The sequence below is a fragment of the Bidens hawaiensis genome, unplaced genomic scaffold (genome assembly GCF_021521415.1).
Source record: "Bidens hawaiensis isolate Kalapana, Puna unplaced genomic scaffold, B.hawaiensis_p1.1 tig00014140_1, whole genome shotgun sequence".
In the NCBI taxonomy this organism is placed as follows: domain Eukaryota; kingdom Viridiplantae; phylum Streptophyta; class Magnoliopsida; order Asterales; family Asteraceae; genus Bidens; species Bidens hawaiensis.
Window position 1 is genome coordinate 594,254 of NW_027492217.1, and position 72,089 is coordinate 666,342.

A 72,089-nucleotide genomic window follows, 5' to 3' on the forward strand; every position below is an offset into this window, starting at 1 on the left:
ATCTTCGATATATAATATTCATACCTTTATTTTTAACCTGACAGTACGCGCAATATCCGAAGATCGTTCGCGTACCGACAAACAATCATTCATATCTATCACACATATCACATATGACATACACTTATCACTTAGGATAAATGTATTAACAACACATCGAGTATGCACATAGCCCCGAAAACATAACAAGGAATGGGGCTAGAAACTCACCTGAACACGGTTACGTTCACCGTTAATCGTAATCCCTTTCTTCAGCTGTGCACGGCTGACTGTATAACAAGTACACGTATCAAACAACTATCACTATTCATATCATCTTTCCAGTCTTAACTACTACCCACAACGAACGGGGGTCCGGGGGCAGCGCCCCTGGCAGCGGGGTCTAGGGGCGGCAGCCCCTAGCAGGGTCCAAAGGGCAGAGCCCCTGGATGGGGTCGAGCTGCCAGGTCAGCTTGGAAAAATTTTATTTACATTAACTGTCTTAACACATTTTCCATTAGGTTTTTAATTTATTTTCTAAGCGAACTTAACTTTAGGCGAAGTTAAACCTTAGGCGAACTTAGCTTTAGGCGAAGTTAAACCTTAGGCGAACTTAGCTTTAGGCGAAGTTAAACCTTAGGCGAACTTAGCTTTAGGCGAAGTTAAACCTTAAGCAAACTTAGCTTTAGGCGAAGTTAAACCTTAGGCGAACTTAGCTTTAGGCGGAGTTAAACCTTAGGCGAACTTAGCTTTAGGCGAAGTTCATCAGGCGAACTTAGCTTGCAGGCGAAGTTCATCAGGCGAACTTAGCTTGCAGGCGAAGTTGTCGTCTGCAGGTTCTGTTCGCTCTTAAATCCTTCGTTCCTTAACCAAATAACTCGATTTAGGTACCCATGGAATCGTCTGACCAGCGCCTACAAACCCCAACTATCAAATCGACCTAACATTGATGTTTAGAGGGTGCGATTTAGGCATATAGGTTACGGGTCCTTTTTATCAATCGATTAACCCATCAAATCATAACCATTTTCAGTAAGTTTAGCTTTGTTGGATTCGTTTTTACCATACAAACTCAGATCTACCATTTCTCAAATCAAACCGAACCTATACGAACGATTTCTAACCGTAAACGTACCTTGAACGAGTCGAACTTACGAACACGAGCTGGTCTTGATGCTTTGGTTCGTCACGACGATCTAGCACCAACTAACGTTTACTCTCTCTCGGATCCTGCTCGTTTATGGTGTGTGTGTTTTTGAATGTGTAGAGATTAGAATGGAAAGAGATGAGGTTTAGGGTTTTATGGTGGTTTAGGGGATATTTATATCCCTTAAAGCCCATGGACCTAAGGCCCATTCTCATTTAACCCATCTCAATTAATCTAACACTAGCCCGACTCATACCAACTCCTACTCTATTATTTATTTCCCGAACCCGAGTCAACTTTCCCTCTATTATTAAGTAATATAATTAATATCATTTTGGAAATTTCGGGATGTTACATAACTTCGCCTACGGCCAAGTTCGCCTAACTGGTAACTTCGCCTAAGGCCAAGTTCGCCTAACTGGTAACTTCGCCTAAGGCCAAGTTCGCCTAAATGATAACTTCGCCTAAGGCCAAGTTCGCCTAACTGATAACTTCGCCTAAAGCTAAGTTCGCTTAAGGTTTAACTTCGCCTAAAGTTAAGTTCACTTAGAAAATAAATTAAAAACCTAATGGAAAATGTGTTAAGACAGTTAATGGAAATAAAATTTTTCCAAGCTGACCCGGCAGCTCGACCCCAGCCAGGGGCTCTGCCCCTTGGACCCTGCTAGGGGCTGCCGCCCCTAGACCCCGCTGCCAGGGGCGCTGCCCCCGGACCCCCGATCGTTGTGGGTCATATAAAGATAGAAATACAACATGAGTAGTAGTAGTTAATTGATACGTGTAAATATTATACAGTTAGCCGTGCACAGCTCAAGAAGGGAATAACTATTAACGGAGAGCGTAACAGGATTCAGGTGAGTTTCTAGCCCCAATTATGTGTTATGTTTTCGGGGCTGTGTGCATACTCGATATGTTTGTTAATATGCTTATCCTAAGAGATAAGTGTATGCCTTATGTGAATGATGTGATATGTATGAATGATGGCTTGACGGTACGTGAACGATCTTCGGATATTGCACGTACTGTCAGGTTGTAACGCTAAGTATAAGGTAAGTATGATATGTATGCTTATGTGTATGAATGTGATAAAGTTAATAAAAGAAGGAAAGGATGGTTGTATGGTTACAAAGAGGGTACCGGGCCCTAATAATACTCGAGGTATGATGTATGGTTGTATGGTAACGAAGAGGGAATCGAACCCTACTAATATTCGAGAACTAGGGAACCGAACCCTACTAATATTCGAGGAAAGAGGGTACCGAGCCCTAATAATACTCGAGGAAAGAGAGTACCGAGCCCTAATAATACTCGAGGAAGGAGGGTACCGAGCCCTAATAATACTCGAGGAATGAGGGTACCGAGCCCTAATAATACTCGAGGAATGTAGGGCGTAATGCTCTTTATAACGTAAGATATGAAAGTAAGTTAATACAAAAGAAAGTATGAAAGTATGAATGAAAGAATATAAGTTTATGTGTATTGTATAGTGTATGATTAACTAGAGCTCACTCAGCGTAGCTGACTTTTAGTATGCACGCAGGTGAGTAGGATGAGGCAGCTCGCTTGAGGAGACACGTGGCACTGAATAAGAGGCTGGCATCGGAAGACTCAAGACGTTTAAGTTTAATGTTTCGTTTATTTTGAAAGACAAAATGATGTTTTAAGACAAGACGTGTTTTGTTATGAAATGTTTTATGAAAGCTTTTATATTCCGCGAATGTTTTAATTAATTCTGATATTTAGAACTGCGTTTATGAGTAAATCCAACACGAAAGTAGGGCTACTGGTAACGGGGCCTTACAAATGTAGTGGCGTGTTGAGTGAACAATATTAGGCTTATATAGGTGGTATCTATATAGTAGTTTTTCAAAAGTCCCTATAAAGTATAAACCAGTCACCAAGTCTCTGTCATAACATGTACAACTACCGGCTTTATACAAAATAAATATAAAACGAAACCTGGTTCAAATCGGGTAACCACGACGTGCCGGGCTGATCGTTAGCGGCGTAACCCGGCTCCTCCTCATTCGACTCGATCCGGCGTAACCAGGCTCCTCCTCGTTCGGCTCCGGCGTAACCCGACTCCTCCTCGTTCGACTCCGGAAATAAATGTTGTGTTGTTGTGTTGTTGGTTGAATGAAGATGGTGCGGGCGAGGGTGAGGGGTATTAAAAAGAGAGAGAGAGAGAGAGAGAGAGAGAGAGAGAAAGGATGGAGAGGGAGGGGAGCCGGGCTCCAATAATATAAAAAACCCAATACGCCGCGTATAGGCTATACGTGGCGTATTAGGTTACGATTTGACACCCTAGCGCAGCTTTTGCCGGTTAGAATGTCAAATCGTACCCTAATACGCTGCGCATAGCTCTATACGCGGCGTGTTAGGTCGTGTGGTGGGTGTCCCTAGTAAGACTCTAATTAACCCAATAGAACCAGATCCTTCTATTAATTTAAAAATGCTAAATTATACATTTTAACCGGTTTTGAGGATGATGTGGCCTTTTCGGGTACTGATTTGATACTATTAGTATCGAATCGCTATCAAGTTGAGTTTTTGATACTTGTATGGTGCCGGTATTTTCAAAATTTTGCTTTCAATATCGGTACTAATCTGAACATTTTGGTATCGATACTGAACATTTCGATACCGATACTGAGAATTTGTGAGAAACCATAGAGGTATTTTCGATATCAGTATCCGCTCGTCCCTACCTGAGATTGTTTTGCCTGGCTCGGTTTTTCGGAGAGGCCGGTTTAAGGATTAACTCTTGTTTTTTTAAAGCGGTTAAAATCCCCAACAATTTACATTGTTTGACTGGGTTAAAATTTTAGAACCATCCACTAACGCTTTGTTCCCGAGTTTCATTTAAGCAAGGAATTGAGGAAAGTGATGAACAAGAATTAGACAAGAACGAATTTGCATAAATAATTTACGGAAGAATGAATATGATAGATCTGTATGGTACCGATTATTTACAAATGGTGATTGACGGCTCGGCGCCTCTGTTTATAGCCCCCCTGGAATCTTGTTCCCACCATCCCAAAGTATTGCTAATACAACGCAGCACGTCATTTAATTATTTACTAATTACAACATTAGCCCAAACTATCAACTAATTACAATTTAGGAGCTGACTATACTAACAAAGTTTCTAACGGAGTTAAACGATTCCTTAATAACCTAATGAGATCGGGATTAATTACAACACAAATATTGTTTTGTTATGTTTGAACTCCATACCATAAATCTAATTATAAACTAACAATGTAAAAATAGCATTGTAAAAATGTAGTTATTTTGTTACGACATATATATTTTTTTCTTTTTTTTTGCCAAGCAAGAGGTGATGTTGTGATGTTGAGCCTAGTAATAGGGAAATGAGTAGCCAAATGCCACATGTTCAGTTTGTTATCTCCAAAAATCATTATCACCAATTTTGATCATGAAGCTTGGGCTGCATATGCATTTAAGATTGGCTGTTAAACGCTTTATTTCGTATAACAATAATACTACTATTAAAACATGAGTAGTATTCTGTTAGGACCGACACACTCATCTGATTTACTCTTGATATCACTTGAACACCCTCGACCTTTATGGCTGTTAAAAACGGCTTTTTGACTTTTTTTTTATTTTCATCTGTGTGTTAGTATAAATAGGGTTAAAAACTATAAAAAAGAACTACAATTAAAAAGCCATAAATAATAATTAAAATAACAACTAATATCAATTTTGTTATTAGAAAATAATATTCGTAACAACTAGTTTTTATAACAACTAGTTTTATGAACGATTATAAACGTACACCTTTTAGATTTTAACCCCACTTACCTATTTTGGTTTTCACTATATGCTAAGGTCAAATCCAAAAAAAGAACTAGTTTCCCGGGATTAAAAAATAAGTTCCACTAACATTTTTAATATCTATTATTTGAAATATGACCTTTTTAATTTTGACAATTGAATAGATGATAAAGTGGCGGATCATTCTTTCAACGAATAAATATAATTTTAAAAAAATATATATATTAACTAGGTTTTATAGTCCGTATTATGAGGTTTGTTTTACATTTTTCGTTTTTTAATATTTATATTTTTTTATTTTAAATTTCTTTATTTTAAGAAAATTAATAATATACTTAGGCCATTGAAGAGGTAGGTCCCAGCAGAGACCAGTTGGTCCCGCAAGACTCACCTTGAACAGGGACGTCTGCGCAAAGGCCATCTGCTCCCGCAGGACCCACCATGCTCATAGGATCTTACGCGCAGTACACAAGCTGAACACGCAGGGAAAGCCTCCCAATGGTGAAGTACCCCGCCTGTTCCCGCAGTTGCGGATACAAGCCATCAGGGAAGGCTACCCGCAGACAGCAGGGCTACACGCACAAGACACTAGCTACTTCAGTAGTCACATGAAGGAATGAGCAAGGCGGGAACAATCCCGCCTAAATGAGCCAGTCTGATTCTGAAAGATCTTTTGTACCATGACTACCAAGGTATGGACAGGACAGACGATCTGACCAGAACAGCCCATGAGCCAATCACAGGGTGACAGCTCATCGACAACAGGGCGAGGAGGAGCACCCTCTAGTACTGTTTGTCACTATTAGCCGCTGCCTACTCACCAACCCTTACTGAGGAGCATGCGCGGCCTACAGTTGGTGGAATGGTGTTACTGTTGGCCGTAACCTATTCACCAACCAGCATGGCCTGCGTACAATCCACAGTAAGTGGGACGTGCATAATTTACAGTTGGTGGAATAGTGCAGCCGACTTTGTTACTGTTGGCCGTAACCTACCCACCAACCAGTATGGCCTGTGCATAGTCCAGTGTTGGTTGAACAGGAATACTATTCAGCCGGCTGTACCTTCTTGGAAACCTACCTTCGGCTATAAATACTCCAATATCTTGGAATGGTAAGATCATCTGCTATCTAGTTATCTAGCAATCTCTTAATATACACTTATATTCAGAGCAACCTAGTCTGATTCTCACGCCGGAGGGTGGTCACAAGGAGGAACCCCCCCCCCTTCTCAGTGACGAGCTTACGGTGTTTGTTTTGCAGGTCTCCTGAAGAACAGCCTTCTCAGCTAGACCTCATCCGTGGGAAACATTACTTAACCCCCAGATTATCTATAATCTGTACCGGGTCACTTAGTGTTTCTTCATTGGCGCCATCCGTGTATAAAAGCTAGAACTACTTTAGTTTTTTCACAATTTCTGAAGAAATGGTTAACGTTACTCCGGTTCAAAGGCCAGTAACCGACCAAGAAACCCCGGTAACAACCCCAGCAACTGGGGGAAACACCGGCGGTTATACAATCCTTACGAACACTACCCCGACTACCCAAGCCGGGGCAAGTGGAGTAAATATTCCATTGGGGTTCTCCGATACCCAACTGGAAAAACGAACGAAGGTTCCTCGCCAAACACTAGATCAAGTGAAGGCATGGGCCGAAGCACGGCAAAGAGAATTCCAAGCCGAATTGGACGAACGCTTGCGTTCAGTTCAACAGGCTGACGAATTCGCCAGTACTGGCCAACACCTCAATATGAGCAGTGACTGCGAGTACTCAGACGACGAGTTGGAGTCCGACACCGACGCGAACCCTCGCCATAAGGCGAAAGGGAAGCGTAAGGAAACGGACGTCCAACCAAAAAGGAATTTTGGGGAAGCCTTTAAACCAATCGTGGAGAGAAACCCGCGTGACTTTTCCAAAACCTTTAGACCAACTGCTACAAATGCAGGGAAGTCAAAGTTCGCAAGGGACATTGCGGAAGCAATCGCCCCGAGAAGTGCCAAACAAATGTCCAACATTGGCACTTACGATGGTCTATCCGACCCAGACGATCATTTGAACAGGTTCATTGCGGGGGCTACCGTCAGCAACTGGACGGAACCCACGTGGTGCTACATGTTCCAGATGACTCTGGTCGGAGCGGCCAGGGCATGGTTCGATCGTTTACCGATCCACCACATATATGACTGGGCGGACTTTCAGAACAAGTTCAGCCAGCATTTCAGCCAACAGAGGAAGTACACTGAAGAGCAGTGGACGATCCTTAACTGCGTGAGAGAGGAGGATGAATCTCTACTAGACTTCATCACTCGCTTCAACTCCAAAAAGCTTAGTCTCGGCAACATAAGTGAAGATTTGGTTCGCGCCGCCTTCATCCAAGGCGCCGAATACCCAGAACTTATCCGCACATTGACGGGTAAGGATGGCATGCCATCAACTTGGGATGCCATCATGACGGCGGCAAAGCGCTTTGCCGAGACGGAAAAGCAACTGGGAAGAGATCTTCCCCAGAGTACACACCTCTACACGCAGAGGACCAGAGAGAACAATGTCCGGATCGCCCGGCAGAACAAAAAGAGGAGGCTAGGTATTTGGCAGTCAAGGGTAAACTTTGACACCTCATCCAGCTCTCGCCCTCTTGTTGGCGGAAGGGACAACACACACCCTTCAAACCGAAAACACCGGTGGACGCCACTCACGAAGAGCGTCACGGAGATATTTGCCACGGAAAAATTGCCATGGCCTAAAGCCCCATTGATCCGGCAGAAACCTAATGCGGATCAAAGCAAATCCTGTGATTTCCACGGGACAAAGGGTCATGGTACTGAAGAGTGCACATCCTTGAAGGATATTATTGAGACATTTGTCAAGGACGGAAGGCTTGCACATCTTGTGGCATCGATCAGGAAGGGAGGAAGGAATGACAACCGGTACAGAGGTAACGGACGAAAGCCCGTCGATATCAGCATCAACATGGTTCATGGCAAGGTCAGAGGAAGAAAAAGACGGGTGGCAGAACCATGCGCGTGGAAAGAAGCTGAGGTGCGCTTCCCGCGAGTGCCAGGAGGCCCCAGCAAAGAAGGCCCCATCGTCATCAGAAGCCAGCTGGGGCACTACATCACTTCACGCACTCTTGCTGACAACGGCGCTTCGTCGACAGTGATGTACAGACAGTTCTTTGATAAGCTGGATGATGAAGACAAAGAACGCTTGGAAACGGTCTACGCTTCAATGGAAGGGTTTGACGGAAGTACAGAAACACCCCTGGGTATCCTATCTTTCCCCGTTACTCTTACTGATGGGAATCATTCACGCACAGAAGACGTGGATTTTGTCGTAATGAAAAAGCCACATCATACGTACGACATCCTATTCGGAAGAGACGGGATGGCAAGATTCAACGCCGTGGTATCTTCAGTCCATGGCATGATGGGATGGCCAACAGCTGAGGGTGTAGCAATGATCTCTGGCATTCCCCAGGTATGCATTGCATCTGTTTCATCTAAACCCAAACCGAAAAGGGCTAAACCAACCATCACTGAACCAGAAAAATGGGCCTTCAATGGCAAATACCCCGACCAGGCCGTTACCATTGGACCAACAATCGTTGATCCCACCCGCACCTTACTCAAACGCTTACTGCGAAAAAACGCTGACATCTTTGCGTGGACACCAGCTGACATGACTGGTGTACCCCGAAGTAAGGCGGAGCATAAACTCAAATGCGATCCGGCTGTTACGCCGATCGTACAAAAGCGCAGAGTGATGGGGCCTGAACAAACTAACGCGTGTAGAACCCAAGTCAAGGAACTCCTTGACGCAGGCATCGTACGCGTTAGTAGATATCAAACATGGGTTGCAAATCCCGTAATGGTACCGAAGAATGACAAACAATGGCGCATGTGCATAGATTTCAAAGATTTGAACAAAGCATGCCCCAAAGATTGTTATCCGTTACCAGAAATTGATCTCAAAGTGGATTCGTTGGCACCATTCCGCCTTAAATGCTTCTTGGATGCGTATAAGGGGTACCACCAAATCCACATGGCCATTGATGACCAGGACAAAACCGCATTTCGGACGCCCGATGGTACATTTTGTTATAAAATGATGCCATTCGGACTTAAGAATGCAGGGTCCACGTACCAACGACTAATGGACAAAGAGTTTCATGCCCAAATCGGGAGAAACTTGGAAGTCTATATGGATGATTTGGTCATCAAAAGCCTCGAGCCTGAGGCGATGTTGAAAGACATTGAAGAAACTTTCAACACGCTCCGAAAGATAAACATGAAGCTCAACCCGAGCAAGTGTTCATTTGGGATGGAAGAAGGGAAGTTCTTGGGAGTCATTGTTACTAAAGATGGCTTTAGAGCGAACCCTGAAAAGGTCGAAGCCATTGTTAAAATGGAATCACCTACCACCATCAAACAGGCTCAGACACTGAATGGACGACTAGTCGCACTTAATCGCTTCTTGGCAAACCATGCAGATAAGTCGTTTCCTTTCGTGTCAACATTGAGAAACTGCTTGAAGAAAACGCACTTCCGCTGGACACCAGAAGCGGAAGCAGCTTTTCAGGAGATTCGGTCACGCCTGATCGAACTCCCAACACTTACAGCACCACAAGCGGGAGAGGAGTTAATCCTATACCTTTCCGCAACAGATAGAGCAACCGAGGCAGTCCTGCTAGTAGAACGAAAGGGCGTCCAGATGCCAATCTATTATGTTAGCCGTGTACTAACAGACGTAGAAACCCGGTACTCTACCCTCGAAAAATTAGTCTTAGCACTTATACATGCTTCACGCAGGTTGAGACGATATTTCCAGGGCCACCCAATCACCATTCTCACCAACTTCAAACTCTCAAACGTTCTAGGCAAACCCGAATTATCGGGACGTCTAGCCAAATGGGCAATTGAATTGGGAGAATATGCAATTAAGTACAAGCCAAGACCAGCCATAAAAGGCCAGGTCCTGGCCGATTTTATTGCAGAAGTCCCCGCTTCGCGGGAGAAAGAGTGCTAGGAGGAGACTCAACCCTCCCCAGCACAGGACGTCAATGATGTCTGGCGACTCTATACTGATGGAGCAGCCAGTAACGAGGGTTAAGGCGCAGGGTTAAAATTAACCAACCCAGCGGGCCAAGAATATACTTACGCTATTCGGCTGGACTTTCCAAGTACGAATAACGAAGCCGAATATGAAGCATTCTTGGCCGGTTTGAGAATTGCGCGTAAGATGGGAGTGAAAAACTTGGAAGCCCATGTGGATTCCATGCTGGTGGCCAACCAAATAAATGGAACATACACGGCTGTGAACGACACCATGGCCCTGTACCTCGCCCAGGCAAAAACCCTTATGCGTGATTTTAGTGATTGTAAAGTCATACATGTCAAGCGCAGCGAAAACAAATCTGCGGATGCGTTAAGCAAGCTTGCATCACTAGCCTTCACCCACCTGGGAAAGGACATCCGCATTGAACTCCTCGAAGCGCCATCAGTCCCGCACAAGGAAATTTGTGTCATCCAAACCAGTACAGAAACGTGGATGACACCAATAATAAATTACCTTGCAGCAGGAAAACTACCAGAGTCAAAAACACAGGCAAGAAAACTACGCTGTAAAGCACTGAATTATCAACTCGTCAATGACATCCTTTACAGACGTAACTTTCTTGGCCCACTCTTGAGATGCGTGGACAACCAAGATGCCAACTACCTCCTAAGGGAAGTACACGAAGGCATCTGTGGGGTACACGCAGGTCCCCGCGCTGTTGTAGCCAAGCTAAACAACGCGGGATACTTTTGGCCAGGGATGCATACGGATGCACTGGCATACATCAGAAAATGCAGGTCTTGCCAGCTTTACGCACCTAACACGCATCGTCCGAAAAACGAACTGGTTCCAGTCACTTCTTCGTGGCCATTTCAGAAGTGGGCCATCGATGTGACAGGCCCATTTCCTACAGCAGCAGGAAATGTTCAGTTCCTAGTGGTAGCCATCGACTACTTCACCAAGTGGATAGAAGCAAAACCTTTAGCCCAAACAACCGCAAAGCATATCAAAAAATTTATTTGGGAATTTATAATTTGTCGTTTTGGACTTCCACAGAATTTGGTGAGCGATAACGGCACCAACTTTGCTGACAAAAAGCTACAACAATGGCTAAAAGAACTTCAAATCACCCACACCTTTACCTCAGTGGCACACCCGCAAGGAAATGGTGAGGTGGAAAGAGCAAATAAAAGCATCGTCGAAGGCATAAAGAAAAGACTCTTGAAACACAGATCCGGCTGGGTGGACGAGCTTCCGCACGTCCTTTGGGCAAACAGAACGTTGAAGAAGGCCAGTACGGGAGAAACCCCGTTCAGCCTCACTTATGGCACTGAAGCCATGGTCCCGGTCGAAATTGGTCTACCCTCACCAAGGGTCTTGAGTCAGCCAGAAGACAATGATGCGGAAAGACGGTTGGATCTTATGCCAACCGAGGAACGCAGAGACTTAGCCGCAGTGCGTGAAGAGAACTACAAACGACAAATGCAAAAGTACTACAACACGCGGGTAAAACTCTGCAACTTCAAGGAAGGAGACTACATACTGCGTAACAACGAGGCTTCGAACCAAGAACGCCCAGGAAAGTTGGCTCCGATCTGGGAAGGGCCATACGTTATCAAACAGGTTCTGGGAAAGGGCGCATACCGGCTCGAAAGGCTCGATGGCACTCCCATCCCAAGAACATGGAATGGAGCTCAATTACGCAAATGTTATATGTAGATCAATTCCAAAACTTGTAAAGAAAAGGCCAAGAGCCACTTCTAATGGAAATGATTCTCCTTTCATAATGTGTTTACCTTTATCCTTATGAACTCCCCACTGGTGCCGGTATTTACCGCATAAATGAGGAGAAGTAAGTCATTGCGTGTGGAAGGCGGCAAAACCCGCATAAACACAACGTTAAAAATAAGGGAAACCTACACGCAGGTATGATGTAAGTAAAGTTTAGCCATCTTTGTAAGTGCAAGTGACGGTCTTATCCGCACAATCACAAATAAGGAAGCAAAACTTCAAACTATCATCTACCACGTTCAAAGGTTATCCTAAAAAAAAAAAAAAAAAAAAAAAAAAATATATATATATATATATATATATATACTTAGAAATAAGGATAAGGAAAACATACACGCAGGTCAGGTATGGGTAAAGTTTAGCCATCCTACCAAGTGCAAGTGACGGTTCAACCCGCACAATCACGAAAGAGGAAGCAAAACTTTAACCCACTATCAACCGCGTTCAAAGGTTAACTTATCCTAAATACTTAGAAATTTCGAGGAAAAATGAGGAAAACCTACACGCAGGTCAGATGACGGTTAAAATTTAGCCATCCTACCAAGTGCAAGTGACGGTTCTACCCGCACAATCACGAAGGAGGAAGCGAAACTTTAACCCATCATCAACCACGTTCAACAGGTTAACTTATTCTAAAAAACTTGGAAAATTGCTAACTTAAACTAAGTCATGAGCTTATAAAGCAAGGAATCCAAAGGAAATAACAATCTTATCCGCAAAAAGATTTATATTTCAATGATATATTACAAGAATGGCCGGGTTACTACCCGCCTGAAAGAGTAAATCTATACAAGTCTATCTTAGCAATGGAAAGGGGTCTTCAGGATCAAGCTTCAGGGCCGCTTCCACTTGGACCCGCTCCGTCAGAAGAACGGGGTGGTTCGAGGAACGCTTTGAGGACAGCTAACCCATCATCAGCAGCAGCTACTTCGTCCACCTTTTCCACCACTGGATGCGGGAAGGCGGCGTATTGGTTCAATGCTTGGTCATAAATGGCTTCGGTATCCACATCGAACAAAGGGAAGTTGGAAGGCGGGACGCCTTTCTCAACAAACCCTAGACCAAGCAGGAAGCCGGCCTTTTCCCCATCCTCATGAGAAGCGTTGAGGGCTGCGGTCATAGCATCATCGTAAGAGGTCTCTGAAAAGACCCGACGCACAACCTACAAAGAAAAAATACAAGTATTAAAACCTTTTCTTACAAAAGAAAAGCGAGAAGATAGAGCTAAACATACCTGAGGCAACGCTTCTCGAAGAAGCCATTGGAGGGCAGCTTGAGCTTCGTTATGGGCGCGTTCGGCTTCGCTCTTGTTAAGGTTGGCAAGTAAAACTTCCTTTGCGGCAGCCTCTTCGACGCCCTTAAGCTTCCGCTCGGTGTGGTCAAGCACCCCCCTCTGGTCCAGGATTTCCTGGAGTTTCTTGGCATCTTCCATTGCCAAGGCATCATGAGCGCGTTGGAGAGCCTCTAATTTGGCCTTGAGCTCCTCATTCTCCACACGCAAAGGCTCAGCAACGGCTTCAGCCTTGGCAGCCCTCTCGGTTGCGTTTCGCGCAGTCTCCCTGGCCAGCCGAAGCTGTTCATTCACAGCTTGGGCAGCCTTGGAGCGGGCCTCGAGTCGCGCCTGAACTTCAACCTCGAGGGCCTTGAAGGCCTTCTCCTTGTCGGCGGCAGCTGCCGCCAGCTGTTGGTTCTCCTCCCGAAGAGCACGCGCCTCAGATACGTCCTTGGCGCGAGCTGCTTTCAACTTGTCGTTTTCACGACAAAGCAGCTCGACGCGCGGCTGCATCCGGGCTTGGAGAACCCGAAGCTCATTGGTTAGCCTACCCTCCTGGTAGCTAGCCATGGCTTCCCCCAACGCACCATGAGGAGCAGCGTGGCGAGCCCAGTCCACGCACTCCACAGGGGTACGAAGGGTTGTTCCTCGGCGTATGTTCCATCGCGGAACATACACTTCATTGGAATCCGACACTGCAAAAGAAACAAAGGCAGTAAGGAAAAGATAAAAAACATAAGGGAAAAAGAAAAGAACCCTACGCACCTGTAGGGTCAATGACAGGCCGATAGCCGCCAAACCCATCACCTGAACCTAAAGGAAATCCATCCAACAGGTCAGGCAGACGGGAAGAGGGCAAAGATCGGTGGGAAGCCCTGCGCGTACCTGATGGTCCGGCCGTAGGTGCCGGTGGCGCGGGCATGGTGGCAGCCGCCGTGGTCGCCGTTGTTGTCGCCGCCGCGGTCGCCGCCTCCTCAGCAGCAGCAGTAACCGCCGGCTCCGTGAAGGATGCTGTAAAAATCGCACTCACGGCCGGCGGCGACGTCATCTCGGCCGGAACAGTTGGCTCAAAGGAACGAGCAACTGGACCAGCGGATGCAGACGCAGGCGCCTGGGTCGACGCCTCAGGAAGGCTGACCGAGCCTACCGTCATTGGCGGGGAGGTACTCCCCTGCGCTTCACCCCGGAATGCGTCAACATACACGCCTGCACAAAGAGTGTTAAATTTAAGAAGTAATAAATCTGCAAAGACATTATGATTGTACTTACGGGTTTTCTTGACCCTGAACGTACGGACGGGCGGGGAGGAACCCGATGGAGCCGGCCTCTTGGTACCGGTCACCGTCATCTTCGTTGGTTCTCCGGAGGTAACGGTCGTAGCCTCCGGAACAGTGGTCTTCTCACCACCGGGCTTCCCCGCCACCTCTTCACTATCTGACTCCGAGTCAGATAGAACCACCGGACCAGCCGTGGAGGCCTTCTCCTTCCCTTTCCCGCCGGCAGCAGCTTTCTTCTTCCGCACCAATGGAGGAGCATCTGAGGATTCCTCAGAAGAAGACAGGTCAAGAATTCCAACAGCGGGTACAGCATTAAGGGGTTGAGGAAGGAATATCGCCTTACCTGGCCGCCGTTGGCTCAGGATCTCGTGGCCCAGCGGATAGACCTCCACAAACCGATCCGCTGTTTGCTCCAGGATGGGCAACTCGCCCTCGTCCAAAGCACGAGTACCCATCCGCGCGGGACCGTCGGCTTCCCGCGGAAACAGAAGCGACTCCAAATCATTTCCCTCTGAAAGAAAAGAAACAGTTAGAAGACAAACTTGTATCAAAAAAGAAAAACAAGACATACCATAGGGAATAGAGTTCAAACCGTATTCGAGGAGGATGGGAACCAGAGATGCATCTTTCCACACCCGGCTCATCCCTAACATGACCATCCCGGACTCCGCAAACCGGTAAACCGGAGATTGGATCCGGGATATCTTCGAAAACCATTCCGCCTCCTGGTAGTTGGGGGCGTGAAGGCTCGGTATCGCTTGGCCATTTTTAAACTTCATGGCGAGGGGGATGGTGCGGGCAGAAATGTAGAAGAATTCCTGCTTCCACGCGCGAAGACTACGCTCGGTGTCGCAAATCTTCAGACCCTTAATACGGGTCGTCAGGGTGTACCACCCTTGGATGCACCTCCAGGTATAGAAGGTCATCAGGCGGTCCACATGGGGCTCGATGCCCAAAATCCGGCACACCCACTCAAAATGGCGAATCTTGGCGATCGCCATGGGGTGCAGCTCGGTCAAATGGACACCGTGCCTCTCAAGGACACGGTAAACAAATTTTGTCAATGGGAATCTAAGATTCCCATAGACAAAAAATGCAGCATAAACCCCGATCTTGCCACTGGGGGCATCGTACACGGTCTGGTGGGATTCAGGAAACTCAGGCTCGAGATGATCGAGCATGAACTTCCTGACAACATACCGGTACTGATCGCCGGGCAGAGCACACTGGCACTCACCAGCAGTACCCCTGTCGTCAGCTATAGCTTCAGCATCACGAGAGGACATTTTTGCAGAAAGAAGAGTGATTTCGGGAAAATGCTTGCCTGAAAAAGGGGGAGTATTTGCCGGAAATCACTAAGAAGAAGAAGAAGAGTGAAAAGTGTGAATTGCAAATAACCCTCTCCCCCTTTATATAGTAATCGCAATTAATGCGGTGAATTTAATGCGGAGGAGAGAGAAATCAAAGGTGCAATGAAACTATGACACGTGGCAAAAAGCAAGCTGGCAACAGCTGCTGAAAGGACGTGTGCCAGTAATTTCGCGGCCACGCGCCCGAAAAATCATGCCCACGCGCCTGAAAAAGCGACTGGAATGACCATGTTCTGTCACGTCACCATAACTTCCTGCACGTCCTGACACAGTCAGAAGAAACCGTCACACGACGTTTCAGATGTTTGGACTGTTCTTATCCTCACCAACCTTTCGAATTTCAAAATTCAAAATTCAAAATGATTCAAACGTAAGCGGGAAAATACCCCTTACCTTGGCAACCAAGTAACCATAAGACGGATGCGGGTACAGTGTTAAGGCAAAACCTTCCACATACCTAGCACCCGCAGGGAATTGAAGCTAAGAATACCCCGGCAACAAAGTAACTATAAGACGGGTGCGGATACAGTGTTAAGGCAAAACCCTTCACGTATCTAGCACCCGCAGGGAATTGACGCCAGGAGTACCTTGAAAGTAAAGTAATCGTAAGACGAGCGCGGGTACAGTGTTAAGGCAAAACCCTTCACATACCTAGCGCCCGGCAGGGAATTGAAACCAGGAAGGATCTTCTGGGCAATGCTTGTGGAAACGGAAATAACATCCCCGCAGAGCGGGAACGTCGAGAAATACATTGTTTGAGGCTCCAGGATGGAATTGGTGGTTTAAACATAATTGATCACTATGTTCAAAACCACTAAAACCTCAAGGAGAATCCACACAAGTGAGACTCAACGCTCCTGACTTGCGAGAAGGTTACATACCTACCCGCATCATACCCAAAGATCAAGCAAAAAAAAATCGGGAATTTTTGCAAGTGACATTAGGAAACCCGCGGGAAGAATCCCCACGGAGAACCTTAAAACTAGAAACCCCTTTTCAAAACCCCTTGCTCAAAGTCCAAAAGTTCACCTCACTTTATTAAACATTTATGAGAAGAACATTGGACTGGGGGGACTTGAAGAGGTAGGTTCCAGCAGAGACCAGTTGGTCCCGCAAGACTCACCTTGAACAGGGACGTCTGCGCAAAGGCCATCTGCTCCCGCAGGACCCACCATGCTCATAGGATCTTACGCGCAGTACACAAGCTGAACACGCAGGGAAAGCCTCCCAATGGTGAAGTACCCCGCCTGTTCCCGCAGTTGCGGATACAAGCCATCAGGGAAGGCTACCCGCAGACAGCAGGGCTACACGCACAAGACACTAGCTACTTCAGTAGTCACATGAAGGAATGAGCAAGGCGGGAACAATCCCGCCTAAATGAGCCAGTCTGATTCTGAAAGATCTTTTGTACCATGACTACCAAGGTATGGACAGGACAGACGATCTGACCAGAACAGCCCATGAGCCAATCACAGGGTGACAGCTCATCGACAACAGGGCGAGGAGGAGCACCCTCTAGTACTGTTTGTCACTATTAGCCGCTGCCTACTCACCAACCCTTACTGAGGAGCATGCGCGGCCTACAGTTGGTGGAATAGTGTTACTGTTGGCCGTAACCTATTCACCAACCAGCATGGCCTGCGTACAATCCACAGTAAGTGGGACGTGCATAATCTACAGTTGGTGGAATAGTGCAGCCGACTTTGTTACTGTTGGCCGTAACCTACCCACCAACCAGTATGGCCTGTGCATAGTCCACTGTTGGTTGAACAGGAATACTATTCAGCCGGCTGTACCTTCTTGGAAACCTACATTCGGCTATAAATACTCCAATATCTTGGAATGGTAAGATCATCTGCTATCCAGTTATCTAGCAATCTCTTAATATACACTTATATTCAGAGCAACCTAGTCTGATTCTCACGCCGGAGGGTGGTCACAAGGAGGAACCCCCCCCTTCTCAGTGACGAGCTTACGGTGTTTGTTTTGCAGGTCTCCTGAAGAACAGCCTTCTCAGCTAGACCTCATCCGTGGGAAACATTACTTAACCCCCAGATTATCTATAATCTGTACCGGGTCACTTAGTGTTTCTTCAGCCATGTTTGGGATTCCTTATTTGCACCTCCTTTTGACTTATATAAGTTGTTTTTGATAAGTTACTCCCTCCAAACTTATCAAAACCTCATTTTTCCTTCTTTAAAAACTTAAAAAAGTCACATTACCCCACACCTTTTTAACTTCTAAAAGTTAATAAGTTACAAGAAGGAAAAAATAAAGAATCTCAAACACCCCATTAGGGTTTGATAATAAAAGAGTTTCACAAATAAATGATATGTTATAACCAGTTTAAAAGTTATCTGGATTTGGTGGCCCATGACCCGCTTATTATTTTTTTCTATAAAATTGTTTTCTTAATTATAAATAATATCTTTTTTTTAAATCGGATCTTAATTTTTAGTATATCCTTATTTTATAGGATTTTCATATCAAATATTTTTAACTTATAAAAGTTAATAAGTTACAAGAAGAAAAAATATGGAATCCCAAACATCCCATCAGGGTTTGATGATGAAATGTTTCACAAATAAATGATATGTTATAACCCGTTTAAGAGCTATATGGATTTGGTGACCCATTACCCACTTATTTATTTTACTATAAAATTGTTTCTTTATTATAAATAATATATATTTTTTTAAAAATCGGATATTAATTTTTAGTATACCCCTATTTTATGGGATTTTCATATCAAATATTTGGTAAGATTATAATTTTTAAGTTAATGAGATGTTATAACCCATTAAAGAGCTATCTGGGTTTGGTAATACACATACCCGTGAATTCGGGTCAAATGCATGAGAAGACTCCATTTACAAATAAAGCAATCTGATGGCTTGAAATTATTTAGGGAGCAACTAGAGAGCTTTTAAAGGTTTTCGTTTATATATATTATAGGTTCCAATTAATTATATAGAAAAAACTTGAATAAAGTATCACGTCTATTCAAAAGTTGATAGAACTCAAGCACCACGTCCTTTCAATCCTTGGAGAAGCACCTCACAGTAGGGATGAGCTCGATACCGTATCGATACCGAAAATCTCAATCCTGAAAATCGCAAATTTTTGGTACCTTTAAGATAAAATTCGGGAAATACCGGTACCGATCCCGAAACTCAAAACCTTGGTACTGATTCGGTACCGGTATCGGTACCAATCGGTACCATACCGATTTTTGCTCATCCTTACCTCACAGGGCCTACTTGCAAAGGGGGGTGATGAACTCAGCCTACTCGTGCGAGCTCGGGCCTCAGGGTGCTCTAGGGTAGACGCCTCGCCAACTCTAATTATGGCCACTTGCTTTCTTTGTTTTGGTTGAAATAACTAACTGTGTCTCTAAATCCACTAATGTCGTCTTATTCTTCTGTTTTTCCACCTATCCAAGAAGGGATCACAGCACTCGTTTAAACATTTAAAAGGTTACCCCATATAAAAACTTAGAAACTATCTTGTTTCTCGTCTCAAGGCATAAGCTTACAAGGTTATACACTATTTTTCTCTTGTTACCCTTTCTTTTTAATTGAATGGTTTGCTGAGGCTAAATTGAAAATTGAAGAACCATCAGCAAGACATCATTCACATGTCCGGTAAATTGGTTCACATGTCCGGTAAATTAAGCGGTAAATTGGTTCAGCGGTAAATTCATGAATTTCCTTATTGGAGGTTGTAGGTTCGAGTATCACATGGAGCATCTTGTTTCAGGTTGAGCCAAAGAGTTTTCTCAGCTGTGGGTAGGGGTGTTCACTGTCCGGTTTTCGTGGTTTTTTGTTCAAACCGTGAACCAAACCGTTTGTAATGGTTTTTATTTTTACAAACCAAAACCGAACCGTAGAAATCTTAAACCGAACCAAACCGTTGGTAATGGTTTGGTTTTGGTTTGGTTTCATGGTTTGGACTTGTTGGGTTTTTATAAAGGATGTCCAAATTAACGTTTGATGTACTTATGGTAAAATTGTCAAGAATTTGTAAAGTTTAATAAGTATACACACAAGTCGTCAACAAATAAGCAAAACACAATTCAGCCACAAACTGTCAAGTTTAATATAAATACATGCATTTGGGATTTGCCTGTCTTTTTCCTTATTGCTAGTATTTACTATTTAGTAATACATATCTTACATCTTACAATACTAATAAAAAAAATGTTGAAGCTTAGGTGTCAAGCCTACATTTCTCTTAATTTCTAATCTCTTATCTTATTCATTTTAGCTATCCATAGGTCATGGGTCAAAATCATTTTGTCAAGCAAGTTATAACATAGTGTGGATTTTATAACATGGTGTCATTTTCATACCTGAAGTTTAACCAACTGCGCAACTTTAGCACATTTTTTAAATTTCTTGCAAATCCACACCCAACGTTTCCAAAACCATGTTATTTTAGTAATTTTCATTAACTCGTTTGTGTTTCCTTTAAGTCTACATTAAATTAATTCATAAGTATTTTGAGAATGACAACTGAAATAACAAACCTTATTTATTTTTGTCGTTTGATAAATCTCGTGTAATACACGGGTTCAAAAGCTAGCCATATATATATTAGCAATTTTAAGTTAAGTATGCCCAGCAATCTATTTGAACGTATATATTACATATAAAATATAAATATTTAAAAACTTAAAATGATTAAATCATACGGTCCTGTTTGGTTTATACGGTTGGTTTTTCTTGTAAACAGTATACCAAATCATTCGCTACGGCTTGACTCTTTTGAAGCCGACCAACCGATACTTACGAAAAAAACCAACCATGAAACCAAACCGATGACCGGTCTGGGCAATTTCACAGTTTCGAACCGAACTGTGAACAACCCTAGCTGTGGGTTTGCTCCTAGATGGATGGACGGGCTCATCACGCTATGTTCTTCGAGCAAAAAGATGATCCAATTGCCAAAGTGAGCTTGAGCGTTTGAGCCACTGCTGTTAAAAAACATTTTTTTAGAACTACAGTTTTCGTCATTGTCGTTTATTCATAATTGTTGTTTTAGTTTAAAAGTTTAAAATTTGTTATTTTTGTTCATATAGTTTCCTTTTCATTGCAATTTTCGTTCGTCTTGTTAATATATTTTGGGCTGAAATCATATATTTTGACAAACCACATTGACGAAAACTGCAACGAAAATAAAATTCAATGGACAAAAATGAATCTCGAGAAACAAAAATAGTAAATTTTAAGCTTTTGGACTGAAAGTAGTAAATGACCATAGGAATAAAGACCACAATTCTCTCCTAATGTTTTATTACTACTTATTTATAAACTTATCCTTACACATGTAAAGAGAGTTCAACTCCCATTAGGCTATATGGGACGTCTCCTAGATGAGAGAGCCCGAGTTCACAAAACGATACGAGATCAATGCCGCAACGTTAAGGGTTGGAGTGGGTTCAAGTGGTGAACACCCTATCCCCCCCCCCCCCCTCTTTCTAATAATAACATGTAGATTTTGAAATTTGAAGAGTAGAGTTAGATATCTTGTGAGTTTTTCGCTTAAGAAAATAACTAAATTTAGTATGAACTATGAACATACAAATTTAAAATCTTAATAATTGACTTAGAAAAGACAAAAATAAAACTAAAAACCATAGCAAAACTTAGGAGATTTAATTGCACACCAACCAATCAACCACTCGTTTACCGTTATCCGAGTAGAGTATATGATCATGTCCTGAGCAAAGTCTTTCTTCCGTGGAATTGGAATGTCTAACGCCGTTCTGAACGGGTTCGCGGGAGCTGGCGGAGGTATCATTGCTCAAATCATCACATATCCTCTCCAATCGGTACCCATTTCAACTCTATAATATTATATGATATTCCTCCTCGCTCAAACAAACAAACAAACAATTTGTATGAAGGTCAACACGCGCCAACAGACTGAGAGAATCGCCAAGAGAAAGAGATCATCCCACGGCGGTACACTTGTTCAATTACTTGAGGTTTATCTTTCCCTGAGTTTATGTTTCATATAAACTATTTAAGCAAAATTATTAACTATAATGCACACGCTTATTTGTTATATGATTAATTTATATGTAAATTAACATACGAATATGAATGTTCAAAAACACCAACACAAACCGACCATTCTCGGTTAGCCAAATCAAATAAAACATTTCTGTTTACAAGTTTGAAAATATATTGAATCACTGATGATTGGATAACAACAGGTTATACGAAGCGAGGGAATTGGAGGATTATACAGCGGCCTTAAGCCATCTCTGCTTGGAACTGCTGCATCACAGGTATCATCCCTAGCCACTGCTTCTTGGCATTTACATTCTAATGAACCCGTTCTTATATATTGTTTTTTTCTACAATTATTGCACATGAAGTGACTTATTAAACGAGCTGAGTTTATCGAGCCTGAGCCTCAAATAAAGCTCGTTTAGTTATCGAGCCCGAGCTTGAGCCTTGTTTGGGAAGATCGTTTAGGCTCGTAGAGCCTTAACGAGCTTTGTGTATTTTTAAGTTTTAACTCTTTGAGCTTTTATGCATTACTTTCACACTGCATAGCCAAGCTTTGGCTAAAAATATATAAAAATAATTAAGAATGCATATAGTCAATTACTAAATAATAAATGAGCCGAGCCCAAGCGGAACTCAAGCTTGAAAACGGCTCACGAGCTCGAGCCTAGTCGAGCTCTAGCTCGGCTCGTTTACACCCCGAGTTATTACAAATCTAATCTAAGAAGTAAGAAGAAAATATTTAATGAGAAAGTTGTGATTATAATTTACTAGTTGTTACGAATCTACCTAGGTATTTATAGTTCATGCAGCTAACTAATGAACTAGCTATTCAACCACGTGGCTAACTACTGTAACTAACTAACTAACTAATAACAATAAGTTAATTACATTTTTGTAATATTAACACGAGTTGTTATTGTGATTCACTTGGTATTATAACATAATGATCTTGTTTTGCTTCTGGCAGGGAATTTATTATTATTTTTACCAGGTTTTCAAAAATAAAGCTGAATCAATTGCAGCTTCTAATAAAAGGAAGGGTCATGGAGATGGTACAGTTGGTATGTTATCTTGGCTTGTTGTGGCTGCTTTAGCAGGGTAAGTGATACCACACTTTTTAGGAGAATTTTGATTTTGTTTGCATTGTATCTTAAGTGCTGCTAGTTCCTTGCTTTCAGGTCACTGAATGTACTGTTTACAAATCCAATATGGGTGCTTGTGACACGTATGCAGGTACTCTAAGAACAACAACTTACTCATATTTTGTGATTCAGTATATACATATGGATTTGTTCATATGACATGAAACTTTAGGGAAGCATTTGTTCATTTCCTTGTATGCTTCTGTTATTTAGACACACACTCAAGCCGAACAGAAGATTCTAGAAGCAAAGAAAGAAGCTTTGTTAAGAGAATCTTCTGAAAGCAATCTGGTTGGCTCTTCTTTACACGATAAGTTGCGTGAACTTGACTCAGTGAAACCTAATCCGTATGGAACACTGCACGCGGTAGACACTACTATTATATTCCTGTTTTTTTGTCACGTGTAAAGGTGATGTTTTTATTAATGAATGTTTATTGTATTACAGGCTTACGAAGTTTATAAAGAAGCTGGAATACGTGGATTTTGGAAGGGCCTTGTTCCTACTTTAATCATGGTTATTAATAATTATTCCTCAAAAGCACATGAATACCGTAACAAAACTTATATTAAAATCGATGAAAATGATGTCACAGGTGTGCAATCCATCGATTCAGTTCATGATATACGAGACATCTTTAAAGTACTTGAAATCTAAGCGTGCCGAAAAGAAGCAAAGTTCAAATAAAGTTTCGGCTTTGGAGGTAAAACACGAATCTTGTGTAACTTATATTTCTCAGCATGTGGCTAATTTGGGTCAACTCAACCTGTTTCGACCCGAAACAGTTGCAACAATCGTGCTTGATGTTACTTATGTAAATACTGTTTAAAGGTATTTGTAGTTGGTGCCATTGCTAAACTTGGAGCAACTGTGACAACATACCCTTTGCTAGTTGTAAAGGTAAATATCAAAATTCAAACTATATTTTAAAATTTCATTTTTAAAAATTATTTTTTGAATACTTACAGTCAAGACTTCAAGCTAAGCAAGAAATCAGTACAAACAATTCGTTAAGATATTCAGGTATATAAAGTTACTTCTCTTATATTTCATCTAGAAGACTAGAAGGGTATAAATGCCATAAATTTTAAAATACATGACAATTATTAATATTCATTTAAATTTGCATTGAAGGTACATTGGATGCAATTGTGAAGATGATTCATTATGAAGGAATATCAAGCTTCTACAAAGGAATGAGCACCAAGATAGTGCAGAGTGTATTTGCCGCCTCTGTACTTTTCATGATCAAGGAGGAGTTGGTTAAGTTTTTTGGACTGTTAGCAAAGAAGAGCCAAAAGATGTTATTAAAAATGTCAAATTAGCATACCATGCATATGTAGTGCATTTTATAGAAAAGGCCCATCTTTTGATATCCTTAAATTGTATCTGAGTGTTTGCGTCAAATTCTCTCCCCCCCCTGGATTTGTTTGGTCCTAACATGTATATATATACATTTCAAACAAATCTGTAATAAATTTACTAACTTTACTCATATTAAAATCAAAAGAAAAAATTTATATAGATGAATAGCATACTACATATGAAAATTAATTTAAAATGTGTTTGTTAAATCATATAGTTTCAAAAAGTATGTTAGGATAAAAGCTAAAAGAAATACCTAAGAAATGTTGGGCTATGTGTTTTTTTACTTTTTTCTTAGCGCAACTAGAATGCCACTTTTTAAATAATATTCATTTATAAATTAACTAGGTTAAATACCTGTGTATCACATGAGTTAGAACAAATAAATTTATTTAAATAATAATACAACATGAAATACAAAAAAAAATTATATATATGTTCAACATGTATAAAGATATATTATATGGCAGAATAAATTATACATTACACAATATGGAAATAAAAAATTGGTAGAAAATTCATAAATCTTTATTTATTTCTTTGCACACAATATTTGTACTTTATTTGTAACTTTACTTTCAATATCAAAACTTAGTATTTTCAGTTTTCATATTGTTTCTGATTTTAACTCTAGATAATGCAACACATAACTGACCATGAGTTAAAATAAATTGTATAAAAAACAAACCAACCATCTATAATGATTGACCTTACCTTTTTTTAATCTTAATTGCAAAACAAAAATAAGGTGAAAATTTTATTCTTTGAAATTTTATCTAAAGGTGTAGGATTTTTTTTAAGAATAAAAGTATGTGTTTCAATATTACTTCTGGATATGATTTTAGCTTCTACAACACGACTGCCATATTGTGTTTTCATTCAACATCGACTTTTAGGGCTAACCTATGACTAGACAACCTTAGATTTTGAGGTTATTTAAAACATCAGAAAACTAATGCTTTCTTGTAATGTATCATTTTATCTGAAGAATTGTAATATTTTTCATCTCCCGAAAACATGGGCAACAAACGTTTGCTAATTTCTTGAACGACCTCATATTTCGGTGCATGTATAACTCGTTCACTAAAAAAATCTATATTTTTGAAATCTTCAATATTTGAAGGATATACAAAGTCAATTTATCATTTGATTAACAGTGTGCTAATGTCTAACATTTGTATTCCGAAGGTAAGAAGTTGCCTTATCCACCTCAAAATCAAAACACGTAGAGTCTTTATGTTTTTGCGGATTGTTAAGATGATGAACTAAACATAAATGATAGGTTAATTAAATAGTCAATTGAAAAAAAGTTGCAAATGGTTACTTTTTTAAACCAATCCATGGACCGAAACTCATTCTAATCATAAAATATTTTGACATGAGCCTATTTGATACTTTAACAGGTTAACGAAACTTGTTCGTTTAAATTAACATAAACACTTAGATGACATCAAAAGTGAAATTATCATAAATAATCATGTATATATATATGTATTTAATAAGTTAAGCTTATTGAAATTTCAATTTTAAATTAATCTTCCCTCTTCAAAAAATAATGTCATTTCTTATAAAACCTTAATATTAATTAACTAATATAATATATTTAAAACCTTATTAAAAATCAATGTGAAAGTGACTCTTTTTTTTGACACCAAACGAACATTGACCATTTTAATATTAAAATATAAAAGTCTAAAAACCAAAAGAAGAAGTAATTTCATTATTATATAATAACAAAAGAAGATGCAATTTCAACATTTATAAATGACTTGTTATTCTTTTAGAAAATTTTGTTAATTCTTCTCAATGTTATACGCATGTGGGCCTTGCATTCACATCTTGCATAACCTCAGTTTCTTGATTTTTTTGTGTAGTCTTTTTTAGGCTCTGATTTTCCTTCACGAGGACAAAAAAAATCACGTCTTTTCATATCTCATTTCTTGTTCACAAATCTCCCTTTTTGAATGGAAAACCCATTCGTTCTTGCATAATTTCGATAAAAAAACAAGAGCCTTTTCTTCACTTAGAAAACATTGACCAACGAATAGTTCCTCACAAATTTTTTTCTTGTTTTCACTTTGTTCTTCAATAACATCTTCTTCAACAGGAAACTCATTCAAATCCAAAAGAACACGTCCATCCATTTGCAGAATAATAGTAATGCTTTATATTATTTGATCTTAAAAAATTATATAGAAAAGTAATAAAAGGTGTTGTTTAATAGCAAATACTTATAAAAAAATGACGGGAAATTATAATAGATGAAATAGTAATTTTAGAGGCAATTTAGTAGTCATCAATGAAGAAAAGATTTAGGAGGAAACAATAGGACGTTAAACATAGTAATCTATATTACATATAAAACATATAAGAGGGACAAAATAGTAATTGTCACCCACTTGTAAAATTTTATGAATCACCTCCGGACGACCTTCCAATTCATCTCAGGCTACACTCTCCGGCGACACAGTTAATTTCAATTAATATGAAATCACTACAATTGAATGGCCATCCCAAACGTCCATTACCACACTTTCCCTTAGAAATCAATTTGTATTTTCAATCATCACATTCAGTCCAATCGCTCCTATCATCTTCATCTTCACACAAAAGAAAGAACCCATTGACAATGGCAATACAAATTCGTCATCCCTAAACTCAAACGAGATCTCACCGCGTGCAAGTTCTCTGGCACAATCGACATCCGCCTTGAAATCCTTGCCAATACAAAATTCGTCGTCCTCAGTTCCGCCGACCTCCAAATTGATTCCAAATTCGCCCGCTTTCAATCCTGTTCAAAGGTATTATTATTATTGATGATTTTAGGGACATGAGGCTGTGAAGATGAGGTTTTGTGTTGGAGTTCGGTGAGAATTTGCCTCATGGTTCTGGTGCTTCTCTGTTTATTATGTTTGATGGCACCTTCAATGATCAAATGAAAGGATTTTACAGATGGTAAATATTTTATTTTAGGTTTGATAAGTGTTATATTTTGGATGAATGATTAATTCATAATTCATAAGCTAAGTAGCATGGGACATATTTCTTTATGGGGAGTATGTTTCTTTTTTTATTTTTTATTATTATTATTTTTAAATGCACGCATCAGGAGCGTAAAATGCGTGATGCGCATAGGATAGTGCACTATGTATTGCATCATGCTTGATCGGGTATGATTCGCTCATTTTTTAGTTGAAGTGAGTTTCTACATAGGTTACTGGATTTGAACAACTAAAAGCCCATGGCTGATTACAGTTAACATGGCAACCATTTGTTATGGTTTTTTAAGCTCTTTTAGCTGATTCCGCCCCATTGAAAAGAAAAAACATAAGCCTCGCTAAAGGTCTAAATTTATTACTCAAAATAAATAAATGAGTTTATCTGTGTTTCGCTTGTATTGTATTTTTTTAGTCCTTTTTTTTAAATTACATTGGTAATCTCTGTTGCTTATAAATACATACCCAAATGGCTTGGGTCTTGATGATGTAACTAAGGGCGATGTGCAGGTTAATATTGTTCATATTCAGATGATTCATTATAAACTTGTTTTGTTAAATTTGCATTTGTGTGCTTTTGGTTTCAGGTAATGCTCTATTATTTAAAGAATTTGGATGTCTTTGTGCACTTGAGTAGTATTTCTACAGTTGGAGACGATCAATATAAACTATGCAGACAGATCGATCTGAGAACATCAACATGTAAGCCATTTAATGTACACACACATTCTATTCCCTAAATAAATGCTTCAGGCTTTTAATTTCTTGGCATGGTATCTTTTATTATGAACTTCATACTGAAAAATCAACCAGCCACCACATAAAGAAACTACCAGGTGGTCACTCAAGCCATTACTATTCTTGTTGGGTTTAGATCTCAAGGAAAGAATGTGGCATAACAACAATTGCGTACTCACCTGATGGCAGGGGTTAAAGTAGGGGTCACTTCGATTGAAGCGGATGGAGGGGTAGGCCGGGCGAACACAAACAGAGCATGTTCGTGTTCGCTCGTCTAACTTTAACGTATCAAATAATTAATTAAATGAATGGGGTTTTCATGTTAATGTTTGTTCGTTATAGTATAATCGAATACTTCACAGAGCTAAAACTAGCTAAAAAGTATTGTGAATAACAGTGTGTTGGGTCTCAAAAAACATTAAAACTACCAAGTTGTAACGGGCCCAAAATTTTTAAATGAATATATTTACGAATGTAAATGATCAAACGTAAACTAACGAATGTAAATGAACGAGCATAAAACGAATTCAAATGAACATACCTAAATGAATAAATAAATGAACAGGACATGTGTTTATTTCTTTGTTTAACTAAATGAACAACAATTATTGCTCATGTTCGTTCATGCCCCCAATGACATTTGTTTTCATCAGTGAAAAATTGGATTCTTGTTATATAATAATCTATCTATGCATCTGTTTGTATATTAGCCGTTTCTTACTCTCTTTCATAATTTTCCCAACCTGCTCCTCTAATTTTGACATCTTGTTCTTTTCAGATATTAAGTTAATAAAGCACCGAGAAAGATTTGAAATTGAAATCTTAAGTTGGAAGCTATTATAGACCAACGAGTAGTTTTCTGCATGACATTTTTGCACTTTGTAATGTCAGGGTTACTTGATAATGTACCATAACATCTTTCACATAAACCACATTATATGCTTTCTTGCTCAGATATACTCTATTTCTGGTTATAATCAAGTTATTATTATTTTTTTAGTGTAGTCATCTCTGAATGCTTCACCTTCAAATCTTAACCGGTGACCACTTTCTGCATCTTTCTCCTATTTACATGGCTGTTTGGATATGGAACCATTTTCTGGGCCTCTTATTTTTCTAGATATTTTTCTGTCATGTTCATCAGGTTACTTTTTTTCCCCTTATCTATTTTTTTTGTCATAGGTTGTTTACTGATTTGAGGGTTTTATGTTTCAGATTTGGTTTTTGATTCCATGCTCAAAAAATCCCCCTCAAACCAGCAAACTGCCAAAACTATCCATTTTGGCCGTTCCAGCAAACCCAGACAATCCAATCGGTTCATTTTTGTTTTTGTAAAAAACGTAGTTACCAGTTCAGCTCAAAATTTTATCAAACCGCCCAGACGACCCGAACGAACTGCGAACAACCTATGATCTGTCTTACGGTTCAGCTAAAAATTTTATCAAACCGGCCGGACGACCCGAACGAACCGTGAACAACCTATGATCTGCCTAACGATTCAGCTAAAAATTTTATCAAACCGGCCGGACGACCCGAACAAACCGTGAACAACCTATGATCTGCCTAAGCCTGGAAAAGCGGGTCGGGCAGGTCAAGTAATGGGTAAAAACAGGTTTGGGTCAAATGGGTTGTTTTAAAAGCCTGGAAGAACGGGTCGCCCGGTTCAAGTAATGGGTGAAAGCAGGTTCGGGCCAAATGGGTTGTTCTAAAAAGTATCAATTTGGTTAACGGTAAAATGGGCTTTCGCCAAAATGGGGTGAGGTTGAAACGGGTTGTTATAGATACAAAATTTATATATATCAGCCACCATATGTTTTTTTTCGTGTTTGTTTAATATTATTGATGTGATATAATCTTTGTTATGTTTGTTTATAGACTGCCCAACAGATCACAATTTCCTGGTGTTCAAACTGGATATCAAAGAAATATTCTTGTTAAAGGGCGGTCAAAACGAAGCTTGTGGTTCGAAACGCACACTTTCCTTTGAGTTTATGATACTCGGAAGTCCTTAGCTAAGTAGGTTTTTAGTCTTTGGCTGATAACATTTATATATTTTCTTAATGTGCTGTTCATTTTTTAATGTCGAAACGTATGCACACTCTCACCAAAACCGACATGCTTGGTTATGTGAAAGTTATCACAAAAAACTAAATGAACAAGAGTTTCTTGTTCGTGTTTGTTAAGATGAATTAAATTATTCTCTTTTTGGCTAATATTATTGTCTAAAATTTCATTTCTTGGTATCGTAAACTATACGTAATCCAAATTTTACTATCGCAAATGTCGGTAACATAACGAGCCGCTACTAACTGAATCACAATTGTGTCCCCGCCGCAACGCGCGGGCACTCTTACGAGTAATTATTAAGAATTGAATATAATTAATATGAAATTAAAGTTTCAATAAGAATACTCACCTAATTAATGTTTCTTACATGTGCCCTTAGAGACATGTTAGAAAATCCCGTTATAATATATATAATTGTGCTCAACAACAACTTCTTACACGTCTACAGCGGGCATTACAATCTTCAATCAAATCAGAACACATGCCATGGACACCAAACCTACCACAACTACAATATTTTTCTCCACTAATGCTAATTACACAATGTGGTGTACACATTTGTTGTGGTGGTGCTCTGAATTTACATACTCTTATATCACTTTGTGGAGCCTTTTCACCTGTTTATCCGAAAATTATAATGTTGATTACCGAGTTTACGTAAAATATGTTATATAATAAAGTTATTAGATTAAAAGTACGACCGCAATAGCACACCCAAACCAACATTGAAGAAACACTAAGTGACCCCGGCAGATTACGGATAATCTTAGGGTCAAGTAGATGTTTCCCACGAGGGTTAGGTCCGGCAAAGATGGTTATTCTTCTGATGACCTGCAAAACAGACACCGTGAGCTCGTCACTGAGAAGGGGGGGTACCTCCTTGTGACCACCCTCCGGCGTGAGAATCAGACTAGATTGCTCTGAATATAAATGTATATTAAGAGAAATAGCTAGATAAGATAATATCAGATGATATGTGATAAGATGTGATGGTATAAGATGTATTCATACCGTTCCAAGGTGTTGGAGTATTTATAGCCGAAGGTAGGTTTTCAAGCAGGTACAGCCAGCTGTATAATATTCCTTTTCTACCAACTGTGGGCTACGCACGTGCCATGCTGGTGGTTGGTGGGTAGGCAGCGGCTGATAGTGACATGGCCGGCTGTGTACTATTCCTTTTCCACCAACTGCAGGCTATGTACGTGCCACGACAAGGGTTGGTGAGTAGGCAGCGACTGATAGTGACATTTTGTACTAGAGCGTGCTCCTCGTCGTACTGCTGTCAGTGAGCTGTCACCCTGTGATTGGTTCATGGGCTGCTTTGGTTAGATCTTGTCTATTTTGTCCATACCTTGGCAGGTATAGTACAAAAGATCTTCCAGAAGCATACGGACTGGCTCATTTGGGCGGGAGTATTCCCGCCTTGCTCATTCCTTCAGGTGACACTGAATTATTGAGAGTTAGTGCCTTGTGCGTGTAGCCTTGCTATTAGTGCGGGTAGCCTTCCCTGATGGCTTGTATCCGCAGCTGCGGGAACAGGCGGGGTACTTCACCATTGGGAGGCTTTTCCTGCGGGAACAGCTGGCGTACTGCGCGTAAGGTCTTCATCTCTCTGAGCATGGTGGGTCCTGCGGAACCAGTTGGTCTTTGCGCAGACGTCCCTCTTCAAGGTGAGTCTTGCGGATCCAACTGGGCCCTGCTGGGACCTACCTCTTCAAGTCCCCCCCAGTCCAATGTTCTTCTCATGAATTGTTAATTAGTGAGGTGAACTTTTGGACTTAAGCAAGGGGTTTTGAAAAGGGTTTGTAGTTTTAAGGTTTTCCGTGGGGATTCTTCCCGCGGTTTTCCTAATGTCACGTGCAGAAATTCCCGACTTTTCTGCTTGATCTTTGGGTATGATGCGGGTAGGTGTGTAACCTCCTCGCAAGTCAGGAGCGTTGAGTTTCACTTGTGTAGATTCTCCACGAGGTTTAGGTAGTTTTAGACATAGTGATCAATTATGTTAAACAACCAATTCCATCTTGGAGCTTCAAACAATCTAGTTCTCAACGTTCCCGCTATGCGGGGATGTTATTTCCCTTTCCACAAGCATGGCCCAGAAGATCCTTCTTGGTTTTAATTCCCTGCAAGTGCTAAGTATGTGAAGGGTTTCGCCTTGACACTGTACCCGCACTCGTCTTATAGTTACTTGACTTCCAAGGTATTATTGGCTTCAATTCCCTGCAGGTGCTAAGTATGTGAAGGGTTTCGCCTTGACACTGTACCCGCATTTGTCTTACGGTTTCTTGGTTACCAAGGTATTCTTGGCTTCAATTCCCTGCAGGTGCTAAGTATGTGAAGGGTTTCGCCTTGACACTGTACCCGCACTTGTCTTACGGTTTCTTGGTTACCAAGGTAAGGGGGTATATTCCCTCTTATTTTTGAATCTTTGAATCTTTTTGAAATTCGAAGAGTTGGTGAAAGGATAAGAACAGTCCAAACTGTTGAAGGGATGTTAGCGTCGTCCGACGGTTTCTCCTGACAGTTTCAGGACGTGCAGGAAGTTATGGCGACGTGACTAAATATATGGTCATTCCAGACGCTTTTTCAGGCGCGTGGGCGCGAGTTTTCGGGCGCGTGGGCGCGAATTTTACGGCACGCGTCCTGTCGACAACTGTTGCCAGCTTGCTTTCCACGTGTCGTTGTCTCATTGTGTCTGCGCTTTTCCCTCTCCCCCGCATTAAATTCATCGCATTCATTGCGATGGGTATATAAAGGGGGAAGAGGATGCATCTCAACTCACACTTTCACTTCTTCTTCTAAGCGATTTCCGGCGAATACTCTAACTTTTGTCGAGCATTCTCCTGAAATCGTTCTTCTTTCCAACCTCAACATGTCTTCTACTCATGATCCTGAGGTTACTGCCGAAGAGTCCGACGTATACCCTGAGAACCCAATGTCCGCGTCTGACAAGGACGATAAGAGTACTGCTGGCGAGTGCCAGTGTGCTCTTTCCGTCGACCTTTATCAGTAATTGTCAAGAAGTTCATGCTTGAGCCTTTCGAGCCTGAGTTTCCTGAGCCTCACCAGACGGTGTACGATGCCCCCAAGGGCAAGATAGGGGTGTATGCTGCATTCTTCATCTATGGGAATCTCAGGTTCCCATTGACGAAGTTTGTGTACCGTGTTTTGGAGAAACACGGTGTACACTTAACGGAGGTGCACCCGATGGCGATCGCAAAGGTTCGCCACTTTGAATGGGTGTGCCACATTCTGGGCGTTGAGCCCCGCGTCGACCGCCTGATGACCTTCTATTCCTGGAGGTGCATCCAGGGCTGGTACACCTTGATCACTCGGATCAAGGGTTTGAAGATCTGTGCTACCGAGCGCAGTATTCGGTCTTGGAAGCAGGAGTTCTTCTATATCTCTGCCCGTGTCGTCCCTATTGCGATGACATTCAAGAACGGGAGGGCACTCCCCAACCTTCACGCCTCCAACTACCAGGAGGCGGAATGGTTTACCAAGATCTCCCAGATCCAGACTCCGGTTTACCGCTTTGCGGAGTCTGGGATGGTGATGCTCGGGATGAGCCGGGTATGGAAGGATGCCGGTTCTGGGACGCCGCAAGTACCTATCATCCTTGAATACGGTTCGAATTCTATTCCCTATGGTATGCTCCATCTCTTTTTGCTGATTTAGGGTTTTTCTTCTAACTGTTTTTCTGTTTATTTTCAGAGGGGAACAACTTGCAGTCGCTTCTGCAACCGCGTGAGAGCGGTGGTCCCGCTCGGCTGGGTACTCGTGCTCTTGATGAGAACGAGTTGCCCATTTTGGAGCGAACGGCGGATAGGTTCGTGGAGGTCTACCCGCCGGGCCACGAGATTTTGAGCGCCACGCGGCCAAGTAAGGGATTCTTTAACCCTCGCCCTCTTCATGCTCAAACCTCTGCTGGAGTTTCCCTAATTTTATCATCTTCTGATGAGGGATCCGCAGATGGGCCTTTCTTCGTGAGGAAGAAGAAAGCTGCCGGCGTGAAGGGCAAGGCGAAGGTCGCCTCCACCGCCGATCAGGGAAATCGGTCCGACTCGGAGACCGAAAGTGAGGAGGCGGCGGGGAACCCTGGTGAGACCATTGTCACGGGGGTTGGGACAGCTGTCACCTCCGAGCAACCAAGCGTTACAACGGTAACTGGCATGAAGAGGCCAGTTCCATCGGGTTCGTCCCCGCCCGTCAGAACCTTCAAGCTTAAGAAAACTCGTAAGTATACTTTTTATTTATCTTACCTGCAATTCTTTCCACCATTGCTTTTAATATTTTATCTTCATGCAGGCGTGGATGCAACCGCATTCCAAAGTGGTGCGGGAAGGAGCAGTTGTGGACCCACGACGGTAGGTTTGGTCAACCTACCCGAGGCGATGACCCAGGCAGCTGCGCCTGTTTGTAGTGTTGGTTCAGTTGCTCATCCCGTTGAGGCAACTGTTCCAATTGTGACGTCATCTCCGCCGGCTGTCAGTGCCATATTCACTGCATCCTTCACTGAGCCGGCGGTGATTCTTTCTGCGGGCTCCTCCGCAGCGGCGGCCACGGTTGTGAGTTCACCTCCAGTGAGTTCACCTCCGATGGTCTCTACCGCGGCGGCTTCAACCGTGCCTCCGGCACCGGCGACTACCTCGTCCCCGGCCGGTTCATCAGGTATGTTCAGGGTTGGGGCTTCTAGCCAATCTCTGCCTCCTTCCCATCTGCCTGACCTCTTGGATGGATATCCCTTAGGTTCGGGTGATGGGTGATGGGTTTGGCGGCTACCGGCCTGTTGTCGACCCTACAGGTGCGTAAGGTTATTTTGGCCTATTATCTTTTTTTTTTCTTTTTTTTTATCATTTTTTCCTAACCGCTTTTTGTTTTTACAGTTTCGGATTCCAATGAGGTGTATGTTCCACGGTGGAACATCCGCCGGGGAACAACCCTTCGAACGGCTGTGGACTGCGTCGAGTGGGCGCGTCATGCAGTCCAAGTGGTGCGTTGGGGGAAGCCATGTCTAGCTACCAGGAGGGTAGGCTGACGAATGAGCTTCGGATTCTCCTTGCCCGGATGCAGCCGCGCGTCGAGTTGCTTTGTCGTGAAAACGACAAGTTAAAGGCGGCGCGTAGCCAGGAAGTGGCTCAGGCGCGGGCTATCCGGGAGGAGAACAGGAGACTTGCCGCCATTGCTGCGGAGAAGGAAAAGGCCTTCAAGGCCCTCGAGGTTGAAGTTCAGGCCCGGCTCGAGGCCCGTTCCAAGGCTACCCAAGCTGTTAACGAACAGCTTACGTTGGCTAAGGAAACTGCGCGGAACGCGACCGAGAGGGTCACCAGAGCTGAAGCCATTGCTGAGCCTTTGCGCGTTGAGAATGAGGAGCTTAAAGCCAAACTAGAGAGGCTTCAGCAGGCTCATGATGCTTTGGCTTTAGAAGATGCCAAAAAGCTCCAAGAGATCTTGGACCAGAGAGGTATGCTTGACCACACTGAGCGTAAGCTGAAGGGCGTTGAAGAGGCTGCTGCTAAGGAAGTGTTGCTTGCCAACCTTAACAAAAATGAAGCCGAACGCGCCCGTGACCAAGCTCAAGCTGCCCTCCAGAAGCTCTGATTACCAAGGAATGGCTTCTACGAGAAGCGTTGTCGCAGGTATGCGTAGTTTCATAATATCTTTACGCTTTTCTTTATACTTAGAAAAGTTTTTGATACATATATTTTTTTTTGTAGGTTGTGCATCGGATCTTCACGAACACATCTTATGACGATGCCATGAGCGCAGCCCTCAACGCTTCCCATGAGGATGGGGAAAAGGCTGGTTTCTTGCTTGGTCTGGGGTTTGTTGAGAAGGGCATCCCGCCTTCCAACTTCCCTCTTTATGATGTGGACACTGAAGCTACTTACGACCAAGCAGTGAACCAGTATGCTGCCTTCCCGCATCCGGTGGTGGAGAAAGTGAACGAAATTGCTGCTGCTGATGATGGGCTAACTATTCTCAAGACTTTCCTTGAACCGCCACAGCCAACTGATGGTGCGGGTTCGAGTGGGTTTGGAGGGAGTGGTCCTGAAGTTTGAACCTTGAGATCCCTTCCCACCGTTAGGATAGATTTACATTACTGTAGGCGGGTAGATACCTGGCCATTCTTGTAATGTTTGAATTTTTTATGAAATATAAATGTTTGTGTAGTAGGACCGTCACTTTCACTTGATGACTTGCTTTATAAACGTTATATGACTTGCTCATGCATATTATAGTTTAATTTGGCATTTTTTTTGCCTCATAAACAATATATGATTCGCTCGTGCATACTTTAGTTTAACTTAGCAATTTTCCAAGTGTTTTGGATAAGTTAACCTTTCGACGCGTGGTTGTCAATAGGTTAGTGTTCAGTTTCCTCTATTATGATTGTGCGGGTAGGACCGTCACTTTCATTTAGTGGGATGACCAAACTTCACCTATAACTGACCTGCGTGAAGGTTTTCCTCATCTTTTCCTTAGAAATTTTGCCGTTTTTTGTGTTTATGCGGGTTTTGCCGCCTTCCACACGCAACGACTTACTTCCCCACTTATTTATGCGGTGAATACCGGCATATCAGTGTGGTCAGATCATAAGTATAAATGTAAGACCATCAGCGTCAATGTGATAAGGAGAATCATTTCCATTAGAAGTGGCTCTATGCCTTTTCTTTACAAGTTTGGAATTGATCTACATGCAGCCTGTGTAATTGAGCTCCCTTCCATGTTCTTGGGATGGGGGTGTCATCGAGCCTTTCGAGCCGATATGCACCTGGTTCGGAATCTCGTTGTTTACGCAGTATGTAGTCTCCAACATTGAAGCTGCAGTTTCATCCGTGTTTTCCCCAACTGGGGTTCTACACGCATTAGCCTGCTTAGCGTCCATTACGCCATGAGGTGAGTGAGTTTCCCATTTCTGACGAATGCTTCGACGACGTCCTTCAAGGCTACGCATTCCTCCGTGGTGTGGCCTTTTGTCCTGTGGAAGTCACAGGATTTGCTTTGATCAGCGTTTGGACCCTGTCGGATTATTGGAGCCTCTGGCCATGGGAGCCTCTCGGTGGCAAATATCTCGGTGACGCTTTTGGTGAGTGGCGTCCATCTGGAGTTCCGGTTCGATGACTGCATGTTATCCTTTCTGCCTAACCGAGGGTGCGAGCCGGATGAGGTGCCAAAGTTTACCCTTGACTGCCAAATACCAAGCTTCCTCTTTTTGTTTTGTCGGGCGGTAAGGACGTTGTTTTCTCTTGTTTTTTGAGTGTAGAGGTTTGTACTATGGGGAAGATCTCTACCCAGTTGCTTTTCCGTTTCCGCGAAGCGTTTAGCTGCTGTCATGATGGCATCCCACGTGGATGGCATGCCATCTTTACCCGTTAAGGTGCGGATGAGCTCTGGGTCTTCCGCGCCCTGGATGAAAGCAGCGCGGACAAGATCTTCGCTAATAGTGCCCAGACTTAGCTTCTTTGAATTGAAGCGCGTGATGAAGTCTAGTAAAGACTCATCTTCCTCTCGGATGCAGTTGAGGATCGTCCATTGCTCTTCGGTATACTTTCTTTGTTGACTGAAGTGTTGGCTGAACTTTTGCTAGAAGTCTGCCCAATCGTAGATGTGGTGGACCGGTAGACGGTCGAACCACGCTCTGGCTGCCCCAACAAACGTCATTTGGAACATGTAACACCACGTGGGTTCCGTCCAATTGCTGACGGTTGCCCCCGCTATGAATCTGTTCAAATGATCGTCTGGGTCAGATATACCATCATATGTGCCTATGTTGGACATTTGTTTGGCACTTTTCGGGGCAATTGCTTCCGCAATGTCCCTTGCAAATTTGGACGTTCCCGCATTTGCAACTGTTGGTCTGAAGGTTTTAGAGAAGTCACGTGGGTTTCCACCCGCGTTTTTTGGTTTAAAGGTTTCTCCAAAATTTCTTCTGTGGAAATCTGCTTGTTTACGCTTCCCTTTCGCCCTATGGCGCGGGTTTGCGTCACTGTCAGATTCTTCCCAATCTTTATCATACTCGCACTCATTACTCATGTTGAGCTGTTGTCGAGTGCTTCCGAATTCGTAGCCTGTTGGAGTGAACGTAAGCGTTCATCCAACTCAGCTTGGAATTCCTTCTGACGTGCTTCCGCCCACGCTTTAACTTGATCAAGTTTTTGGCGGGGGAGCCTCGTCTGTTGTCTCTCCAACTGGGTATCGGTGAATCACAGGGGAGGATTATTTACTGCACTTGCCCCGGCTTGGGTAACCGAGGTAGTGTTCGTAAAAATTGTGTACTCGTCGGTGTTCCCCCCAGTAGCTGGGGTTGTGGTTACCGGAGTTTCTTGGTCACTCGTTGGCCTTGGCATCGGAGTAACCTTAACCATCTTTCCAGAGGTTTTGAAAAAACTGAAAATTAGTTCTAGCTTTGTCCCACGGATGGCGCCAATGAAGAAACACTAAGTGACCCCGGCAGATTACGGATAATCTTAGGGTCAAATAGATGTTTCCCACGAGGGTTAGGTCCGGCAAAGATGGTTATTCTTCTGATGACCTGCAAAACAGACACCGTGAGCTCGTCACTGAGAAGGGGGGGTACCTCATTGTGACCACCCTCCGGCGTGAGAATCAGACTAGATTGCTCTGAATATAAATGTATATTAAGATAAATAGCTAGATAAGATAATATCAGATGATATGTGATAAGATGTGATGATATAAGATGTATTCATACCGTTCCAAGGTGTTGGAGTATTTATAGCCGAAGGTAGGTTTCCAAGCAGGTACAGCCAGCTGTATAATATTCCTTTTCTACCAACTGTGGGCTACGCACGTGCCATGCTGGTGGTTGGTGGGTAGGCAGCGGCTGATAGTGACATGGCCGGCTGTGTACTATTCCTTTTCCACCAACTGCAGGCTATGTACGTGCCACGACAAGGGTTGGTGAGTAGGCAGCGGCTGATAGTGACATTTTGTACTAGAGCGTGCTCCTCGTCGTACTGTTGTCAGTGAGCTGTCACCCTGTGATTGGTTCATGGGCTGCTTTGGTCAGATCTTGTCTATTTTGTCCATACCTTGGCAGGTATAGTACAAAAGATCCTCCAGAAGCGTACGGACTGGCTCATTTGGGCGGGAGTATTCCCGCCTTGCTCATTCCTTCTTCAGGTGACATTACTGAATTACTGAGAGTTAGTGCCTTGTGCGTGTAGCCTTGCTATTAGTGCGGGTAGCCTTCCCTGATGGCTTGTATCCGCAGCTGCGGGAACAGGCGGGGTACTTCACCATTGGGAGGCTTTTCCTGCGGGAACAGCTGGCGTACTGCGCGTAAAGTCTTCATCTCTCTGAGCATGGTGGGTCCTGCGGAACCAGTTGGTCTTTGCGCAGACGTCTCTCTTCAAAGTGAGTCTTGCGGGTCCAAGTACGCGCATCCCATGAAGACTTGAATATTGAAGTCAGGGGTTTAACAGAGGTTGCATGCATGCACATACACGATACACCTGTCTTTTCTATAGTCTTATCGTATATCTTCCCACCAATTGCTTAAATATTATGTAAAATGATGCCAGGTTGAATTGGGATTTGGAAATATTCAAGTTGATGATGTCTTTTTTGTCTCTGGTTATGACATTCGTGGATTGGTAGTTGAGCAGGTAAGTCATCCATGGTGTTTAACCGTTTACCGGATGTGACTTTAGCAAAATTAACTCACAATATTTGTTACAGGGAAACCCTATTTTGGGGGTTCATTTTTATCTGTACTCTGATGATGTTAAAGAAGTCAACTGCCCACAGTGTTTTGGTAATCCGTCTGGTGATAGAACTGCACTTTGTCATGCAATATCTGATGTTGATGGAAAGTTTACTTTCAAGTCAATTCCATGCGGTAGTTTGATTTTCATACCCTTGTTAATTGGTTTAAATGCTTTCTATGTCGGTTTATTATATGTCTGCACTTTGTTTTTGTGATACACTTGCAGGTGTTTATGAACTTATACCTTATTACAAGGGTGAAAATACAGTTTTTGATGTTTCACCTCCCTCTGCCACTATAACTGTTCAACATGATCATGCAACCGTTTCTGAAAAGTTTCAGGTACATCAGTTATGGTTCATTGCTAGGTTTAATTCTTTAATTCAGATAAACTAATGTGTGCATTGCTGAAATTGGCAGGTTACTGGTTTTTCTGTTGGCGGTCGTGTTGTTGATTCTGAAGGCAAAGGAGTCGATGGTGTAAAAATTGTGGTGGATGGTGTTGAGAGGTCTGTCACTGATAAACAAGGATATTATAAGCTTGATCAGGTAAGTTCAGAAATTGCAAATGGTATACATATTCATATTGTATACACACACATATCCATTATGTATGCATACATATATAATTATATATGTCTGTATATTATGCTGACAAGGTTTAGCCCTATATATACACTGTGCAAGAATACATATATATGGATGGCCTTCATGTTAAATTGTTGGTTGAAATTTTGTCAAGTTGGTGGCGTTAAAGGATTTTCTCTTTGTTATTTTATATTTTTAAATAGTTATTTTATATACTTTATACTTGTGATTTGTATTTTTATTCTATAAAAAGTTATTATTTTGCTTGAAGAGTTGAAGCTCTATTTCACATCTTTTTTATGATGTTTACTCTTTGTGCTCTCTTACAGGTTACATCTAAACAATATCTGATTGAAGCGAAAAAGAAGCACTACAAGTTTGACAAATTGACCGACTTCATGGCAAGTGCACCACAAAACTGATGCACATGTGGCATATTTTTTGAGTCTTAGCTCACCTTTAATTTTACCTTTTTTTCAGGTTTTACCAAATATGGCATCAGTTGCTGATATCAAAGCAATCTCTTATGATGTTTGTGGCTCAGTGCATACAGTTGATTCTGGCTACAAAGCAAAAGTATCTCCAACATTCTGTTTCATTACTTATATATATCTATGTCTATATATTCAACTTTTTGTATGCTAACACGTTATACGCTTTTCCAGGTGGCTCTGACTCATGGACCGGATAATGTGAAGCCGCAAATGAAACAAACTGATGATAATGGCTATTTCTGCTTTGAGGTACTTTACATAATCTTCAGTTAAAAGTATTATTTTGTTACAGTGACATGATTTGGAATCACTTAAGTGGGCTTAATTTGTTACAGGTTCCCCCTGGCGACTATCGGTTATCGGCTATTGCAGCTGCACCTGAAACCGCCCCACATCTTTTATTCTCACCACAACATATTGATGTCAATGCCAATGGTCCATTGCTGTCACTGAAATTCTATCAGGTAATTACATCTCAAATTATCAACAATCCTACTCAGCAAATCAGATTCCTTATTGTCCAGTTCTAAAATTTCAGGCACAAGTTAATGTAGGCAGCTCGGTTACCTGCAAAGAAAAATGTGACTCATCTGTTTTTGTTGATCTTGTAAAGTTGGATGCTAAAAGCAATGAAGAAAGGCAGACAGTTGGCTTGACTGGTCAAAGTAGTGAATTTTTATTTCAAAATGTCCTACCTGGAAAATATAAGCTTCAGGTATTGCATTTCAGTTTTTGTCAATTTTTTTTTTCTCTAGAATTAGCTTTAACTTTTATGATACACAAATTATGATGTTTTATATAGATCAAGCACGTTTCTAAAGAAGCTAAATCTGGAGAAGATAATTGGTGTTGGGAACAAAGCTCGGTTTTTCTTAATGTTGGAATCGAAGATGTTAACGGGATTAACTTTGTTCAGAAAGGTTATTGGGTTAACTTAGTTTCCACTCACAATGTAGATGCATATCTGCATCAATCAGATGGGTCCCGCGTGGATCTGAAAATTAAGGTACTTTAGAGCACACATTAAAGTCAACCCTGTACTTTGACTTTGCTTTCATCATATTAATTTTGTTGTTTAATGTTAATTACAGAAAGGTGCGCAGCGCATATGCGTTGAATCACCCGGAGTGCACGAACTTCACTTCGTAAACTCATGTATACTTTTTGGAACCTCACCTGTGAAAATCGACACCGCTAATACCTCGGTACTTCGTTTATTATTATCTTTTTAAAAATCTAGTGGTTGACATTTTGAATGATGAAGGAACCATTATCGATGGCACTACTGCAAAATATGTTAATGAAAACGAACACTCAAATGCAGCTATTTATAAATATGAAGTATGGGAAAATCCTGGAGAAAAACTTGCATTTGGGCCTCAGGATATTCGGTAAATCTTCAAAATTACATGTTATTTTTTGTATTTTAATATTAATATTCTTTTATACTAAACGGTTGCAGGAGTGAAAACGAGAAAAAGATTTTGTTTTATCCTAGACAACATCAGGTAAACGACTCTTGATGTATTATAATTATCATTAATAATCTTTTGGTCAACATTTTCAGTTATTACTGTTTTAATAGGTCAGAGTGGCACAAGGTGGCTGTCAAGCTTCGGTTCCTCTGTTTTCGCCTCCGCTTCCTGATGTTACTATCAGAATCATAGCTTCTGGAGATAGTCAAAATGGTCAAATCAAGAAAAATGAATTGGCCTTTGAAACAACTACAAACGCAGATGGGTCATTCATTGGTGGGCCCCTTTATGATGACATCACTTACCATACCCAAGCTTCAAAGGTTTGAAGTTTTAACCTGCTACTTTAAAAATAAAACAATTTAACGGCTTTTGTAAGTTTTTTTTGTTTTGTGCAAAAATTGCCTGGTTATCATGTAAAGAAAATCGGACCGAATTCCTTTTCGTGTCAAAAGCTCGGTTCATATACATTCTAAAGAGGATTCCAATGATTTATTCCCCGCGGTATTATTGTCATTAAGCGGGGAAGACGGTTATAGAAATAACTCGATATCTGCTGATGGTGGAACTTTTGTATTTGATAACTTGTTTCCCGGAAGTTTTTATCTCCGTCCTCTTTTAAAGGTACTTCCATCTTTATATTTCATGTAAATCTAATTTTTATTTTACTATTTTAATTACTAATTGTTTTGTAAAACTTATGCTTTCTCACCATCCGCACAAGCAGTTGAACTCGGGTCCGGGGAGTCAACAAAAGTCGTATTCCACGCCACACGTGTTGCTTACAGGTATCCTTTATAGTTTATTCTCTTTTATTCATTTTGTATTTTTTATATTGTTATTTAATTAAACGGTGTACATTTTTAGCGCGATGGGTGTGGTTACTCTGTTATCGGGTCTACCAAAAGAAGGCGTTTCAGTTGAGGCCCGTTCTGACACAAAAGGTTATTACGAGGAAACCATCACAGATTCGTTAGGAAATTACCGCCTACGTGGTCTTCACCCCGATACAAGTTACATGATTAAAATAGCAAAAATAAACGGGTTTGGCACGTCTAACATCGAACGCGCTTCCCCAGAATCTGTTGAAGTCAACGTGAGCTACATAACTTATATACATAGTTACATACCTTAGTTATAATTATAAAATAGCTAACACCGCGTACCCTCAGATTTGAATCGGAAGTGGTCGAGGTTGATTTGGAGAAGAATACCCAAGTTCATGTGGGTCCCTTGACATTCAAAGTTGAAGATGATCACCATAAACAGGTTTGTTGTTCTTTGACCATGTAGATGTAACTTTGACCCCGTTGACTTTGACTTTTCTTTTAACCATCGAGTTACTTTTAGGAATTGACTCCGGCACCTGTGTATCCGCTTATTATTGGAGTATTGGTTATTGCATTATTCATCAGCATGCCAAGGTAACCCGAAATCTTTTTATTTATTTATTTTTGAAACCCGGCATTTGTTGCATAAAATATTAAAGACATGACTGTTTATAAAGAATCATGATAATTTGATGGTGATATGCAGATTGAAAGACATGTACCAAAGCAATCCTGGAGCTCAGGGACCCAGTGCATCGACGTGGGTCCCAGTAACGAAGAAAACCGTGCGAAAAAAGACTTACTAGCTCTTTCAGATGCCAAGTTGTAGCAGGATTTAATTTTAGCCATTTTTGTTAAACTAGTCATGTAACCAAGAATAGAAAATGAAGATTTTACAATTTTCTTAAGCTCCATATTTGATGGTAAAGGACTAAGGGATGACCTTTAAAAGTCGCAGCGATAAAATGAATGGATAAGGCGGGTTGGGATGTTACGAAACATCAAATGTGTATTTTAAAATACTTTTGAAGTTTGTATAATGGTTTTTGTAACGTTTCATACCATGAAAAACGTTATAATGGTACCATTACTAATACTAGCAAGTTTGTCTTGCTTGATAAATGTTAAAAGAATCTTGAAAGTTGGTTTTCTTTCATAATCACTTTTGTATACATACTAGGCTAATGGAAAGGCTAAATACTATGATTTGGACATCACCATGGTAATTAAGTTACAGAATATGTCTATGACGAATTGACAATACATATTATGTTGTATGTATGTGTGTGTGCACATGCGTGTATATGCATAGTTAAAATATTTATATTCGATCTGGAGCTTATATAATTAGAGCTATGTTTAAACTCGTGCTTAAATGGGCTTAGCGTGACATGGCAATTGTTCAAATGTCGTACCTTCTCAAATTATGTTGAACTGCAACTACTACTGCATATCTTGTGAAGTCATGACAGGACAAAACCAGTTCCTCATATCAAATAAAGGAGGTAGAATGACTGCTCTCAAACAATTAAAAGCGCCACACGATGCCTAAGTAGATAATCTCGTCATTCTGGGCTCAACTCATTAAATTCCTAATCTCTTATTTGTTAGAATTGTATTACATAGTACAATGGAAGAAAAAGATATATTTAAAACACAACTCCAGCTTTTAGGGTTCTTACTAATCTTGATTTGATTTCTTATGTACTAACAAAAGAATTATACAAATAAAAAAATTAATCTTTCACTTTCATAGTCCACCCAAGATCTTGATTTCTTTACAACCTCCATCCACTCAATTTAATTAGGTATATTGGTTTTTATTAATCCCAACTATCGTCTTTTGGTCACTACCGGTCCCAACTAACGAATTGGCTACTAACGGTCCCAACTTTTAACGTATTTGTTCCTAATGGTCCGCTTCTAACAGAATCCTAACGTCGTTAGTTTCAGGTCGCCAGAAAAACGTTTTTGGCCGGAAAACTCAACATTTTTGTTCCAAGCATCTTGGTAACTTTGTATCGGACCTTGAGGAACCTTTTTCTATTAAAAGCCCCATTTATTGAGGTCGCTGGAAACCCTAGAACCATCGTCGGAATCGGTTGATGGTGCTCAAGTGGTGGTAGTTGGTTGGCGGTGAGTCAATTGGTGGTGCTTGCAGTGTTCGGGTGATTTTTTCCGACAACAACTTTGACTTTTCCGGCCAAAAACGTTTTTTCGAAGACCTGAAACTAACGGCGTTAGGATTCTGTTAGTCGCAGACCATTAGGAACAAATACATTAAAAGTTGGGACCGTCAGTAGCCAATTCATTAGTTGGGACCGGCAGTGACCAAAAGGCAATAGGTGGGATTAATAAAAACCAATATACCATTTAATTAATGATATAGTTAACATATATAACCTTCATCTTCTACATCTTGCATTAATAATCTCAATACTGAGTACACATCTTCCCCACCATGATGAACAACTTCATTTTCCTTAAAAACAAACCAACCATGACCATCTAAACCAATCCAACTGCATCCTACCACTTTCCTAATATTCCTATCTTTCATAACTTTCTTCACCCGAGCCACGCTCTCCCATCTTCCCCTCGCTTCATACGCTTTAACCAACACCATATACGGGAACAAAGACATCGGTTCCAGTTTGACCAACCTCTCAGCCATCCGTTCGGTCAACTCCAAGTCTCCTTGTAACCCATAATAACCTAGAATCAACTTACATAAAACACCATTCATCCTGTTAGGACTCAATGTTGTTATCATCTTCATTGCTTCATTAACTTCTCCTGCACACATCATGATCTCCACAATGAAGGTCAAATGCGTATCGGTTGGTTTGACCCCGTATTTACCCTCCATTGACCGAAATAAAGTCAACCCTTTATCGATCAAACGACCATAAACACAAGCTAATAAAACCCCATTCAGGGTTACTTCATCTGGTGATAACCCTGTTTTGACTAATTCCCCAAAAAGATCAATACACTCCTCTGTTTTACCATTAAACGTCAAACCTAAAATCATTGAATTCCAAGAAACTAAATCTTTAATATCCATTTGATCAAAGATAATCTTTGCAGCATCACACAATCCACATTTACTATACATATCAATAAGCGAGCTTGAAACAACGGGATCCCATTCAAACCCTAACTTCACAACCAAACAATGCAACTCTGTTCCCTGTACAGCTGGCAGAAAGACTGATGCAGAGCTAAGCAAACAGCTGAGTGTGAACTCAGTTGGTTTTATGTTTTTGTTAACCGAAAGAAAAAAAACCTGCATCGCATTCTCCTCGAGTTGATGGTTAGTGAAGCTTGAAATCATTGAATTACAAACAGCTGAATCCCATAAATCAAGATTATCAAAAAGGGTTACCGAATCTTTTATACTTTCAAATTTCGAGAACATGTTGATTGCAGCACTGGAAACAATTGTGTTTGAAAGAAAGCCTGATTTTACTGAAAGACATAAAATTTGTATACCCTTTATTAAATCTTGAACACCAGAACACGCAGTCAATACTGAAGATATTGTATATGCATCGGGTAAATAAGATGTTCTTCTCATTATACAAAACTGGTTATAAGCAAGTTCTTTATGACCCGTTTTACTAAAGCCCGCAATTAGCGAGTTCCATGAAACGACATCTATATTCTCCATATCAAGAAACACACCAAAAGCATAATCTATACTCCCACGCTTACAGTACATATCAATCAATGAGTTCCCAATAATAACTGAAGAAAATTTCATACCTTTAGTTATCAAACTAGAATGAATTTGCATACCGTGACAAACGGACGGGACGAACGACAAAACAATCGAATACGTGTGCCCACTAGGTGTCACTCCAGAGGCAAACATTTCAGTAAACACACTGAGTGCATGATACACAAACCCAGTGGAACAATACCCAGAAATGATCTCGTTCCAGCTCACAACATCTCGTTCAGGCATTTCATCGAACACTTGGCGTGCACTCTTGATATCGCCAAAATCGACGAACACCCGCATGTAAATGTTCCAAGAGAAGACGTTTTTGTGACGTATGTCGTGGAATGCTTGAAGGGTGTCTTTGATTGTTCCGAGTTTTGAGTAAAGATCGAGACAACGGTTGCCTAAAAAGGAGTTGGTGTTGCAGAGACTGAGCTTGATGAGTTGGGCGTGAATGAGTTTCAGAGAGTTTAATGAGAGACAATGGTTTAAGAGGGTTGAGAAGAAGACCATACTCTTTCGTCTTTCATGGCGTCACGTCGTTGCATTTGCATTTACAATAATATCTAAACCCTCTGCACGAGCCTCATATTTATGGTTCTAACCCTGACTTGATGAGTAATACATTACAGTAATAAAAATAATCATATTATAATAAAAAAAGTAAACCATGATAATCATGCAGTGAATGGGCTCGAACCTTAATCTATACTATATATAATGCACAATTAAGACACATGATTTTAAGAGTTTTACACATTTTAATGTATAATATACATGTATAAAAAGGGGTAAACTTGTCTTTTAAACATAATTCAACCAACTTATAAGTTTACCCTTCATCTTTAACCATATTAAATTTTTATTTTAATTTCAAACTAACCACCCTTCACGACTTTTTAAAAGACTATAACTTTTTCGCACTTTAGTGTTTTTGTACAAAAATTGCACCATAAAAACGAGATTTTTATGCTCTTTAATTTGAGTATGATATTATTATAGGTTTTTTAATTTTTTTTTAAAAAAATTGATATGTAACCGAAGGGTGATCAATCCCAGTTTTGATATTTTTAAGTTAAACATATTAGCTCAACCGTTAGTAACGATTTTTTTATTATCGAAAATTAAAACTGAACAATTGAAAATTGAAACTAAACCATTACTAACGGTTTGGTTCTTGTTTGGTTTCACAGTTTAAGCTTCAACAGTAAATTTAGTTTAAGGTGGTTATAATCTAATTGCACCATCAATTATAACTAAACATCGGCAAAATATGATACTTAATAGGATCATAATATGAATATTGAAAATATTAGCCTCATAAATGTCACAACCCCGACCCCTATACCCCGAGAGGGGAGCCGTGAACGTTGAGTGGTGGTATCGATGTTTATTAAAATAATTTGCAGCAGAATATTTCATCAGAACCGTAGTTAGGAAAATTAATCAAAGTTATAAAAACACCATAATTCTTATTTCATAAACTGGGATAAAAACCTATTTTTATACAAACATAAGTTTTATAGGGATAAACCCTAATTTACAAAACACGTTTCTTTATTCTTGTGACAAGCCACTTATTTAAGCTGGAAGCCCTCAGGCATCATTCCTTTGTCTCTAACATGTCACCTGAAACATGTTTAAAAATATTTGATCAGCAGGAAATACTAGTGAGTACATTCATGTATAAATGACACATTTTACAGTTACAGCTTTAAGATGTTTTTACATCTGCCTGCTTACAAATTACCGAAAGGTACTTGTCACTCGACCGTATCTGTGACTGTGGTCATATTACTTATTGGTTAACACTTGTCCAATAAGTAACGTGTAATAGCCCAGTAGGCAAACCTTGTATACAAAACCCCACAATACCAGTAGTAACCATCCCGTAAGTCTACAGAGACTTAATCACCTTAATGTATTTAAAATCGTTTGAAAATATTTGGACTATCTGTCATGAGTTTAATGGATTTAGAGAAGCAGCATGACAGTATTGAAAATTCAGTTGTCTCACGCAAATGTGAGTTGTGCAAAAACTCGAATGTCTCACCTTGCAAGTTTATATTTAACAAGCCTTCTGATGTTAAGCACCTAGATTAAGCACAATGTAGTATATTTATATTAGTACAAACCCATAATTATAACGATAATCACGAGACATGAAACTTTACACGATGGCACAATGTCATACCTCGGTTAGGTAGAGCTTTTGGATTCGTGTTATAAAAGTTCCTTTCGATCGAAGAGGTACCGTTACAATTACTCGGATATAATACCAGTTTTTAAGAAGAGAGAAAATTTTTGAACGAGTTGTGAAGTTCAGATTTATGCCCTATTTATACTTGAATTTGAGCATCTTCGCGTATCGCGAAGTTGCAGTAGGGTTGTTGAGTCAGCTTTAGCTATGCCACGTGGCGCGACACGTGTCAGGCGACGTGTCAATGCTACGTAACTGTAAAAGTTACATATTACAAAAAAATATATTAGAATTGGGTAAATTTAAAGATGTAATAGTCAAGTTTACTTGTATTACAAAAAGACTTTGTTCAAGTTTTATTTTAACTTTATCTAATATATATATATATATATATATATATATATATATATATATATATATATATATATGTATGTATATACTGGTAGAAGAGCCCGCGTGTTGCGGCAGGAACATAACATAAATTCGGTTGATGTTGTTTTGATCCATTACGATGCCAACATTAGTTGCGAGTTGGGGGGGGGGGCTCATTTTAACCAAATTTCAAACCACAAACCTTTTATAAATTCAACTATAATAGAGCGGATTTGACAAATATTTGTTACTCATGTTTGGTTTTATGCGATTTATTTTGTATATATTTCTAGCATTGAAATCCATGCTTCGTGAGGGGTCATAGGATTCTTATTGATAATCGTTGTGTAGTTTAATTAATCTCTGAACTTCTTTATGTGAGAAAACATATGACATTATTTATAATTTTTATAATGTAAAGTTAAGTCTTGTACAAAGCAATAGTAAATACACTTTTAGCATTAGCAGATGATCTTCAATCCAAGCACAAAAGAGGAAAAACTTTCTAAATATATTTATTTTTTATAAAGAATGATATAGTTTTTTACACAACTCATAGCAGGATCTCTCCTAAACAGACATGCAACGAGAGTGCACGTGACATGGGTTACTTGCAAAATAATGTTTCTCTCGTTTCGTTCCCCATGGTCAGGTTCACCCTATAATGCAAGTTAATGAACTATAATAGTAAATCAACCAATGATGGAAACATATCTAACTCTTTTAAGAGTTTCCTTACAAGCATTGACTTTTTGTCAGTTGACCACAATCTAGATTTGAGATATCATGCTAGACAATGGCATAGAAAAACACCTCAAATTCAATCATCTTGTTAATGCATACCGTAGTATGAAGTGGTATGTGAGTTGCGACTAACATGGTTTTTTGCAACTGTACATGCCCCTGCAACAACAGCAATAACCTATTTAGCTAAAAAAAAAAGCATTGCAGGATTAGAATTACCAAAACCATCTCATGTTTAACTACAACAAATTTTCAACACAAAACTAATTCGTTAGCTTACCAATTTTACCACAAAGTTAACATAATGGGCGCTAATTCGTTAACTTCTACTTTATTTATGAAACTTTAGGCTCAGCTCGCTTAACATTTACCAGTCTAGGCTCATTTGACTTACAAGAGCTCGAGCTTAAAGGTGAAGCTCGGTCCATTAGTAGTTTTTTAGGCTTGAGCTCGGCTCATTTCACGCGCTATTTCTAAAAAATAAATATATAATATAATAAAATACTCACACTAAACCCATAAGCTATAATGTGGTTGTTAACACCAAGAAAACCAATGGCGGTCTCATTCTGTTGCGACGCACAATTAATGTCCGTTAGAGAGCCAACATCAAACCAAGTCATTTTGCACCAACAACCTATCACACAAACAATATCGAATATATATAATCAGCTTTATAAAATATAAGAAATAATAGCACCAAAAGGTTATGATATGTGTCACCACTAATCAAATAAACCGTTCATAATATCTTGTTTTTAAAAAAAAAACTAAGATAAACTATAAAACAGTAAGCTGCTTAACACAATCTTAACTTAGAAACTAACTATTTAAATTCGTTCATGTTTGTCCGTATGCATTCACTTATGGTTTTTTATTTAATAAAAAGAACATGAAGAAAAGTTTTTGTTTATTCAGTTAAAACAAAGAATCATTTACTGCAATAATTATAGTTTCTTATGGTATCTAATAACCAATTTTAAATCTAAAAGGAAAAAAAATGTTTCATCAATTAGACTACCCAATCCAATCCAATTGAGCCCATTTAAACTAAAAAGTAAATAAATTGGCACCCCACTGGTTCGCAACTTAAAGGCACGCCTGCAAAATGATAATTTGGTCATTTCTATTACAGTCTATACTTAAGGAATTAAGTGACCTTAATTGTTGAGATACTTAACTTATATTACTTATTAGTATTATATTTTTGAAAAGAAAAATGCAACAATTAATGTTAATATTATATTTTTATTGCTACTTTAAATATACCAGCCTTCTACCTCACAATTTGTTCCAGAGTGTTTCCTGGTCATAAATACTTGTGTAAAACATGAATAGGCCAGTGAATGAACCTAATGGTTATTGAAACGTTTGAAAATAAGTTCGTTTATATTCGTTTATTTAATAAACAAACGAACATGAAAAAATATTTGTTAGTTTACTTAAATCAAATGAACATAAACACATGTCTTATTCATTCATTTATGTTCATGAACATTTGTTCTTTTGAATTCGTTTATGTTCATTCAATTGCGTTCATTTATGCTAATTACTTTACGTTTCTTTAAATTCGTTCATTTGCATACTTTAATATTATTATTCATTAAAATTTTTAGACACATTAAAATTCTAGATTTATAATGTTATAGGTCCAACACTGTTCACATTTACTTTCAAGGTTCATGAGCAGTAACAGCTCCACCTAACGCATGACCTTGTTATTTTAATCTTTACTATGACTAAAACTTCCCATCATAATAATACAAAAGAAGTACACAAATTTGGGGTTGGTTACGCTTTTTAGCCAGCTTTAACTTAGTCTGGGTCAAAATTGATTGTTGTTGACTCTTTCGGTCAAAGAGTCAGATGCTTGAGGGTGATACGGTCAATATTGACATAAAATTGTAAGCAATTTAAAGTTGATTATTATAGGCAAATATAAAGTTTTAATAAAGGATGACGACACAATATATACAACAAATTAAAAAGAAACCAACCTCCACAAACTGATACATTTGGGTTTGTGAGGCATCCCTTCATGAACTGTTACAAAGATCACCTATGCAAATGAAAAATTAAGATCACATTTTTTAAATATTCTAGACATCTTATTTTACATCTTTGCTAAAAAGAAGTTAAAAGGTTACTTTGTCTCCCATTTCAATTACATTTTTAATCAAGTTTTGGAATCAATTCTTGTATCCTGAAACATCCCTGCAAACCCGGGTCATCAATGTAAAATTATAAATTATTGATTTGAATACCAGTTTCCATTGTATACCTAACTTCTTATCTCATGTCATTTTCAAGCAGTAACTTTGAAATAAAAAGCAAAGTTTCATGACGACAAACCTTGATTTAAGATTAACTGGACACGTTATACACAAGAACAACCAATCCCAATTCATGAGTTTTATCTATCATAGATTTAAGATCGTCTGGAATGCTAGGTGCAAAATAGTTTGTGACATGGTACCTAAGGCATCACAAAAATTAATCAAATTCAGTCAAAAATAATGAAAAAGGTTAATAGAGAGAGCAAAAGGTGTAACAAGACAAACAAATATAGAGAGAAATTACTCAAAGGTAGCATAATATGAGTGGTCTAAACAGTTAATCAAAATTCACATGGAACTTTAAACAAACAAGTGTTGTGCATGTATGTAAGATAGCGATGTTGATGAGATGATACCTTTTGTTTTAATTATTTACAAAGGGATGGAAATAGCAGATTGATTATATAAGAAGAAACAAAATTGACAAACAACAAATATCATCAATCATCAGATTATCGTATCATCATTCATCAAATGCAGAAGAAATCAACATATAGAAGAAAACTGAGCAATTACAACAATTAGGGAGCAAACCGCAGCCGAGTTGAAGGCTAGGGAATATCGTCTTTTATATACAAACCTTCAATTAAATCTGACGACGTTACACAAACCTTCAATTGAAACTGACATCTTCATTTTGGTATCAATTGGAGCAATTAATAATTGAAGGAGTAACCAAATGATTGAATTGAAGGGAAGGTGTGTAACTGAAGTAAAGGGAACGTCGCCGGAGGAATATGGTTTTGAACGATTAAAGGGCGTCGGCCGGTGAAGTGTAGTTAATTATGCTTTATAACGTAATACAGATATAAATATGATTGGGATCATGTGATAACTATTTTGAAATTGATAACTTTGAGAATCATTTTAGATCACAAAAAAAAACTCTTTTTATGAAAAATAAAAAAAATTATAAAACAAAAAAAAACGAGAAAATAAAAAAAGTAAAAGAACAAAAAAAAATTTCATCCCGGTTTCATAAAAAAATATATCGGTTTATCAAAATTATACATATTTGTATAATATGTATTTTTTAATTTTATATATGTTATTCTTTATACAAATATGTACAATTAAGATAAATGATAATATACATATGTGTACATTATGTAAATCGAGATTAAATTAAAATATAGATATGTGTATAGTTAGGGTTTTTTTTAATGAAACTTGGATTAAAAATAATTTTTTTTGGTTTTTTTTTACTTTTTAAAAATTTTATTTTTTTTCGTTTTTTAATAGTTTTAAGGCGTTTTTTGTGACACAAAATGGTTCTCAAATATCTCAATTTCAAAAACGCTCTTAGGATTCTAACCCTATATATATATATATAACAAAACATATCTAATACTAAAAAATCAAAATGATTAAAATGCATTAAACATTTACAGTATGGTCTGGTTTCATATGGACGGTTTTCGTTATAAACTGCAAACTAAACCATTCACTACATTTTGAAAATTTTGGAATCAACAAACCGACTGAAAGTAAATAATAAAAACCAACCGTGAAACCAAAATACGACCACGGATTCAAGATTTTAAACCAAACCATGAACCCCCATAATTGTTATGTGATTACCAAGATTTGTTTTCAAATACCCGCCGCATCGCGCGGGCACCCTCCTAGTTTTGAACTAACTCACAAATGGTCGGCACGGCAGTTTGTTGATAGTCTTCATACTAACAAACAAATTTAATCTCTTAGACGGGCGTATGTAATGATTTGTGACCGTGAGGGAGGAGAGCAGCCACATTAGACTTGCACTCCAAACCATCGCGTTATGGTCTCGTGAGCGGTCTAGTCCTTGAGCATGATGACTGTGGGTACTACTAGTAGGTTGGGATGATGTGCGTGTGCAACCTATGAAGAAAACTTTTTTAATAAAGTATATATTATTTAATCTTGGCTAGTTCAACAAAATTTTGGCACCGACCTATGAGTAATTAATTTAAAATGTTGAATTTTACAAATGCAAACATGTTATAAGTTAAATAACAAATACAAAACATTTTGTTGAGATAATTCAAGCACATTTTAAAAAAATCAATATAGAAGGGTGAAGTCCAAACTAAACAATTAATTATAATTCTATTCCATCATGCCTCTTGTATGGTGATTTTAAAGTGTTTCATTTTGGGATGGTTTAGGATTCGAATTTTTTGAGTATCACCCTACGCACTTGGGTATTAGTGATTGGTAGACTTAATGGTGTACCCGAAATCAAAATGTTGTTAAGAAATATATATATATATATATATATATATATATATATACTAGTAGGTGTGCCCGCGCGTTATGGCGGGGACCCAATGGGAATGCAATCGGTATGAGTTTGCTTTGCGATGCGGAGGCGATGCAACAAGGATTCAATCAGTAACTGTTTAGCACATCATGGAGGGCCGAGATGGGCATTTGATCAGGCTTGGTTAGACTCGTGGGCCATTTAAATGAATAAATTATTAATATATATTAGGGAGCTAGAATAATGGGTTCATATGTCTATTAATCCATGTTGAAATGGCACAAGCATAAATTTTCGCATTTCAGTAGATGTTCTACCTAAGTATCATATCATGAATTCCAACATTAGTTTCAACTAAAAAATTTTCCATCACAAAACAAAAAAAATGGCCACATTAAACAAATACAAAAAACAAAAAATAATTGAAACCATAAACTGCTATTAGTTTAGTATCATTGGCAAATGTGCCCTAACTTAGAAGCATGTGTTGCTGTATGAGATGAAAATTCGTACTCTTTATTTAGGATCATTACAACTTTAATGATGTTTAATAACCTGTATCATTCATTTTTAATAATTTAATGCAATTTTGCTTAAAAAACCTGGCTCTAATGAAAAAAATAAAAATTCAACATGATCTGTTGCACATAATTCTATTAAAAGGTAAGTGTATGTCTGCATAGATGGGTATCATTAAAATTGTGTAACATATTTACAGTAATACAAATGATGTGAACCAAAATCAAGGTTGTGTAGCCACTCACATAAAATGATGTCGAGAAAAGAAGGTGCCAATCAAGGTTACTAATTATTTTGACCCGAACACAGCGCGTTTGACCCAAAAGTTTATTATATCTTTGATGGTCCATTTCAAATTCTGAATAACTTCTCCTCAATTATACATATCAGACAAACAACATCAATAATAAAGTATAAATATATGTTCTACTGGTGATGGATTTATGTATATATGTATACATTAAAAAAACTTGGCCCGTCACAACTTAGTCTAGATTTAATAACTCTGTAGGAACAAAGTATTTAACACATACTTTTTAAGTTGTTTTACAAGATTATAATATGCTGCAATTTGTAGTAATTATAACAATTTCATCATCTTCTTAGAAATTATAATATGCTGCAATTTGTAGTCACCATAACAACAAATAAATGTTACTAATTTCATATTATGAAAATCCCCTTGACAAAATCCACTTACAACAAAAGTAGATATTCAGTCAAATAATCTTACCTGATCTTATCGAAATCTGAAAACACACACGATTATCAATCTCGGATCTAAAAAGCTCAGATTGTCTTCTCCGACAACAATCTATTAAAAATTATAATCATTAACAGAAGCTTCATTGTAGTTGTATACTTGTATGTATACTTAAGAACTAATTATTGAGAAGATTGCAAAAACAGTAACGAACCGTTTCAACTAACCAAACTAAGTATGTTTAGGTGTTCTGAAATCTACAATGGAATTAAAATAATCCAGAAAATCAAATTGAGAAAAATCAAAATTAAATTGAAAATTTTAACAAAAACTGAAAAAGGAAAGACATATTCATAAATTAAGAGATTAACATTTTCACCCAAACAAACGTTAAATGAAAACAAGCGACTTAGTAAGTTCATTATAATCATTATAACCCTTTTAAGATTCGACTCATTTATTTAAAACAATAATCATGTCTTTTTATAAAAAAAGCCCGTTAACAGAACTCTTTGGCCCAAGTATCGATGTACGATTCATTTAAGTATATGCACCTTTGCTTCAAAAAATACCACCTATCCAAGCCAAGTTATATCTAGAACCTCCAACGAAACTTGAGACCCAACTATTATACTTGAACTGCACTTGAAAGAAAATAAGATTAAAAAAGGATAATAAAACTTTCAACTTTGTCAAGTTCTACACTGTGAATTTGAAATGTCAAATTAGTAAGAAACTATTAAGAAAAGCTATTAAGTTTTAAGAAAAGCTATTAAGTTAAATAAGTGGTTTCAAGCATCATTTTCTTCAGAAACGAACTTGCGTAAGAGAATCCGTTTGTTTGATTAGTCTTATTCATAATCAATTAAGTTAAATGAACAAACACGAATGCCTATCTTGTGTGCGTTTGGTTCATTTACAAGCCTATATAGAATTAACCGAATGATAAACCGTCAAACTACAAGTACCTTTGTTAAGAGAGATCTGACATAATCATCTGCCACATCCCAAAGCTTTGAAACCAACCCCGATGCTAATCTGTATCTCCAACATACATATCTGTAGGAAAACTAAGCCCAGTTCTATTCTCCAAAACCACAGCCCATGAAGAACCTACATATATAGATCATTTTTTTAAGTCCAAAGTTGTAAATTCTACATGAAATACTCATGGTTAATCATCAGTAAAATATACCTGAATCAAACCAAACATCCATTGTATCGGTTCCTTTCACTATAATCTAATTTATATCACGATACACGAAAGATCATAGTCGTGCATGTATCTGGCATCAATTTCATTGCTTCCAAAAGCACAACAATTAGTTTTTTGAAAGTATCCAAAAGATCCACTTACCTTTATCTTTTTAATGAACTAATGTGCATAAATGAGCACGTATTATGAAACTTATAAGTCATAACGTACCCTTCCAATCAAGCCTTTATCATGTGATTCCATAAGTCTTTCTTCAACATAAATCTGTAAAAGATCAAACCAACAAAACCATCAATATCCATCAAAGGTCTTCTTTTATAAGCAATAAACATGTTATCAAATGTAGATTAAAGAGAAAGCATAAGAGCATAGAAACAGCTTCCTCGAAACGCATTGGTTATTGGCTCTTGTGGCTCAAGCTCTTGATGGCAAGAGCAGAAGAAAATGAGCAAACCTAAATTTAGATAGTAAACTTGTAATTTGAGTATAAAACATTGAAGGCTGTGAAACATGAAAAAAAATTGTTAATAGCCAAATTAGAATGTGACAACCCTGTACCCAATCATAGTAGTATGATTGTATTCAATATTTTTAACTCTTGAGTAGCAATACAGATTCAGAAAAAATTTTCACATAATTGATTTAACTTATGGATAACTAATGCAACTAATTCAGTTGAGATCATGATAACCTTGTGATTTATTATAAAATAGGCCATGCATCTCCAAGTAAAGCAGCATGGCAGCATCAATAGCAAAATCCCAGTCAGTAGTTCCACCTTTCTGAAACTGTTTCAAGTCCCAAGTCCACAAAACCCAGTTGAGATATTCGATAAATTAGGTGGGAGATGTAAAAGATTCCCCTAAATACATGAATAATCACACCTACATAAACACAAAAGAAACCCCAAATTAGATTGGATTGAGAGCATACACACCAATTAAACGAAACCCTAGAATCAATTAGGAAACCGATGAAGATGAATACTTACCTAGTTTCGTGATGCGATGATGAAACCTATTAGCTCATACTTATAGCAGAAGGGTGCTAACGGAGAATATGAAACCATTCAATTGATGGGTTTCAATTGATTGCACCATTTAATTGATTGATTGCATAACCGATCAATTTATGCCACCATCATTAGGATAGCATTCAACACGGGTTTAGTTGGGACGCTGGAGGTTTAATTTTGCCGGAGATTAGGGGTTGCTGGAGGTTTATTGTCAGACTACTATGTCAATTGGAGACATCGAATGAAGGTTGATGCTGTGGTTGGTAGAAATAAGGCCGGAGGTGAAACTGATGGCATATTGAAGGGATAAATGATGTTAATTGAAGGATAGAAGGTAGACAATTGAAGGAGCAATTATTAAACAAATAACGTGGAGAATTGAATCTTACAGAAGGAGGAATAAGTTGAAGGCAGCCGGCGGTGAGTCTGCATTTAATTTAACGGGGTATGAAGGAAAGAGAATGAAGGAGGTGAAAGGTTGGCTATATGTTTTATAATGTGATATAATATAATATATATATATATATATAATTCTATTAAGTTCATTCAACTATTAACTAATAAATTAATTAATTAAATCACATTTAACTTAGTGGCATTTGAAAACAACTCAGACATTAGTGACATTTGAACAGTCACCCAGCTGCACTTTTGTACGCAGTGTCGCCCAGCAACTAGCCTATTAGAAGCTTGACTACTCATTCACAGTTAACATCCGAAGTCAGAAATTCGGCAGGCTCTCTCGAATCTATTCTAATTTTAAACAACTTTCATTTATCTAAATTCTTAATTCAATCATTTGACCTTTTTAAGTACTTCTCTAAATTTTACCGCATAACTAGCTGATTATTTGCTATATTAATTATCAAACTATAGTTAGCGGATTAGATTATTTGATTTTATTAGTTAGTTATTTGCTAGAACACTTCATTATTTGAATGTTACTATATGCGTTAATATTAGCTTGAACATCGAAACTTATTGCTAGCTTAACAATTAGATTACATAGTATTTTGATTCGGTTTTATCTATTAATTACGTGACCCGAACCAATCAATATTTTTTATATTTAGTGATAGACAATTAACTCTTTAAATTTTCTTACCCTCTTAAAAATAATTTTTGGGTCCATCATTAATCACGCTCATGAGTGGAGGATATGTTGTGTGAATCATGAAAAAGGGTCATTAGACAAATTAATACTAATAAGTAATAATATCTAAAAAGAATATTTAGAAATCAATATAAAACCTTACAAACACATATTTACTATTTACCACACTTCTCATTCTCCAAAATATTATCATATTATTTATAATAATTCTCCAATTTTTCTTCTAAAAGTTGGATTTATCGTCGTCATTAGAGATATTCATGGGTGCATTCACACCGGCTAGTCGCGGACTCGCGGTCCAACTTATAGCTTACCATACCAAAGCTTCACATCCACTAACAAGAAAAGGTTGACTTAACTAGGATCATGAAGCTGCTAACGATCGTCTCTTACATATATGGTGAAAATTTGTTTAGGCGTTGTTTTCCTATGAATAGAAAGTTTGTAATAGGGTGATTAATCTCTACAATGCCAAATATCTAAGGAAACCGAGTTCGAGTGACGCTTAAAATATATGCCACGTGCAAGAAGCCAAACATGGACTTCAGAGGATGCGTGGCAGTAATGATTGCACACAATCTACTATACTATTAAAACAATACATATTTCTATAAATAACATACATTCTTATAATTTTTTATTAATAAAATAATTCAAAATTAAAATAAATTACATTCAACTTCTAACATTTCTTCTTAATATAAAAAATCAAAATGAATTAAAATAATCAACCTTATCAATTCAGTCGGTTTATATTTCACACAACTTTGTTTATATCTTATTATTTGTGTTATTAAACTGTTTTTATTAGTTTTAATTTTTTTTATCACCACAGATTTATGTAAAATTATCTATTAAATTGATGATTTTATTATAAATCCATAAGATATGTTAATTAAAATATTATTAAATTCATTCTTTTTTGTTGTATTTTTTAGCCACCCGTGTATTACACGAGTTCTAACCTAATTAAATATAATATATATGTTAAATTAACTACTTTTTTCTGTTTTAATTTTAATATAAACACTAAACACTAGTTTTTTTATCATTGTAATAAAATTTTTTACCGCATCTTTTATATTAAGATAAATGATTGTCATGCTTGAGGAAAATGTTTTTGTAAACAGGTGGACCAACCGTTCAAGTGACGCCTGGTAGATGTTCATTTTATACAAGTCGTAGATATAAAAAGTATGCATGTATACTGTGTGTATACAGTGCCTAAAATAATTTCCTTTTGGATCTACTGTACTATTAAAACAATATATTTTTCTATAAATAACATACATTTTTATAATTTATTATTAATAAAATAATTCAAAATTAAAATAAATTACATTCAACTTCTAACATTTCTTCTTAATATAATAAATCAAAATGATTTAAAATAATCAACCTTATCGATTCAGTCGGTTTATATTTCACACAAATTTGTTTATATCTTATTATCTGTGCTATTAAACTGTTTTTATTAGTTTTAATTTTTTTTATCACCGCAGATTTATGTAAAATTATCTATTAAATTGATGATTATAATATAAATCCATAAGATATGTTATTAAAATATTATTAAATTCATTCTTTTTTGTTGTATTTTTTTAGCCATCCGTGTATCACACGGGTTCTAACCTAGTAAAATAGTTAAACTCCTAATGCGTGGCAAGGTCAACACAAGCGAGGTGATCATCCATCTCGACCATAATTCTTGAAACCTAAAACCTTGACATCATTTGATCTTTGAATTTGTTATGGCATTCTTTATTGTTGTTGGTTTAACAATGACATCAGTGTTTTGGTTTTTATTTGGAGGATTGATGTACAACATAACTAGCCCTCTTTTTTTATATGCATTCTCATTTTGAAGTGTTTTTTTTTTTTTTTTTAAATATGCAATGATTTTCACTTTTTAGTAACCAATACGGATGCTCTTTTGTCGAATTCTTAATCTTCTCCTTTCTATATAAGTTATTGACCACAAAAGTTCGTTGACTGACCAAAGAAGATGTAAACAGCATACAATTTAGTTTTACATACTCATAACATTTCACTAAGAGTATTGAATTATGTCAGGTTAATTAGCATGCACTTAAGTTTTACATACTCATAACTCATAGCATTTATTAGGAGCCGTTGCACCAGGTGCTAAAGCGTGAATGTGTTGTATCAATCAAGTAAAGTCGGGCTTCACTAAGAATATGCGTGACACGACCCCATTTTATTAGAGTTATTTCTAAATAATATGTTTACTTAATCTACAATTCTATATAAGTTTTCATGCCTATCAACTAAATTATGTTGACTAAATTTACAAACTATCTTCTCTTCACCTATATTTAGAATATATCATTTAACCACATTTAATAATGTATTGTTGAATGATACATAACTATATCTCTTCCCTCCTTTGCAAAGAAAAGAAAGGTGGAAATGCAAGACATGTTTTGACCACATTTTTACCTATTTATTTTGACCATGCAAATATATTCCTTGTCTCATGTTAAACCAATGAATCAACCCTAACTATTTACATGCCCCTTTCTTCATGATTCTCTATCCAACTTGAGATTCTCCAATTAGGTTTAGAATAATAATTTAAAATATTTATAAAAATATGAAGATTGATAATCACATTCTTGTTACAATCTCCATTGTTTCTCTCTTTTTTGTTATCTTAGCAGAAGGTACAGATTTCTCGCCACCCGCGTCAGATGAAGACGATGATGAGGAAATATACGGTCAAGTTAAAAAGGCGTTTGGCCCGGCTTTTGACGGAGCCAAAGAGAAGCTTGGTCCAATATCATCACTGGATTTAGATGACTTTGAAGAGGCTAGAGATGCATTTGGTCCAATTCCATCATTTGATGAAGCTAAAGAGAACTTAGGCCCGGTTTCATCCGCGCTTCTAGACAAAGCAAAAGATGCCATGGGCCCAATTTCACCTTCGACTTTGGAAGATGCAAAAGAGGCTCTAGCCCCTGCAGCCGAGGCCCTAAGCCCCATTTCACCTGCGGCTTTAGATAAAGCAAAAGAGGCTCTCGGCCCGTCTTCGTCTGGAATCTTAGATAAGGCTAAAGATAAAATTAACTCGCTTAAATCTTGGATTACTCAAAGCAAGGAAGAAACGTCTTTAGAAGCCGATAACGAATCCGAGTCCACAGATGATGCCGAGGCACCAAGCTCTATCTCCTCACCTTTGGACCCGTACGGGGTCTTAGACGGTGCTAAACAAAAATTTGACTCCCTTTTGGATTCCATTTCCGAAGAAAAAGAACAAATATCACCATCGGTGGTTGAGGAAGCAGAAGAGGAGTCGAGCCCGGCTCCTTCCAAAGAACCATCAGATAAAGCCCAAACCAAAAAGGGGCCAAGCCCAAGCCCAAGTCTTTCCAAAATTCTAGATGAGGCTAGAGGACCTTTAAATACCCAAAGCAAAGAGGAAACATCTGCTGATTCACCCTCCATTTCAGTCAAAGCCCAAAACGAAAAAGGCGCGAATGATGAATCGAGCCCAGGCCTGATATGTGCCCCTGCACCCGCCCCTGTCACACCTTCAACTTTAAAAGAAGCAAAAGACGCGATTGATTCATATTCTTCTAAAGCTATGGACGCAGCAAAAGGAAAATTCAGCTCACTCCAATCATTTTTGTCCGAAAATAAGCTGAAAGCATTGCCCGAATCAGATATAAAACTCCATGCAGGTCCTGTATACTTTGACCATGATGCTGCATTGGCTGTCGAGTCAACGATCAAGCAGGCACAGGCAAACACACAGTTAGCTATGGACCAGGCTAAAACAATATTAAGTGACCCGACTCTCGATGCGGCTGGTACTGGGAAATGTGTGGAAAATGTATGACTAACTATGAAACTTGTGTTCTGAAACTTAATAAGGCTATGGAAGATCTTAAGGCCCGCAATGTGGAAATGCTAACGGATGATATTGGTGCGGTTGAAAGTGAAACACGTGCGTGTCAAAAGTGTTTTCTTGAGAATACTAAAATGCAGTCACCGTTTAATGACTTGGAGGCGGCTACAATCAAGGCGACTCGTGAATGCTTAAACGTTTTAGATCATTCTGGCAATTTGAAGTTTGTATATTGAAGAGGTATGTACCCGCCTCAACACCAAGCAAGGCGGGTCAACCCACAAGATAAAGACATTATGAAGGCACAAAGCCAAAACCTATGCGCATGGCGCATACAAAACATGCTCAGGCATCATATGCCCAGGCACACATATGCTCGCGCATCACATATGCGCGCAGCGCATCAGCGCGCGGCGCATATCACATGCTCGTGCATATCACATCTGCGCATGAAATATCTGCGCGTGAGAATAAAGAGAAGACCCCGCGCATCCTCAGGGTGAGCGCATATCATACGTGCACATAATCAACCTCGTCCTTATCCAAATCAGGATTAGGGCAACCTTGATTGTGCACATCAGACAACCTTCCAGAAGGTATCTTTTTAAGGAGAAAGAATATGCTGATGTTGATAGCTGCCGAATGAAAGGTCGACAACTCAGCATGACACATGTGTTACCACGTGATTACAACCAACGAGAAAGCGCCAGGTGTCCCAGAGGACACGTGGCGCAGTGCGATTGGAGGAAGCCAATGAGGTTGAGCCCAACCGGTGGTAACCCTAGCACTATAAATACAGCATCAACTCCACTTTGATGACACATTCACACTCAATCATTGACAGTTACAAGCAGTGATATCACATTCAATCATATTGAATTATATTCACTCACAGTCAGTTACAGAAAACACACAGTCACACAATCAAGAGTATTCAGCGATTCAGCAATACTCTTGAGATTCACTGACTCACACATTATTATCTTCTCCACAAAGATACTGATTCTCACGCCGGAGGGTTACCCCAAAGAGGACCCCTCTGTCCCTTTCTGAGGGGTAAGTAACGGCGTTGTTCATTTTGTAGGTGGAAGAACACGGATTCAGAGGAACCATCGGTGAAACAGTTTAATCATACCCGAGGAAAGTAGATCTGCTACCAGTGAGTAGATCCACGTTTCTTCATATATGTTTGTTCAAATCACCGTTTAGTTGTATACTATATACACATGTTAATTATGATAGACATGTTAAATCTGTGTTAAACCATACACAAACATCTAGCAGCCATCAAAATGTTACATTTCAGGATTCAATTTGCCAATGATTAGGGTTGTGCATGAAACCGAAAAAACAATCCAAAACTAAAAAAAAACAAACAAACTGAAAACACTGAACCAGACAAGAACCAACGTTTTGGTTATATTTCTTGGTAAAAACCGAACTTATGGTTTGGTTTTGATTTTGCAAGCAATTAAAAAAAAGAACCAAATTTATAGAATTTCGTTTTTCATTTTGAGCAATTTATAATAATTTAATAAATATGTAGCTCAAATAGTTTAGCCCAAATGTATAAAAATCAATTGGTTATTTAACCAAATGTCAATCATTTAGGCCCAAATTCATTATTGTGGGATATTCTTTTTTTTTTCGGCCCAAAATTTTTCAAGCTCATATGGCAAAACGAAAAAAACAAACCGAAACTGAAAACAGAAAAACCGAAACCAAACGGTTTTCAAAAATTGTTTTGGTTTTGGCCCAAAACTAACCCAAATCAAACCATGCACACCCTACCAACGATCATAATTTATTCATAACCAGAAGGGCCATATAACAATAACCATACTGCAATGTTAATAACTTAAAAAGTACACATCAAGAACTTTCAAATCAGTCAATCACATATTCACATGTTCGAACAACTAAAAATACATATATAATAATATTACGCTGCGGCAGGAACTTGGTCAATATCGAATATCGATGCGATATGTTACGCTAAAAGTTTTGTGGCCAAAGTTGAATGTTTAAAAGTTTAACTGTGAAAGTGTAAAATTTTTGTGGCCATTGTTGAAAGGCTAAAATTTTTGTGGCAAAAAATTGGTGGCCACTGTTGTCACTTGTAAGATTAAAAGTACCGTGCCAAAAGTTGAAAGAACAAAAGTTACATTACCAGTTTTGGGGGCCAAAAAGCAAATGCTTAAAGCTTAGGTGATCAAATTTTAAAGAACTAAGCTTTATAAATATGCCAAAAGGTATGTGACAAAAATCTAAAGAACTAAACTATATAAGTTTTTTTGAAACAGAATAAACTATAAACACAACTGAACAAGTATTCAAATATTGGATTTAATCATTCAAGTTTTAACACCAGTACACAACTAAACAAAAACAAAATCAAGTACCTGAAAGTCTGAAGCTAAATCACATTGCCACCGTAACCCCGTGAAGAGGTAGGTCTCAGCAGAGCCCAGTTGAACCCGCAAGACTCACCTTGATTAGGGACGTCTGCGCAATGACCAACTGCTCCAGCAGGACCCACCATGCTCAGAGAACCTTACGCGCAGTACGCCAGCTGTACCCGCAGGGAAAGCCTCCCAATGGTGAAGTACCCCGCCTGTTCCCGCAGCTGCGGATACAAGCCATCAGGGAAGGCTACCCGCACTAACAGCAAGGCTACACGCACAAGGCATTCGCTACTTCAGTAGTCACATGAAGGAATGAGCAAGGCGGGAATACTCCCGCCTAAATGAGCCAGTCCGTATGCTTCTGGAAGGTCTTTCGTACTATACCTACTAAGGTATGGGCGGAACAGACAATTTGACCAGAGCAGCCCATGAACCAATCACAGGGCGACAGCTCACCGACAACAATACGAGGAGGAGCACCCTCTAGTACTGTTTGTCATTATTAGCCGCTGCCTACTCACCAACCCTTACGATGGGACGTGCGCAGCCTACAGTTGGTGGAACAGTGCGTAGCCGGCAGTAAAGGAACAGTTTACAGCCGACCTTGTTACTGTTGGCCGTAGCCTATCCACCAACCAGTATGGCCTGTGCGTAGTCCACTGTTGGTAGAACAGGAATACTATTCAGCCGGCTGTACCTTCTAGGAAACCTACCTTCGGCTATAAATACTCCAACACCTTGGAATGGTAAGGACATCATCTGATATCTCAATCTTATCTAGCAATCTCTTAATATACACTTATATTCAGAGCAATCTAGTCTGATTCTCACGCCGGAGGGTGGTCACAAGGAGGAACCCCCCCTTCTCAGTGACGAGCTTACGGTGTCTGTTTTACAGGTCCACTGAAGAACAACTCTCTGCTAGACCTCATTCTCGTGGGAAACATTCCTTAACCCCCAGATTATCTATAATCTGTCCAGGGTTCACTTAGTGTTTCTTCATTGGCGCCATCCGTGCATAAAAGCTAGAACTAATTTAGTTTTTTCAAAATTTCTGAAGAAATGGTTAACGTTACTCCGGTCCTAAGGCCAGTAACCGACCAAGAAACCCCGGTAACCACAACCCCAGCAACTGGGGGGAACACCGGCGGTTATACAAATCTTACGAACACTACCCCGACTACCCAAGCCGGGGCAAGTGCAGTAAATATTCCACTGGGGTTCACCGATGCCCAGTTGGAAAAACGAACGAGGGTCCCTCGCCAAACACTAGATCAAGTGAAGGCGTGGGCCGAAGCACGTCAGAGAGAGTTCCAAGCTGAATTGGATGAACGCTTGTGTTCAGTTCAACAGGCTGACGAATTCGGCAGTACTCGCCAACATCTCAATATGAACAGCGAGTGCGAGTACTCAGACGACGAGAGGGAAGAATCCGATACCGACGCAAACCCTCGCCATAAGGCGAAAGGGAAGCGTAAGTAAACGGACTTCCAGCCGAAAAGGAATTTTGGGGAAGCTTTTAAACCCACGAATGCGGAGAGAAACCCGCGGGACTTCTCCAAAACCTTTAGGCCAACTGCTACAAATGCAGGAAAGTCGAAGTTTGCAAGGGACATTGCGGAAGCAATCGCCCCGAGAAGTGCCAAACAAATGTCCAACATTGGCACTTATGATGGTCTATCCGACCCAGACGACCACTTGAACAGATTCATTGCGGGGGCAACCGTCAGTAACTGGACGGAACCCACGTGGTGTTATATGTTCCAGATGACTCTGGTTGGAGCGGCCAGGGCATGGTTCGATCGTTTACCGGTCCACCACATATATGACTGGGCGGACTTTCAGAACAAGTTCAGCCAGCACTTCAGCCAACAGAGGAAATATACTGAAGAACAGTGGACGATCCTCAACTGCGTGAGAGAGGAGGATGAATCTTTACTAGACTTCATCACCCGTTTCAACTCCAAAAAGCTAAGTCTCGGCAACATAAGTGAAGATCTTGTTCGCGCCGCTTTCATCCAAGGCGCCGAATACCCAGAGCTTATCCGCACGTTGACGGGTAAGGATGGCATGCCATCAACATGGGATGCCATCATGACGGCGGCAAAGCGCTTTGCCGAGACGGAGAAGCAACTGGGAAGGGATCTTCCCCAGAGTACACACCTCTACACGCAGAGGACAAGAGAGAACAATGTTCGGATCGCCCGGCAGAACAAAAAGAGGAAGCTAGGTATCTGGCAGTCAAGGGTAAACTTTGACACCTCATCCAGCTCTCACCCTCTTGTTGGCGGAAGAAATCACACACACCCTTCGAGCCAAAAGCACCGGTGGACGCCACTCACCAAATGCGTCACGGAGATATTTGCCACTGAAAAGCTACCATGGCCAAAAGCTCCAATGATCCGGCAGCGACCTAATGCGGATCAGAGTAAATCCTGTGACTTCCACGGGACAAAAGGTCACAGTACGGAAGAGTGTACATCCTTGAAGGATATTATTGAAGCATTCGTCAAGGATGGAAGACTGGCACACCTGGTGGCATCAATCAAGAAGGGAGGAAGAAACGACAACCGGTACCGAGGCAACGGACGAAAGCCCGTTGACATCAGCATCAACATGGTTCATGGTACGATCAGAGGAAGAAAAAGGCGAACGACAGAACCATGTGCGTGGAAGGAAGCTGAGGTGCGCTTCCCGCGAGTGCCAGGAGGACCCAGCAAAGAAGGCCCTATCGTCATCAAAAGTCAGCTGGGGCACTACATCACTTCTCGCACTCTTGTTGACAACGGCGCCTCGTCAACGGTAATGTACAGGCAGTTCTTTGACAAGCTAGATGACAAAGACAAGGAACGCCTGGAAACGATCTGCGCCTCGATGGAAGGGTTCGATGGCAGCACAAACACCCCCCTGGGTATCCTATCATTCCCCGTCACTCTTACGGATGGGAAACACTCCCGCACAGAAGATGTGGACTTTGTCGTGATGAGGAAGCCACACCACACATACGACATTCTCTTCGGGAGAGACGGGATGGCAAGATTCAACGCCGTGGTATCCTCAATCCACGGCATGATGGGATGGCCAACAGCTGAGGGTGTAGCGATGATCACCGGCATTCCCCAGGTATGCATCGCATCTGTCTCATCTAAACCCAAACCAAAGATGGCTAAACCAACCATCACTGAACCAGAAAGATGGGCCTTCAATGGCAAGTACCCTGACCAGGCCGTCACCATTGGCCCAACAATTGTTGATCCCACACGCACCTTACTCAAGCGTTTATTACAAAAAAACGCTGACATCTTCGCGTGGACACCAGCTGACATGACTGGTGTACCCCGAAGTAAGGCAGAGCATAAGCTCAAATGCGATCCGGCTGTTACGCCGATCGTACAAAAGCGCAGAGTAATGGGGCCAGAACAAACTAACGCGTGTAGAACCCAAGTCAAGGAACTCCTTGACGCAGGCATCGTATGCGTTAGTAGATATCAAACTTGGGTTGCAAATCCCGTTATGGTACCGAAGAATGACAAACAATGGCGCATGTGGGAGAAATCAATGGTCGAAGGAAGTCACTGGTCGAAGAGGTGGGAGAAATCGCTGGAGGTCAGTTCAGCAAAGGCTGGAGGAGAGCATGAGTGTGACTAATTTCTTTCAAACACAAGATGGCGTCGGGTTGAGTCAAGTGGGCCAGTTTCGAGTTATGGAAGTTAAAAATTAAATGAGTTGTATTTATTTTTTGATAGCTATTTTTTGATAGCTAATTAGATGAGTAGATAAGTACGTGGGTTTTAGGAGTTCAAGTGCATCTGTAATTGTACCAAGTTATGAACCAACTCAAAGTTGTGATTATGGTTATGAGTTTGTAATCAGTTTTATACAGTTGCAGAATTTGAACTAACATGGAACAACCCTTGTAAAAGGTTTGTTTTATTGAGTTTTTACACTTTTACTGCACATGTATATGGTTATATATTCATCCTAAATCAATCTATATTGCTGCCTCAGGCTGCCATTTTTAGGAAACCTAAAACACGAGATTAAGATTGGTTAGAATGTATGATTCAGGCTGCAACTTTGCATTAAAAAGTAGTTAGTAAGCGAACCTGATAACGACTTGTGATGGTCTTGTGTATGGTGTCAACTGTGTACATGATTATGTACATAGGGACTAATATCCCACTCGCCCTCATAATCAATAACTGCAAATCAAACAGGTGGAGTTGAGGAGATTTAGTGAACATTTTGTGAATCGTTTGGTGATAAGTTTGTTTGTTTAATGAATAAACTAACGTGAACAAAAAAAATTGTTCATTTAGTTATCTCCGTGAACGTTCATTCACTTTAATTCGTTATGTTCTTTTGTTTACATTTATTTATGTCCATTGGCTTAGTTTGTTTAAGTTCATTCTTGTATGTTCGCTAATTTATTCATTTCATTTTTTCCTGTCCCATTACAACTTAGTCTAGTTTAAATAACTTTTAGGCCCAAACAAATTGTTCTTCAAATTAGTATTAAGTGGTTTTAGCTTACTTATGTTCGTTCATTTACACTCGTGAACCATTCGTTTATATTGTTAACAAACAAACATAAACGAACTGTTCATTTTATTAACAAACACGAGCAAGAAAACCATGTTCATTTAATTGTTCGTGTTTGTTTACAAGCCTAAATTCAATGAATGACATGTTTTGTTTGATATATTTTATCTAAATTTTTTTTTGTGATTGTTAATTTGTTGTTATTATTTTTTGAAGTCTCTAAATTTCAATTTCAAATCCACTTCTTTTGAAACAAAACCGAAATAAATTATCTGGGTGCTTACAGTTAAGATTGTAAATGGGTAATCCCCTGTGCCTTCAATCAACACTACAAACAAATGTCTCACCAATAAAAGTACAGTCACCTGCATGCCGAAATATTAATGTTATCACACGCGATATATCATACATGTGTTCACGTATTGTGCATGTGCAAACGAAACTTACAGTGAAACCCAAAAATCTACAAATAGAAGCCGTTGAATCAGCAGATGATGAACATTGCGAGTATTCTTCTTCACCAATCATTTCTTGTTGATCAACAATAGAAGAACTAACCTCAGTTTCATGCACCTCTATACTTACTTCTCTAATATTAATTCAACTAATTAGTTGTTAAAAAAGGGGTAACTTTGCATAATATTAACCAAGTTTTTTAAGTGTTCCAATATGGTCGCTCAAGTTTAAAATTGTTTCAGTTAAGTCACCCCCTTTCATGTTTATTTAAATTATAGGTTGTAACATTTTTTTTAACATCTTTCAATTAGAAAATCTTCTTTTATATCTTTTGATGCTGATGTGGACTGTTACTTTTTTAATATAACTAACATGTTTTCGAATTTTTTTAATTATAATTACGTATATTGGAAGCCCCGGCATCTTCTTCTCCATTTCATTCTTGGCACACAAAAAATTCAGATAACGGCTCGATTTGAAGATTTTGTGACTCATTTGGACAAAAGTACAAGAGTAACATAATTAAAACAGTTTTAAAACTTGGTCATGTTAAATGTGTCTATATTGGTTGATTTGAATATTTGATGGAAGGTGTCTAATTACCTGTGGTTTTGGATGAGTTGTGGAGGGGATGTGTATCCTGGTTCAAATTTCTGCAACATGACAAAACAGATGTTGTTATCAATCAGCAATTAACATCTTAAATTAATAAACAAATTAAAAGCATAGAAGATAAGAAGAGAGTTGAGTAGCTTTAAATTGATGATGACAAGGACTTGGAATATGAATATTAGAAGATAAGATTATATAGATATATAGGCAATTGGCATAACCCTCCCCTTTTTCCTGGTATGCTGGTCCCATTTTTCCATTAACTAATGTCAATTCTATATAATTGATTTGTAGTAGTGCAAAAATATCATATAAGCACTTATATAAATGGCTTATTGGGAAAAAAAAGTAAGGGCAAGTTAAAAAACCATTTTATACATTATATTTAAAGCAACAGTACGTGTTTATGTCATATTTTTATAGAAAATTTTACATAATGTTTTTAGTCTTTTTATTATAGTTTATCTAGCTTCATATTTTTTTAGAGTTTATGTCATATTTTTATAGAAAACCATTTTATACATTATATTTAAAGCAACTATGTGCTTTTTAGAGTTTATGTCATTAATTTATGAAAAATAAATTTTTTAAGTAGCGTAAAAATCAGACAAACTGTTTAAAGAGAGGTAGTTAGAAAACTATTTTATATTTATATTTAAAACAACAAATATAAGTGTTTATAATGCTAAAAACAGTTTTACGTAACATTTTTATTTTTTTTTTCTTGTATTTATCATTTTCTTACTGAACTACGTTTTTAGAGTTTGTCTTTAATTTATAAAAAAATAAATTCTTGTAGGAAAAGGATATGCTTGTTTGGCTTTTTATGATCTTCTCGAAACTTCAAAGAAAAGCTAGTAAAACTAGTGTTAAA

At 39.2% G+C, this 72,089-nt stretch overlaps 2 protein-coding genes and 2 pseudogenes across 3 annotated transcripts in view; 2 read left to right on the forward strand and 2 right to left on the reverse strand.

Moving 5' to 3' along the window:
- Positions 1–21,442: 21,442 nt before the first annotated feature.
- Positions 21,443–24,180, forward strand: LOC143546001 (peroxisomal nicotinamide adenine dinucleotide carrier-like). Its single transcript, XM_077037759.1, has 11 exons — positions 21,443–21,526; positions 21,602–21,682; positions 21,914–21,988; positions 22,681–22,811; positions 22,892–22,946; positions 23,069–23,221; positions 23,303–23,371; positions 23,451–23,558; positions 23,687–23,755; positions 23,824–23,878; positions 23,990–24,180. The coding sequence occupies exons 1-11, from the start codon at positions 21,446–21,448 to the stop codon at positions 24,178–24,180; spliced, it is 1,068 nt and encodes a 355-aa protein (XP_076893874.1). The 5' UTR covers positions 21,443–21,445.
- Positions 24,181–27,366: 3,186 nt separating this feature from the next.
- Positions 27,367–44,248, forward strand: LOC143545990 (uncharacterized; annotated as a pseudogene). Its single transcript, XR_013137537.1, has 21 exons — positions 27,367–27,390; positions 27,804–27,918; positions 39,423–39,472; positions 39,570–39,653; positions 39,727–39,886; positions 39,981–40,096; positions 40,175–40,303; positions 40,672–40,743; positions 40,823–40,918; positions 41,008–41,085; positions 41,172–41,300; positions 41,375–41,551; positions 41,639–41,842; positions 41,928–42,227; positions 42,299–42,344; positions 42,422–42,635; positions 42,717–43,099; positions 43,179–43,407; positions 43,464–43,580; positions 43,662–43,735; positions 43,848–44,248. The product of XR_013137537.1 is annotated as an uncharacterized LOC143545990 (transcript).
- Positions 44,249–45,516: 1,268 nt separating this feature from the next.
- On the reverse strand, positions 45,517–47,418 carry LOC143545977 (pentatricopeptide repeat-containing protein At1g43980, mitochondrial pseudogene; annotated as a pseudogene).
- Positions 47,419–69,482: 22,064 nt separating this feature from the next.
- Positions 69,483–72,089, reverse strand: part of LOC143545978 (uncharacterized) — a 4,982-nt gene continuing 2,375 nt past the window's right edge. Inside the window, exons 3-7 of the mRNA XM_077037739.1 lie at positions 71,207–71,256; positions 70,595–70,736; positions 70,432–70,512; positions 69,712–69,807; positions 69,483–69,632 (exon numbers count right to left, since the gene is read on the reverse strand). Coding sequence (XP_076893854.1) covers positions 69,624–69,632; positions 69,712–69,807; positions 70,432–70,512; positions 70,595–70,736; positions 71,207–71,256 — 378 coding nt within the window. The 3' untranslated portion in view covers positions 69,483–69,623. The remainder of the gene's footprint in view (positions 69,633–69,711; positions 69,808–70,431; positions 70,513–70,594; positions 70,737–71,206; positions 71,257–72,089) is intronic.

Excerpts from the sequence above, each read along its gene's own strand:
- LOC143546001 (XM_077037759.1), top strand. The coding sequence starts at position 21,446 with ATGTCTAACGCCGTTCTGAACGGGTTCGCGGGAGCTGGCGGAGGTATC. Across the intron at positions 23,372-23,450 it reads TTGTTCCTACTTTAATCATG|GTGTGCAATCCATCGATTCA; the intron begins GTTATTAATAAT and ends ATGATGTCACAG. Across the intron at positions 23,559-23,686 it reads ATAAAGTTTCGGCTTTGGAG|GTATTTGTAGTTGGTGCCAT; the intron begins GTAAAACACGAA and ends TACTGTTTAAAG.